Below are 72,089 nucleotides of genomic sequence, written 5' to 3'. Positions count from 1 at the left end.
TAGCCATCATCATTGTCTGACGGTTCATGAACCGAGGGGGCGCGCGTGTGGCAGTTGGGGTGGGGATTCGTAGTATTTCCCGCTCCCATTAATTTAATGCCATTTACTCCCACATTTGGCTCCTATAAATAGTTCATTCTGAAAGTCTGCTTCACTTTTCCATTTTTCACTCTCCAAACTTTCTCTCTGCCATGGATACCTCTCTGTGCGTTCATCCTCCAGTCCAGAACACCCTATTTTCCTAGAGTCAAAGTAAGTTTCCTTTGCCTTTCCTTTTCTTCTTTCTATTTCGTTAAGTTCTCTCTCCATCGTAGCTTGGGAATCTAGTTTTGTAAATGGGTTTTTCTTATCTTTTTTTCTTCAAAAGCCTCATTGGCTAGTTTTAGGGCCGCCTACAACGTCCCTGAGGATGTTGATATTGCCTACTGTCATGAGGGCGATATCAACATCTAAAGGCATCGTGGGATAAACACAGTATTCTTTCCCCTAATGACCATTCTTGAGGGTGGGATTAGGTTCCCCGTTGACCCTCTAATTATAGGTACCCTTAGGTTTTATGGACTGTGTCCAGACCAGCTCCCCCCTAATTTTTTTCGTGTGGTGAGTTGTGTGAGTAGGCTAAACCACATATTTGATCTGCAGTTGAATCACCATGACATTAATTTCATGTATAGTCTGTGTGGCAATATTAGGTCTGCTATTACCTAAAAACCAGAGATATGCGGGTACGACTAATACCATGCCTACCTGATTCTAATAGAAACTCGGTGGGGGAATTTGTCCGGGTGAGCGGTAATTGGCTTGCCGACGAGCTCCCTTGCCCGTTCTCGGCGCGAGATGTTGGTCAGTACCGAAAACCCTTATTTGCATTGAGTTTGCATCTTTTAATTAGTCGTTTGTGTATTGAACTGATTAGTCTCTTTTTTGTTGTTCTGTTGCAGAATCAACAAGGTTCCAACCAGATCTCCAAGTTGTACACGTACGAGATCTCAATTTTGTACTTAGATCAGAAATCTTTGTTCATACAGATGGACAACTCCGAGCATTTCACTTAATACTCGGCGTCGACCTCGTATATTCAACTTGGCAAGCTTTCAGTCAGGCATTACTTATAGATAGTCCACTCTTGTCGTACATAGACGTTCGGCACGCGAACTTCCTCCCACCCTTTCTAACCATTGGCGAAGCTCAGGATCTCAGCCCCAAGTACACCACTGTAAAAGACCGTGCGCCCATGCGAGACGAATCAGCAGAGCGCGTATCTTTGAGCCGTAGAGTTCACATGCTTGTCAAAGTGCAAGACGCCCCCGGTCAAGTAACCAAGCCAGCACAAGTTGAGACCGATCAGGACGTAGCCATGGTGACTAGGAGGAAAATGACCGTTACTCGGTTCATACCCAATGCTCAGCCCTTGGCCCAGCCCCAAGGCGAGGACTGGGCACCCCTTTTCCCTGCCACCAGCTGTCCCAAGAAGAAACAGAAGGTGGGGAGCAGCCCCCCAAAGTCCCCGGTGATGTTCCTGCGAAAACTCCTCCCCAGGGCGGGATAACAATCCGAGAGCTGGAAGGTGATTCCCAGCCTCTTGTTAAAGGCCGTAAGGATGTGACTTCCTTTTCTTAGTCGGTGGATATCTGGTAGCCCACTTTCAAGTTTGGTGGAGGGTTTCTGCCAGCATCAGCCAGCATCAAGGCTTGGGCCCAAGGCCAAGGAGGGAGGGTGGTCGAGAGCTTGGTGCACGACCTTTTACTCCCGGGCACATCCACTTTTTTTCAGATGGTACCGAGGACTCCTTAGTACAGCGACTGCAGTGGCACACTGTGGCGGTAATTTTCCTCCACTTTATTTTTCATTCTTTTTAATGCTTGAATAATTCCCTAGCTCTTATATTTGTTATACTTGTCTCCAATTCGCTCAGCTGACTCACATCCTCAACGTGAGCATAAAGGAGTTAGCCAAGGATGCAGACCGGGAGAAGGCATTGAAGGAAGTTGCTAACACCACAACTAAGGAAAAAAGCAAGGCCGCCGAGGTTGCCGAGAAAAAGGCTCAGTCTTTAGAAAAGGCCCAGTGTTTGACAGAGGATAAATTAGCTAAGGTGGAGGAAAAGCTGGGAGGTGTTGAGCTAAAATTGGCAGAGGCAGCCAATTTGAACTTAGCCCAAGCTGATGAAATAGCCAACCTGAAGGTGGCTCTTGAAGCTTATGAAAGCAAGTGGTATGATAAGGGCTTCGCGGATGCCGAGAGGTCCATGGAGCCTATCGTCCATCAGGCCAGGTCCCATGGGTTCGGAAAAGGATAGCTCCAGCTCTTCAAGCGATGAGGGTGCCCAAAGATTCCTCTCTAAGGAATCTGGAGCAAATCCCATACCCGGCTCCCCCTCCCCCCGTTCAGAGCTAAACTGATGCTGCCAACGAGGAAGACACCCCTAGTATGAGGGAGTTGGTGAAGGCAATCGATGCCCATGTTGAATCTGAGGTCACCAGCCAAGCCAATATTGCCGAGGTCGTACAATCCTAGCGACCAACTCCCGAGGACGTGTTAGAGCCGCTGACCGATGCTGTAACCCACTTCCCGCCTACTAATCCCTCCATTTAATATTTATGTTCTTTCGTACTTTCTTTATATGCTTTTATTCATGCTTACCTTTTATTTGTTCGTTTTGCCTAGAATCACCGGGCTGTGGTGATGGAACAATGGTTTAATTTTTTCTAAGTTTTCTTTCCCTACAGTTGTCGGGTTGTGGCAACTAAACATTGGTTTAAACTTTATTTGCTTGTTTTAATTCGTACTTATGAATGCTTGCTACTAAGTTACCCTTTTAGTCATATGCTTATTTATTCTTTTTGGTTGTTTTTCTCTTTACATGTATGTTTCATATGATCGGGCAGTCCGCTCTCGGGACCGGCCTGGGACGGGCTACCCGTATTGAGAAAGGATTGGATCCCTGGCAATAATTACCTTTAGGAAAATGTAGGGTAATTACCTTTTTCATGATAAGGATTGCATCCGAGACATTGGTTTTTGCCTTCCTGAAATGGTTCTACGTGCTCCTTGCATGCTCAGGAACATTGCTAGAGAGTTTGTTTCTGTTCCTAAAATAGCCGTCTTGCCCTTGTGTAAAATTTAGGAATAGGCTTTAGAAAACCCAATGTAGGGCCCCCATCTACGTGTTAGCCAAAATCGAGCCGGGAATGGGTTTATGTTTTAAGAAAAGTTTAACCTAAGGTTTCCGCCAGCTCGGCGATGAAGATCGTGCCGAGGATAGGCTTCCGTCCTTATATAGATTTAGCCTAAGGTTTCCACCTGTTCGGCAATGAGAATCTAGCTGGGAAAAGGTTTCTACCCTTATGAAGATTTAGCCTCAGGTTTCCACCTGTTCGGCGATGAGAATCGAGCCGGGAACAAGCTTCTGCCCTTATGAAGACTTAGTCTAAGGTTTCCACTTGTTTGGCAATGAGAATCGAGCTGGGAACAGGCTTCTGCCCTTAGAAGATTTTAAGACGAAATTCCCCGTATGTATTTACCGGAGGTTAATGAGTCAACAATGATGGAATCATAAGTACTGATGCACCTGCATAGACAAATATTGCTCTTGCATTAGATAACAACGTGCACATATGACATTACATTCAACAAGTATCCCCGTGTGTGGGTTCTCAATGATAGAATTTCTTCAGATTGTGAACATTCCATGGCCGGGGAAGCGATTTCTCTTCTAGGTCTCCAAATAGTACGCTCTTACACCTGTGATGGTAGTGACCCGATAAGGCCTTTCCTAAGTTGGGGCCAGCTTCCCAACATTCGTATCCTGCATATTCCCTACTGCTTTCCGTAACACCAGGTCCTCAGCATCGAATCCCCTGGTCTTCACGTCTCGGTTATAGCGCCAGGCTAGTTTTTGTTGATACTCAGCCAGCCTTATAGTTGCTGCTTCTCGATACTCTTCTAGGGAATCCAAACTCTCCACTAGCAATCCACCGTTCTAAGTAGGGGCAAATTTCATAACCCGTGCACTACATAAATTTATCTCAACTGGTACAACTGCTTCTACCCCGTACGTGAGGGAGAACAGAGTTTCCCTTGTAGACCTCCTTGGAGTTGTCCGGTATGCCCACAAAACATTAGGTAGCTCCTCGACCCACCTACCTTTTGCACCATCTAACATTTTCTTCAGACCGTTCACGATCACCTTGTTGATGGCTTCCGCTTGGCCATTTCTTTGAGGATACACTAGGGTGGAATACCTATTCTTGATGCCAAGATTACTACAAAACTCACGAAAGGCCCTACTATCGAATTGCAACCCATTATCACATATAAGAGAGTCCGGCACTCCAAATCTTGTGACTATGTTCTTCCACACAAACTTTTTAACGTCCACGTCTCGAATGTTTGCTAGAGCCTCCACTTCTGCCCACTTGGTGAAGTAACCAACAGCCACCAAAACGGGGCAAGAATGTCCAGCCCCCATGGGCTCGACTCCTATTTGGGCTCACAATCTATTTCTTTTGTGGGCTTTTGGATTTCCTACTATGGGTGATCCTATGCTTAATAGGCCCTAATACGCTTCTTTTTCCTCCCCTTTTCACTCTTCCTCACAGAATCACTCTTTTTGCTTTCTCTGAGTATTCCTCTATTTTCCTAGTACTCTTTCTCGCTTTTTTCCAACCCCATTTCCCCTTTCCCATCTCTTATTTATAGCTCAATATTAGTGGATAGGCTATGATTACTCTAGATAATTAGTGGGCTTGGGGGTCAAATTTCATCGTTTCAAAGTGGGTGTTAAGGTGGGAGTGGGAGAAGTGGCATTAGAACTGCTTTCCACCTCAGAAGATATGCTTGGCAGCAACATTCCCAAGGCAATGCCGAGTAGTCGAGGGGTGTATCCCCGAGCAGTTGCCACTCTGCCCGGGATATAATTAGCTGGACGTGGCCCTGGTGATAAAGCACAATAAGTGCAGACCTAGTCTGTTCACCCAATGGGCCCTAGGTCGGCTTGAGATCTAGGCCTATGGCCCTAGTGGGCCTAGGGCCTAGCCTCAGACAAAGGGGTTGGGGTCATAGGCCGTATTGTTGGGTCAAGGTGGGTCAAGGTCTAGGGCCCAAGTAGGCCTGGGGGCCCTTATGCCATACAGTTGGAATAATCACGTTCAATGGATGCGATATATTGTCTACTTTGCTACCTTTTTAGTAAGAAACCAATAGGTCGCCCCAAAACAGATGTATTCATTTCAACAAGTTTTAATAATTGGAAAAAGGTGAATGATGGAATGAATTGTCCTTTAATTCGTCATGTAGGGAAAGATCCAAGCTCCCCACATAAAATTGTTGTGAAATGTTACGAGGATTTAAAGAATTATTCATGACATATTGGCAAACTAATTGAGAAATAAACGTCAAAAGAATTAGAGAATAATCGGTTGCGGCTCAAAACATCAATAGAGTGTGCTCGATGGCTAGCATTCCTAGCTTATGCTTTTAGAGGTCATGATGAAAGCCTTGATTCAAAAAATATAGGTAATTTTATTGAATTGATAAAATTCACATCAATTTTCAATGACAAAGTAGCTAGTGTTGTCTTGAAAAATACTCCACGAAATGCCAAATATACATCACCCACAATTTAAAAGGAGATTTTGCATATTCTTGCTAGTAATATGCGAAATGCCATTCGGGAAGAAATTGGGGATGCAAAATTTTGCATTCTCGTTGATGAAACTCGAGATGAGTCAAAGAGAGAGCAAATGGCCATTATTTTGAGGTTTGTCGATAAAAGTGGTTTCATTAGAAAGCGTTTCTTTCATGTTGTGCATGTTAGAGATACTATTGCGTTGACCCTAAAGAAAGAGATATGTGCTGTCCTTTTTCATTACAACTTTCACATTGAGAATATTCGAGGTCAAGGGTATGATGGAGCTAGTAATATGCGTGGTGAATGGAATAGATTGCAAGCTCTATTTATTAAAGAATGTCCATATGCTTATTATGTACATTGCACGACTCATAGGTTGCAATTGGCTTTAGTTACAGCATCTAGAGAAGTAAAAGTTATTCATCAATTCTTTGATCATTTGACTAATATTATCAATATTGTCATTGGTTCTAGTAAGCGTAATGATGAATTGCAATATGCTCAAGGGGAACAAATTGAGAATATGATTGCTTCTAATGAAATTGAGACTGGAAGAGGAGCAAACCAAATTGGTACTTTGCAATGGGCTAGAGATACACATTGGGGATCTCATTTTCAATCTATTTGTAGTTTGATAAAAATGTTTAATGCAACTTGCAAAGTTATCTATACTATCTCTGACGAATGGGCTAATTATAAGCAACGTGGTGATGCTGAGGGAGCTTATTAGGTATTAACATCATTTGAATTTGTTTTAATTTTGCATATGATGAAAGAGATTATGGGAATTACTAATCTTCTTTGCCAAGTTTTGCAACAACATTCTCAGGATCTTTTAAATGCCATGCATTTAGTTTCAACTACAAAATCACTTATTCAAAAGTTGAGAGATGATGAATGGGAGCGTTTACTTGCTAGTGTTACATCATTTTGTGGACAACATGAAATTGATATTCCTGATTTAAATGCTCGTTACACTAAAGCTCGAGGTAGATACCGTCATCAAGATGAAGTTTTGACAACAATAGAACATTATTAAGAATTGACATATTTACAGTCGCAATAGATTTTCAATTGCAAGAATTGAATAGTAGATTTTATGAGCTAACAACAGATCTTCTCACTCTTAGTTCAGCATTAAATCCTAAGGATGCTTTTAGATCATTTAAAATTCGTGATATTTGCAATTTGGCTGAAAATTATTATCCTCAAGATTTCACTGAGCAGGAGATTCGTCTTTTGAAGCATCAATTGCAACATTATGAGCTTGATGTGACAAAGTATCTAGATTTTCAAAATATGTAGGGGATTAGAAATTTTAGGGAAGTCTAAATTCTATCATTTAATTGATAGACTGATTCATCTTGTGTTGACTCTTCCAGTTTCTACAGCAACTACAGAACGAGCTTTTCAGCTATGAAACTATTAAAAACAAGACTTCGCAATAGAATGGAGGATGAACTTTTGGTAGATAATATGATAGTTTATATAGAAAAGGAAATTGCTGGGAATTTCACCATGGAAATGATCATGGATGAATTCTATTCCATGAAAAATCGTCGTCAGGCATGATTTTGATGTGAAATGTTTTTTTTTTTTTTTTTGTGTCGATATTTTTGTATATATCTATAATGAACTAGATAGTTTTTGTATGTTCATTAATGTTTAAGATATATCAAAATTGAAATTTCATATTCAGTGGACTTATGAATTATGTTTTTTATATCAATACTTCGAATCGGCCCCCCCATATAAAAATTTCTAACTACGCCCCTGTGTGTCACTCTCTCTGGGATTGATGCTAAGGTAATATATATATATATATATATATATATAGTACTATTTGGTTATTTAAATTTGTGAATGACATGACATATTCGAATGTTATAATTTTTATCATCATAAGAGCATTCCCATAAAGTGTGTCAAATGCCAAATATTTGGAATTTGACACACCAAATACTAAAAACCCACTCACATTAGGTGTTTTAAATACCAAAATATTTGGCAATGATGAACAGTGCAATCTCAAATTTGAGATCACACTGTTCACGAATTGTAAAACTTATATTATTTTTTTATTCAGGTGGGGCCTGCTTTCTTTTCTTCTTATTTTTTCTTTTTTCCCTGTCTTTCCCATTCTTGCTTCCAGCCTTCGACCATTTCCCTGCTCTCTCTCTCTCTCTCTCTCTCTCTCTCTCTCTCTCTCTCTCTCTCTCTCTCTCTCTCGACATCTCTACCTCCCTTTCCGACAAAACCCAGGCCGGAATCAAGCCAAGCCGATCTCTATCATAGTGTTGTTTTTTTTTTTTTTTTTTTTTTTTTTTTTTTTTGTGATTTGATGGTGGATTTGACAGTGGTTGTGTGGGATTCAGCATTTTGGATCGGTGTTTGGCAGCATGGTGTGGGTTGTGGGTCAAGGTTTTGGGTCAGTTAGGTTGGGGTTTTAAGGCAGTGGTTGGTTAAGTTTGGTCATTGATTGATTAGTTGGGTTAGGGTTTTAGACCAATCTATTTTTTTTATTTTTTATTTTTTAATTTGTAGAAGGATTCCAGCGATGGTGGCTATGAGTTTGTGGCATTGGTGGCTATGGGTTTGTGCCGGTAGTGGTTGTTTGTGGCATTGGTGGTTATGGGTTTGTGCTAGTGGTGGTTGTGAGTTTGTTATGGGTATGAGTTTGGTAATGACTTTGTGCCAGTGGTGGCTATCAATTTCGTAATGGGTTTGTGCCGATGGTGGTATGGTTGCGATAGTGGTATGGGTTTATGCCGATGGTGTTATGGTTGCGATAGTGGTATGGGTTTATGCCGATGGTGGTTGTTGTTGGTAGCCATAGTCTATTGGTTGTGTACTTGTATTATGAATTGAGTAGTTAATATATTATTTTAATGTGTTATAAAGTTTATTTTAATGTATAGAATTGAAGAATAAAACATATGATGTAAGAGATACTGTAAAATGATGTACTAAAATAATAAAGTAAGTTTTTTGGTGTGTCAAAATGACACTTTTTTTTTTTAGAAGATGAGAATACTCCAACTCACTTAAAAATGAGGCGGAAACGCCATCTATCTGTATAGTATATACAATAATTTTATAGTATATACAATATGCTTATTATAGAACTAACAAACTTAACTAAATCAAAAACATTAACAAAAGTAACAAACAATCCTCACCAAAACCCAAACTCCTACTTATTAAAAACACCAAAGAAGAAGAAAAAGAAAAACAAACCCAAATACACAAAAAATAATAGAGAGTGTGGTGATGGACCAACGGTAATGGTATTGTTATTCTGATCAAGTGCATTTGGCCCAGAACAATAATTAACCACACAATTCCAAACCCACTGAACTAAGAACCGCCATCTGATCCCATTCATGTTAAACTCGGCACCATCCTCACCGTTGAGTAGTTGTCCTGTGTAGGACCCACCACCACCGGTACCATAGATTCCTTCACACATATCAGTTATCTCTAATTTAAAGCTCGGGTCTTGCCCTTGCTTGCTACCGTACCAGGAGTTCAGCAAAGGGTTTGTTGCCAGCTCAGCAATCTCATGCCCAATCATGCTCACCATGCCATCCACACCCATGTCACCATTGGGTGACTTTAGCGGCTTAAGCCCCGGGATATAATCCGGTACGGCGAATGAGTATGCACAGACGCCTGGAAAAGCTTCTAAGAGTTCCCCACCCACGCAAATGGGAGCGTGTACCCCACAACTGATGGAAATGTAAAATAGTGGAACCCACAAACTTGTCTGCAGAAATCCTGAACGACCACATCATCAGATGTGATCAAAAGATACAAACTGCTTCTCGCGTTCACCGGTAACAATTTCGACCTGGCTGTTACGGCGCTCTTAATCACGCACTGAATGGCTAAGCGCGTGAGGGACTTTCCATGCGAGTAAAACCGGTTGTTCTTCTCCTGTCCTAAACGCACCGTTCTGGAAATGTTTGCGCCTGTTTTGTCCGTGTACAGCTGTACGGTGCTCCACCGCCCTGAGACTGAAGGGTGCCGAGAATTGACGGCTGAGAACGAGTTGATGAACTCCCGGATGATCTTCTTTTGGCTACGTTGCCACGTGCCATACCAGATTGCGTGGACGGTTATGTTGGCGGTTAAGACAGGTCCCATGTGGTATTTCATGTGGACAAACTCCGATGATGAGGTCTCGAATTTCTTGGAGTCTCCGAAGATTGAATCTAATTGAGCCTTGGTTTTGTTGTGAGGCCATGGGCACCATGCAATCGTAAGGCTTAGAAAGAGGAGCACTATGACGGCGAGGAGTGCCGAATATAGGGGAACAAAGCCCTGGCGCATTTTAATTTTAGTGAGAGTGTGAGTGTTTTCTATGTTTTTGAGTTTTTACACAATATAGGCTAAAAAATCTGGAGCAAATGAAACTGAGGTTTATATATAGTGGGGGATTTGACTTTATGGTTTTGTTTTCGAAAAATAGTTTTTTTTTAAGTGTGTTTTGAAATTTTTTAAAAAAAGTATATTGTAGAAATGGAGTGTGGGTCAGTCAATAATGTTTAAATAATTAAATTCCCTCAATTCTTCTACACTACTTAAACTTATAATTCGTAATTTATCATAGTATCAAAGCACGAGATCCTTAATTAAAACCTTGTCTTCACCCTACTTTTCATTTAAATTAAAGGTGAGTCGAGAGGAAGTGTTAGAATTATTAGATAAATAATTACATTTACCATTTCCTCTAACCCTAACCATTGATAAATTTATTTTAAGATCTTAATGCATGATTTTTATTTGTTATATTTCTTATTGCACTCCTTTTTTTAGCGCATCATCTAAAACACATCAAATATATATAAATATATATATATATATATATATTTATATATTTTAGTTATAAATTAGTTTTTTCATTTTCATAGCTCTCGATTTTGGTTTGGACTTGATACAATTTTTTTTATTTCATTTCAATTAGGGTTCATCCAAATTATTTTGGTGATGTACGATTATCTTATACATTTGATATATGTACCTATCATTTTTCTTATAATACGTGGACGTCATGCAACTGTGAAATACATATTTTGTAAAAGATGATAAATATCTCGCTTGTATAAAATATTTTCAGTAATGGATGAGTAAGTTATGCTAAAACTTTGTATCAATAATATACTCTTTTTAAGCACACATAAGTTCATGTGTTATTAGCTATGCGTTTATTTGAGACTTAGAGCATAAGAGAATATTTTAATTGATTCATTGGGTAACAAAAATATGTAAAAATTCATAAAATTCTACTACATGAACCGAATAAGCTAATTATATAGCTTGAAAAACGAGTCCTATACATGTTTTGGTGGAAGACTTCCTCTATTTTGTTGTACAATAACCTCACAAGATCTCTTCATAAAAAAAATATCTTGTAGAAATAAAACTTGTCTCATTTCCAGCTAAACCTATGCTGGTTAATGTATCTAACAACGCCGGGCAAACCTTTCCTTTATATTATATCTAAATAAGGGACCTATCTAGTATCTACTCTTCTTTTTGCCATTTTCTAAGCTAGCTTTATTGGGACCTATCTAGTATATGCTCTTGGAGCATTAGTATTGGTGATGCTAAAAAGCTAAATAGCTATTTTTAGCACCACCCTATACAAAAAATTTGATACATTAGTGGTGATATAGGTAAAATTTTTACCTACTCAGCTATAGTGCACAGCCATAAATAGCTATGCAATGTAGCTCAAAAGCTAAAACCAAATAATATATTTTATTATCTCTCTCATTAAAATTATATATATATATATATATATTTCTCTTGTTCCGAAACAGCTTTACTTGGTCTTGTCATCATTGTTCCGAAGATGTTCTCTCTGGCACCACATCTGCAAAGTCAAAAGGGTGTAATCATTCATATGCCAAAGCCCTTTCCTTACAAGGATAGCCATCATGTCCCATGGAAGTACAATGTGGCTTTGATCTCCATTCGAACTGGAAAGGAGGAGGTTTGCTCTAATGTCTCTTTAGGTCTATCCAAACTTACTAGGAGTGGTCAATATTATACTCTTGAGGAACTAGAAAAGAGGAGGAAAGAGATTGGCAAGGATACAACCAAACCAATCAGGAATAGGGTCACCACTGAAGAAGCCGAGGAATTCTTGAAAACCATCCAAAAGGCTTATTATAGTGTGATCCAGCAATTGAACAAGTCTCCATCTGAGATTTCTATTTTGGCACTGTTGTTATCTTCCGAGGTCCACCGTGAGGCTCTTTTGAAGGTATTGAAGGAAATGCATGTTCCTACTGGTATTACAGATTCCTCTTTCATTGGTATGGTATCATTGATGTTGGCCACCAACCAGATTTCGTTTTCAGATGATGAATTACCTCCAAAAGGTAAAGATCATACCTTGGCCATACATATTGTAGTCAAGTGTGAAGACATGATTGTCACAAGGGTGTTAGTTGACAATGGATCAACCTTGAATGTCTGCTCGATGGCCACTCTAGAGCGCTTGAAGGTGGATATGTCTCTTATTAGGCCTAGCACCATGATCATCAGAGCCTTTGATGGCACCCACCAAGAGGTACAAGGTGAAATCGAGCTAATGGCTAAGATTGGCCTAAGATCCTTCATGGTTAACTTCCAAGTGATTAAGGTGGATTCCCCATACAGCATGATTTTAGGGAGACCCTAGCTACATGCAGCAAGTGCAGTCGCATCTACCCTCCACTAGAGACTTCATGTTCGGGAATCAGTTGATCACCATTCTAGCTGAAGAGCCCATGACTATCTTTTAGGAGACATCGATCCCCTACATCGATGCTAATGCTTTTCAAGAGGCACCTTTCCATAGCTTTGAACTAGTCTCCCCGATTCATAATGCTACAAAACCTGAGTCAAGATGGCTTGCAGCAGTCTTGATGGCCATTAAAGACATGCTTAAGTTTGGCTATTAGCTAGGCTAAGGGCTCAGTGCCATAGGACATGGGAGACTTGCTCTCATTTAACTTACAAATAACAAAGGAAGATTCGATCTAGGGTACAAGGCCACTCATAAAGAACTCTTCTAAGCTTCTAGAGGAAAGAAGAGGAAGTGTGTTGGCCAAGGTATGTCTATTCCCCATATCAAGACCATTTCCCAGCTCCGGCCGAAGTCATTATGCCAAAACCTTTCAAAGAATTGCAAGATGAGGAATTGGATCTGGGTTGCATCATTCAGCTAGATGAATTATGATTTTTTTTCCTATTTCTTGTAGAGTTAAGACTTCATTATGCCTTTTTGGGAAAGGAGTAGGTGAAAATCTATTTTTATAAATACCCTTTAGGTAGACGTGGCAAAACAGTCGGGTAGGGTCAATCGGGTCAAACGGGTTACGGTTCAAAACAGGTTATTTTTAAACGGGTCAATCGAGTTGTAGGTCGGGTCGGGTTTACTCTTATTTTTCAAACAAGTTTTTTTTTTTTTCAATTACAAAAACAAATCAATGACAACCTGTTTAAAGAGAATGAATAAAATCAATTAAGCAAATGAATTGCACTTAATGCCACTTGTTAATATCCTTCCAATTCTGATAGTTTTGAGCATGACAAAAATTATTTATAGTCATAAATTCATGATGGAAAAAGTCTTCAATGTTAATAGTTCACTATCAAAATGCATATAATTACAAGTTTACATCTTCAAAAAAAGATAGATCTTAAAACAAACAAAACAAGTAAGCCAGCAAAGTAGCAAGTTATCGGTCTTCAATAGTACACATGCTCCTGTTGCATTTAAAATAATAGTAAAGTTAGACTACTTAGAAAGATAAACTAAACAAAAAATAAAATTTAAAAGAAACATAACATATTAAGTAAAGAAGAATAAGTAAATATTTTATAAGAATTACACCTCAATCTCAATCTACTCAACGTTGGTAGCAGATTCAGCACTGCAAATATTCATACTTGCAAATTGTAGCTCAAGTTGGCCAATTTCGTCAGCATCTTCACCTACAATATAATATTTTAATATAACTTAATGTACCATGAAAGCAAATCAATAAAGAATTAAAATTGTATAATTATGACTATAAAAAAATTAAATTACCTTCAAATCTATATAGCCAACTTTTAGTACACAACGTAGCTTCCACATTCTCAGGTAAAAGACATGATCGATACAAAGTATGACTTTTTTTCTCAATGCTAAAACTTGATTCAGAAGCAACAGTGATTATCAAAATGCTCGAGATCCCATGCGCAAGAGAAAGATTGAAAGAGTAGAGAAACTGGGAAAGGAAGCTTTGTGGGTTTCACTGGTTTGGTTTGACTCAACTTTCAGCTTTGGTCCTTTGGAATTTGGACAATGCACAACTCAACTGAATCTTGAATGAGATTTTTTTTTTTTTTTTTTTAAATGGTTGTCTTGACTAATGAGTGATGACTCTTGACAGCCTTGGCCCTTGTGTAACGTGTTGTAAGCAATTGGCATTGGCAAGCACAGAAGCTAGGCTAGCTAGCTCTTATTGGTTTTTTTTTTTTTTTTTTGGCTTGGTGTAACATGTTGTAGGCAATTGGCATTGGCAAGCACAGAAGCTAGGCTAGCTAGCTCTTATTGGTACTATTGATGATTTTTTTTTTGCTTGGTGGTACTTTTGATGAATTAAATAGTCATTCTCTATAATATATTTATATTAGTTTTGGTACTTTGTGCTTTATGCACGTAGTATCAGAATGTAATTAAAATATTTTTTAGCGAATTTTTTTAACGGGTCGGATCACGGGTGACCCGCAAAAAAATCGGATCGGGTCACGGGTCAACCCGTTTTTACTTCGGGTAAAAAAAATCGGGTTCAGGTCAGGTATTTTTCAGGTCGAGTCAAAAAATTCTGACCTGTTTTGCTGTGTCTACCTTTAGGAGGAGATGGTGATCATTAAGTTTTTATCAAGTTAGTTTCTATTAAGAGGTTTTGTCATATTTTTTTGCCTACTAGTCTACAGTTCTTATAGAATTTAGCTTTTGTGGAACAATTGTAGTTATTGTGTGTTACATATTTTGTTTCTACACTCCTATGCTACATCAAATGGCCAAGCTTTCCTTTTTCCATTTATTCCTATTTGATTTCCTTGCTTTTACTAGTAAGGGCTTTTTTTTTTTTAAAAAAAAAAATAGAAACGGAACATCATGAACTTTATTGTCATGTTGGTATATGAGAAATTAAGTATTATTTATGCTTAGAGGAACAAACTCTATTTAGACTAAGAGTGTTTAAGAAAGCCTTGTTCTTTGGGTTTAGACATATGCAACTGCATTACCTTGTCTAAAAAAATGAGGGAAGGGAAATCTCTACAAAAGAGCTAGCAAAAGAAGACTATATAAGTATTTATTATATATATTTACTAATCTTTAACAAGTGGAAGAGTCTAGTTTATACACACACACACACACACACACATATATATATATATATATATATGAATACAAATATATATTAATAATGACTTCATATAAAATAATATAGTTAATTTAATTAAATATATTTAGAGAATATGATTTTTTTTTGGAGGAAATAGTGAATATGAAGCTTAATTTAATTAGTATATGAAAATATGGGCTTTTAAAAGCATATGTGATAAAATGATATGAAGTCATAGTCCAAGCTCGTTTTTTATTTTATATATGCTATACTAATACTAACCTCCTCACTTATGCAAAACACATGTTGTTGTGTGAGTGGCTTTGGTTTTTTATTTTTTTGACTAGTTTGAATGTAACTTTTTTTTCTTTTTTCTTTTTTTTTTTTGTGGGCGGAAGTTGTTGATCTTGTTATCATTTTTTGTAGTTTCAGTTATGGTGCCCGAAGCCCATGCACAATATAGCACAGTATTGAATCCCAATAGTTGTATCGTTTACAACTGTGGAAAGCATTGCTTTGAACAGTATAAAGGCACTGGACAATGCTTACAGAAAACAGGTGGCCTTAATCCTACTTATGATTGCAATTGTGTCTATACTTGTGGCCCCAAACATGAACTTAAGAATTTTGCATATGTAATAAATAAATAGCAAATTGAAACCACTTCCACTTATGACACCGTCTAGAAATCCATGGACAAAGAGTTTGGTCAAAAGATTAGACAGAGCTTCCTTTCAATATTAAAAAAAAATTCAATGAGAAATTTATATGAAATATTTTTACCCAATTATGGAATTTTTTAAGTTTGCTACAATTTTTTTTGTTTCTTTCCCTTTTTTTTTGGGTGTAGCGGTTCCAAAAATGGGGAAAAGAAAAAAAAAATGCAGCAAACTTGAAAAATGCCATAACTAGGTAAAAATGTTTCATATAAAATTCTCGGTGAATTTTTTTTTTAATATTGAAAGGAAGCTCTGTCTAATATTTGACCAAACTCTCTGTCCATTGATTTCTAAATTGTGTCATGGGTGGAAGTGGTTTCAATTTGCTATTTATTGATTACATATGCAAAATTCTTAAGTTCATGTTTGGGGCCACAAGTATAGACACAATTGCAATCATAAGTAGGATTAAGGCCACCTATTTTCTGTAAGCATCGTCCAATGCCTTTATATTGCTCAAAGCAATGCTTCCCACAGTCGTAAAGGACACAGCTATTGGGATTCAATACTGTGCTATATTGTGCATGGGCTTCGGGCACCATAACTGCAACTACAAAAAATGATAACAAGATCAACAAATTCCACCCACAAAAAAAAAAAAAAAAAAAAAAAAAAAAAAAAAAGAGAGAGAGAGAGGTTACATTCAAACTAGTCAAAAAATAAAAAAACCAAAGCCACTCGCACAACAACATGTGCTTTGCATAAGTGAGGAGGTTAGTATTAATATAGCATATATAAAATAAAATAGCTTGGACTATTCATCGACTTCTAATCATTTTATCACATATGCTTTTTAAAAGCCCATATTTTCATATTATAATTAAATTAAAATTCATATTCTCTATTTCCTCAACCAAAAAAAAAAAAAAAAAATCATATTCTCTAAATATATTTAATTAAATTAACTATATTATTTTATATGAAGTCATTATTAATTTAAATTTGTATTCATATATATATATATATATATAAACTAGACTCTTCCACTTATTAACAATTAGTAAATATATAAAATAAATATTTATATAGTTTTCTTTTGCTAGCTCTTTTGTAGAGATTCTCCTTTGCTCATTTTGTTAGACAAGATAATGCAGTCACACATGTCTTAACCCAAAGAACAAGGTTACTTATACACTCTTAGTCTAAATAATATTGTAACTTCTCATATAACAACATGTTAATAATGTTCATGATGTTCTGTTTCTAAAAAAAAAAAAAAAAAAAAACTTACCAGAAAAACAAGGAAAACAAATAGGAATAAATGGAAAAATGAAAGCTTGGCCATCTGATGCAGCATAGGAGTGTAGAAGCAAAATATGTAACACAAAATAACTACAACTGTTCCACGAAAGCTAAATTCTATAAGAACTATAGACTAGTAGGCAAAAGAATATGACAAAACCTCTCAATAGAAACTAACTTGATAAAAACTTAATGATCACCATCTACTCCTAAAGAGTATTTATAAAAAGAGATTTTCACCTACTCCTTTCCCAAAAAGGCATAACAAAGTCTTAGTTGTATAAGAAATAGGAAAACATAAAATCATAATTTATCTAGGATAAGGAAAAGAATATATTTTATCTATTTAATCTTATCAAATTTATTACTTCAATCTTTTTTTAGAGAAATTTATTATATCTAATCTTATTAAATGTATTACAATTGTTGAGTAATGTTATGACATTCTTTTCGTTGTGTCCTTAGCATTACTCAAAACAATTTGAAAAAAAAAAGCCCAAAAGTCTTTTGTTTTTTAAATAAATAAATTTAAAATTTATTGGCACGATTTTAAAATTATACATACTACCTCCGTCCCAATTTGTTTGTCTTCTATTCCATTTTAGGATGTCCCAAAATATTGTCCTATTTCTAAAAATAAAAATTATTAGTTTACTAATGTTTCTATTATACCCCTACTTTATTTTCAAAACTATTTGAAAAAAAAAACTAACTAATATTTTTTTTTTTAAAAATCAATTTAGTTGAGGCACCTTTTTAGTTATCTCATTAAGAATAACTTTTTTTTTAAATCTGACAAATTTATTTAAGGGTAGTTTTGTAAACTTATACATTTTTATAAGGCAGACAAAACAATAAATGATGTTCCCTTAAAAAGTTTAACTTTTCAAACAGGACAAACAAATTGAGACAGAAGGAGCATATAGCAAGAAAATTATATTACACTGTCCTCATAGATTTTGAGTTGTTTACCATAAAAATAGCTTTCAAAAATTATTTTTGTAATTTGTTTCCCATAATTAAATGCAATACAACAAGAAAAGAAATCCAAAATTACAATAATAATCACACCTAATTTCTTCCCATAAATGTCTAATTATATCAAATCTAATTAAATTATCACGGTTTGGAAAGAAGTTCAAATGTCTTTTCTCTTTGGTATTGGTATGGACATAAAAAAAAACCATAAAAATTTCATAACTTTCCTAAATTATGTTGCCATCTCATACAAGGGCCCACCGGGATCTCAAAATTTTTAAATAATGTGGCATGCTAATTTGGAAATGTTTTTAACTTATTTTGGGTTTTTGTTTTGACCATAACATTTAATCTTCTATGATCTTCTAAGCCAGAACATTATGGCCTTGTGCTTGATCCCAGCAATCATGAGCAATTTAAAGAATTAGCCCTGTTCTCAAATGAAGCGGCCCTACTTCCATGCTCATTTAGGTGTATCTATCAAGGATGCTCTTGTAACTAACATCCCACTCATAAAGGCTATAGATCACATTAAGAGTTTTTTAATATAAAACCCATCCTACATAATGTTACGAGATACATGCACTTACATCATAGGGACAGACAAGAGTACTTGTACTCAAAATTTAGTGCATGTTATACAAACTACTCTATGATTCATTCTTCCCTTTGAACCTAGTTCTTGGGATCTCCAGTCTCTAGGTAGGGTATCCTCATTGGTAATTTATTTTCTTTGGGCTTTAGTCTCATCCCCCTCGATGTACATCTAGACTTTCGACTCTAAATAAAGATTTCATCATTTCATTTATATAAAAGCTCAAAAGTCTAGGGAAACAAAACTTTATTTTATTAACAATATTATAATAAAAAAGTGCTAATATAAGATAGATTCATCTTCTTCTTTTTTTTTAAACAACAAAAACCTAAGCTATTTGCTTCTTCACTAGTTTAAGCTTAATTAGCTTTTTGATAGAATCATCATATACATGGCCAGTCGTAATCACATTCTTTTTTTTTTTTTCATCACTATATATTCAATGTAGTAGCATGCTTTAATGTATATGTTTCTAGTATAGTAGAAACCACTTTATACAAGATATATCATCATATATATAGAGAGAGAGAGAGATGGGTTCAAGTTATACCTGGTGTAACTCTAAAGAACTACACATTTTCTAAACCATTGGATTTAAGTAGTAATGGAATCATCTAGTAGCTTAATTCGCTAGTCTTTCTAATTTTTATTATCTTTTTTTTTTTTTTTTGAGAGCCTATGACATGAATTAAGGGATTTCAACTATTTAAAAATATATAGAATTGGTAAAAGTACAGCTTTTTACTGATTTAACAGAAAGGGCACAGAAGGCAATGGTTCGCCTCCAAGTGATTTTGTTTTTATTTTTGCTTATTTATTTATTTATTTTAACTTTTGTAGCTTATGGACTAAGGTTAATCTCTCAGATAATGCAAAATCTTAGGTCACTATTAAAATTTTGAATATCTAGGCTTCAGATTATGTCTATCGAGTTTCTCTTTTACTAATTTTTCATGGCTTAATTAACTTTCTACAAGGTGGGGATTAGAAATATCGTAAGACATGGACATAGATTTGTGAAATCAGTCGAAATGAGTTTAACAGGGTTTATCAATGCCTTGGAGTTTAGTTAGAGGAAAAAACTAAGAAAGTAGAAACATAGGAGAAATTGCAAAGAAAATGGAATTAAAGACTTAATAAGGAGAGAGAAAAAGAGACATAAGAAATATTTAATGAGGAGAGAGATAATGAGGAGACTATTAATTAGGTAACTATTTAATGTTGTAATGGATAATAGTGTTTTGTTTTTATCCGTTGGATCTCTCATAAATCTACGGTTTAAAAAATGTGTAACTCTTATGAAGTTACACTAGGTGTAACTTGAACCTATCTATATATATATATATATATATATATATATTACTCTTGCTCTTGGTGGTTACCTATTCACAAAATTTATCTCACTAAAAATTGTTTTTTCACCATTTCTCAACTCATAAATAGATGGCAAGAGATGTAGATTTATTTGCATCTACATAGAACCAGTAGTCTCTAACTACTAGGAACCATTCTTCGGAACAAAAAAATATTCATAATTTCTCAAAGTATAAGGGACTTAATATTTTTATAAAACTTTGGCATCATTATCCAACAATTGTATAAGAGGAATGTCTATTCATTCTCATTTTATTTTTGGCACAAATATAAGTGTCTAGCTCATACAAGGCACCATTGTAACTTTGTTATACAATAGGAATACCATCTTCATGTGATACCATTGTTCTCACTTAACAATAGGGGTGTCCTTTTCACCATAAGACTAAACTTTTTCACATTTAGGCCAAAAAATAATTTTTATCTCAATTCTCAAGATAATTCACATAGTTGAATCTTATCATCAATTATTTTATGAGTCCCGAAAAATATTTCTCAAATCTTTTTTTTTTTTTTTTTTCATGTTCCTCAATTTTAATACCCCACTATTTGACAAAATTCAAATGAAAAACGTGGCACATAAAATTCTCAATTATTTAAAGGCACCTGAACTCTTCTCAATATAAGGTTCTTTAAAATTGAAACACCATAATTTATGGGGTTCATAAAATTCATGGTTTTTTTTCATTAAACCACATAGCAAACTGTAATGGAAATTGCAAGTATATAGCTTACCAATTACTTCCCATATTTCTTTAACACCAGATTAGGAATTTCACAAATGCATATTCATTGTATTTCCAAATCTCAAGTAGATGTTAAATTATATACCACCTCATTTTTTATTTTTCCCAAAAATATAAGTATATCAAAATTTGCTCAAATGACTTTAACTACTACCAATAAAAAATTCAATACGTATCGACACGCATAGCATGAAATTAATTATATACTGTGCATACAAAATTTTATTCTTATACGGTAGCAATATATCGAATAAAGTAAGAGATATTTTACTGCAAACTCATAATTTCTTGCCTCTTAGATTGCCTTTCATTTGAGGGCTTGTTGAGATTTCCACCATTGAACTCCAAGGCTTCAAAATTAAATCTCCATGAAATTGTTATTCCATAGCCACCATTCCATATGCCACCATAAACAATTTATGGATTCATATATAATCAATGAATTCAAAGAAAAATCTAGAAAGATTTTATTCATGGACAAAAATATATATGTAGTAATTTCTCCAATTTATCAAATTTATATATATATATATATAACAAGAATATATATGATCACATCATATTTCCCGTAAACATTGAATCGTTTTTCTAAGAACAATAATTGACAAATAAATTGAATTTCATTATATTCAACATATCATATAGATGATTAAAATTCACATAATTAGATTTACCTTAAAATTAGAGAACAAAGGAGTGATATTACCTCGATGATGCTTCAAAGTTGTTTCATAACATTTGAAGCAAATTACCATTAATTCATATATGTTTTTAGATGGTGAGATTGAGGCGTGAACCAAGTCAACGGGGTTTCCAATGTTGTAAACTAAAACATTGTGCATGTCGCCCCCATGATACAACAACTTAGTCACCTTCGCTGATTATTCTTACAAGTCTACACTGCTTGTAAGATATGAAGCTCTCAATATAGTACCTTCTTTTTACTCAGAAATAATGTAGTAGGGATATATATATTTTCAAGTGAAGAAAACAGACAAATAAAATATATCATAGTTTTCTATTTCATGAAAATATATTAGGATAAAAAGTTGATTTTCTCTCTCTCCAACATGGCCGTACATATAGTGTTGTATATATAGAAAATATATGTGCCATAAGTCATTACAATCCATGTTTAATGGCATTAACATTTGAAATAACTTTTTCCTTTTGTTATTTGACTAAACGTATATGGAATTATAACCCGTTAAAACATTGAGCTATATATAAACGGAAACATCATAACTTGCTTTTAATGGTCAAAAACATTTTTATTAGGAAATGTATTTGGTAAGGAAGTATTGCCATATACATTCAGCCACTAAACTTCTATTTAATCACTAATGTCGTCAATGGAACAATTATTTCAAAATAACATTTAATAAAATTTAATATTTTTATCAAAAATAATCCAACAGATGATGTATGCAATGATGCTACTTGTCATTTTGTCAAAGAACAAGGCTTTCTAATACACTCTTAGTCTAAATAGAGTTAGTCTAAATAGAGTTTGTTCCTCTAAGCATAAATAATATTGTAACTTCTCATATACCAATATGTTAATAAAGTTCATGATGTTCTGTTTCTATTTTTTTTTTTTTTTAAACCTTACCAGCAAAAACAAGGAAAACAAATAGGAATAAATGGAAAAAGGAAAGCTTGGCCATCTGATGCAGTGTAAGAGTGTAGAAGCAAAATATGTAACACACAATAACTATTATTGTTCCACAAAAGTTAAATTCTACAAGAACTGTAGACTAGTAGGCAAAAGAATATGACAAAACCTCTCAATAGAAACTAACTTGATAAAAACTTAATGATCACCATCTCCTGCTAAAGAGATTTTCACCTACTCCTTTCCCAAAAAGGCATAACAAAGACTTAGTTCTACAAGAAATAGGAAAACAAAAAATCATAATTCATCTAGGATAAGGAAAAGAATATATTTTATCTATTTAATCTTATCTAATTTATTACATCTAATCTTTTTTTAGAAACATTTATTATATCTAATCTAATTAAATGTATTACAATTGTTGAGTAATGCTATGACATTCTTTTTGTTATGTCCTAAATATTACTCAAAACAATTTGAAAAAAAAAAAAAAGTCTTTTGTTTTTAAATAAATAAATTTAAAAAATTATCGGCATGACTTTAAAATTATACATATATAGCAAGATAATTATATGACACCGTCCTCATAGATTTCGAGTTGTTTATCATAAAAATAGCTTTCAAAATTTATTTTTGTAATTTGCTTCCCATAATTAAATGCAATACAATAAGGAAAGAAATCAAAAATTACAATAATAAACACACCTAATTTCTTCCCATAAATGTCTAATGATATCTAATCTAATTAAATTATCATAGTTTGGAAAGAAGTTCAAATGTCTTTTCTTTTTGAATAATGCTAGAGATACAAATTATTTTACAAAAATTTTTACAAACTGTTAATATGGTGAATGATTATTGGTAGATGAAAAAGTGATATTAATGATGGGCCTAAATGAAAACCAATAGAAAGTTGGCTACATCAACATTTTGTAAAATTATTGTAAAATAGTTTGTGACTATAGCATTACTCTTTCTTTTTTAGTATTGTTATGGGCATAACAAAAAACTACAATAATTTAATAACTTTCCTAAATTACATTGCCGACTCATACAAGGGCCCACTGCAATCTCAAAATTTTTAAGGGGAAATTACACTTTGTCCACCTGTGATTTGCCTGAAAAACACTTTACCTGTAATTTAAAAATTAACACTTTACCCACCTGAAGTTTACTCCGTTTGTCTCTCATTACCCACCTCCATTAAAAACAGAGGTAAATTTGTATTTTTATTACCTTTTTATGTCTCTCTCCTCCCAAAACATAAAAAACTAAAAAATCAAAGGAAAAAAAAGATTTAAAAGCTAGGTTTTTTAAAAATTAAAACCTGACTTTTACATCTTATTTTCGTGTACTGACTTTTAAATTTTTTTGTTTTAATACATTAAAAATTGAAATTATTCCTCCGAAAGGCATAAAGCTTTTGATAAACTGAAATTATGCCTCTGAAATTATGTAAGTACTAGTACTTTCATCAGTTTCGATCCTAATTAAAGCCAGCAAACTCGGGGGACCCATCGTAGACAAGGAACCCCTCTTGTTCATCTTCAAAACAATATCTGATTAGATGGACAAGGTTAGGGTGGCGTAGCTGGCAAAGCAGCAGCATCTCAGTCCTTGACTTGATGATATTCAGTATTCACACGCTTAAAGCAACGCGTATGGTTGTGGTTGTGCCCATCATATACTTAATTGGACCTATACATAACTGACTTAATTAACAAGTTGGCTAAGTAAAATGAATTGAGGTTTAAATTTTTTTTTCTAATAATTGGTATTAGTGCAGGCACACACACTCTGATTATGATTAATCTCTGTTGTGTGATCATTGCCCTGGATGTCTATGGATTGTTCCATCTACCACATTTTAAGGACTTTAACTATGCTTATTGGATGGTATATGTAGCGACGCACAATTGTTCAAGAAACACGTGTGGTTGAGGATTGAGTTATTGGGTAATGTTAAAGAAAAAAAAAATACTGTATAAATCAATTTTGAAGTACAAACTATCAGATAAAGTAGAACTTGCTTATCAGGAGATGCACTGTGGGGTTTTGCTGAACTCTGTATAATAAAGATGCAGCCATAGAATAGATATTCATTCTGCTGAAGTTTATTTTAATTTTCTTTTAAAGGAATGTTGATATTGAAAGGTCTTCAATATGACCTTGAATTAGTAACACACCAGGTTAATGGCCCTATTCACAATCTTTACGGGCATCAAGTGTCCCACATCGGAACATTGTATAAGATTTCTACACTTTATATAAAGTAGGCAAAATATGTAGTCCGACTAAGGGTCTGTTTAGATACAGTTGAAAACTGAAAAATACTGTAGTAAAATAATTTTTAAATGTGTGAATAGTACCGTGGGACCCATTTTTAATGAAAAAGTTGCTGAAAGTGAAATTTGTGGGTCCGTAAACAGAATTTTTAAATGTGTGAATAGTACCGTGGGACCCATTTTTAATGAAAAAGTTGCTGAAAGTGAAATTTGTGGCACTGATTGGATGAAAAAACACGATGTGCACAGTAACAGCAAGTCTAAAAAACGCGTAAAAAAAAAAAAAAAAAAAGGTGGAAAAACGCAAACGCGCTAGAATAAGCACAATCCAAACGCAGCTTAAGTTCTACAGACTCACAATCACCGACCTCTCAATTTTTGGGTACTTCAAGTTAAACAAAATCCGCCATTTCTTTTTCTTCTAATTTGAAAAAGGTGACATGGATTATAGTATTATACAATGATCACATTCTGCAACCTTAGTCAGATATTTGGTTATTTCGTTGGCAATGGTGTAGCACTTCACCTAAGAAATATTCTTCTTCTTTTTTTCAAAGCTAATAAAAAAAAAAGTGTTGGTTTAATTGAGATTAGCCCAGAAGGCCATGTTTGGGTGTGGGTGGCACTAGCTCGTTTTCCTTCCACTGCCAGGAAGGAGAAGTAGTCGCTGCTCTGTGAATCCAGCCTCACGCTGTGCCCTCTTCTCTAGGAGCAACGAGACCCAGAGCCTTCGCTCAAGTCTCAGAGCTCAATTCCTGGCTTGGAATGGGCGAGCCAGTAAAGAAGCCACAATCACTCCCCAGCCAACTAGAACCAAGTCAATGTTCCAACACTTTCATGCCCCCACTTGAGTTAAAGGTTCACGCTACTGAACCCGGCGAGCTAAAACACATTGTCAAAAGCTTATGAAATGCTGAAGTTCTTGTGTTTTGAGCGATGTGGGATTATATTCGACCTTTGAGACGTTCATTTTATTTCCATTCCTGTCTCAAATCTCAATCATTTCCATTCGCATTCTCTAAAGCTCCACGTGGGTTCATTTACAGCTTTGGTTTGACCATTTTTAATCTTGGTTTGTGAATTGATTTTGGTACAACAGGACAAATAACATGTCAGACAGGAGGTTTCGTGATTAAATTGGGATTTAACCATTTGAAACGTAGGAGGATCCATATGTCCATATTTCATTTATTGGACTTCATGTTTTGGCGTGTATTATTGAAGATTAAATGGCCTAATTCAATAATGATTGCGTACAAGAATCACATTTTGAGCTTGTGTAGATCTCAAAATTTATCATCATCTGCCCCTTGCTACCAAAAATTCCAAGATCAAAACTTTGGCGATTGGCTCACGACTGTTGACCTGCGAAACAAGCTATGTGAGAAGCACATGTTGGAATTTGAGGAGTCTTTGACAAGCTGGATTTTGCGAGTCATTCGCTACTCAGGCCAAGTCATGAGTCACCTGTGAAACTCTTTACCTGATTATTTTTTAGTATGTCTTTTCTCATTTCTTTACAAATACTATATAAACCCTCGTTACTCACGAAATGTAAAAAGAATAAGGAGTATTCAAAGAAACTTTTGAGAGAGAAAACCCTAGCCAAACACTTAAGAGTTAGAGATTGTTTACCCACGATCCTCTACATTATTTCTCTAGAGTTTCCATTTACTCCTACCTCTCCATCTACACATTTTGAGTGTTAAGAGAAGTTTTAGTGCCTATGGGAAGTATTAGAAGAAATAATTAAGTGGCAAATGCAATCGAGCGATATTGCAGGATCTAGATAACTGGTAAAGACAAGACTCCGAGAAGTCCGTTGGTAGCGGGAGATTGGAGAGCTCAAGTACATTGGGTAGATTAGGCTTGGAATGTCTTTTTGATATTCGTGTACTCCAACTCATTCACTAGTGGATTGATTTCGGTTGGAAGGCCTTGAAGAAGTTTTTTCGTCGAGTACTTCGATTTCCTCTTTGATAACACATCTCGGTACTATCTTGTATTTTCATCTCTCTTCCCTACTCTTTAAGCTTTACATTTATCACTTATTGTTCTTGCTCATGGCTTAGAGTAGTGTTTCCAGTTTATTGCACTTCATTTACTCTTGTTCCACACTTAAATAAGTTAGAGAAAAAGCAATTAAGCCGTAATTTAAAATTGGGGGTCTAAACAAGTATTAGTGTTTTCATACTAATTGAGCTTTCAAATAGCATTGTGCGGGGTTGCATAATGACTAAATGGCCACAATGACATGGCTTTGATACCATATTAAAGATCTGAAATAAATAGAATATAAAATTGATGGAGAGAGAGAGAGAGAGATAGAGCACAAGGTTAACATGGTTCTATTTGAGCTTATGTCCATAAGAGAAAGCCTAAATAGGTAAAAGAACCAAGAAGCTAAACTCAATGAACAAAATACATTAAAATATTATTCATTTGTAAATTCTTAAAATAATAATCAATGTAAACTGCAATAGTGGAATGATTTAAACATATGTTCAATGGCTTACAATGTGATTCCCCCCCCCCCCGGCGCCCTCCCATATTCTCTTTTAATTTTCCTCTGGCCATTTTTGTCATTTCCTCACTTCATCTAATATGCACTTTTAATTTTCTAGATGTATAATTTTGGACTTGCTGACAAATGAACATCTTTCTCTTTGGTATCAATACTTTCTATAAATGGGGTCTCGTTTTTAGTAAACCGGGATTTTTAATTAAAACAAACTAGGAAATAGGGGTGTCCAACTCAACCGCAAACCTGATCCACCCGATAAATCCGATCGGAATCGGGCCGACCGTCAGTCGACCCGACTACTCCGACGGTCGGCGGCGGGTCTTCTTTTTCAAAATCCAATCTGGTCAATTTGGTCTCAGATTTTCTCCCTAAAACCCGAAAAAACCCAAACCAACCGAGATCCATAACATTTACTGGTGAGAATTTTTATATTCGGCAAGATCTCAACTAAATCCATGAAATCTCCACCGGATTTGGTGAGATCTTGTCATTTACGCCCAGATCCAACTATAGTGAGTTTTGCTCAACTAAGGCTTAGATCCGGTGAAAATATGTTGGGTTTTGCTTAAATCTCGTGAGTTTTGCTCATCTGTGCCGGATTTTTTGCTCAGATCTTGTGAGTTTGGCGCAAATCCGGCGAATATTTGATGCTTTTTTGCTCAGATCTCGTGAGTTTGGCACAAATCCGGAGACTATTTGATGTTTTTTGCTCAAATATAGTTAATTTCGCACAAATTCGGTGAAGATCCGGTGAAAAATACAGATCGTCGCCCAAAAGGAACCTCCGACAGCACTTCGTTGGCTTTGACCGACCTGACCGTCGATCTTTCCAATCCAATCCGACCTGACCCGTTGGTTTTTGCGGTCGGCGGCATGTTTTCTCGCCGGAAACCCGATGTCATCGGGTTGGTTGTGGGTTGGGCAAAGACCTGACCCGAACCAACTCGTGGACACCCCTACTAGGAAATACAACGTCTGGGGTAGCAAACATCCCATGCATCAGCCAAGAGTTGGTACAAAATACAAGAAGGAGGAGAAGAGTGATAAACAAAAGAACTAGAAATTCCCTCCTTTGCCAAAATATTAGCACAATGGTTTCCTTCATGATGGGTGTGGCCAATCCTAGCATCTTCAAAACACCGAAGCAGGGACCTGCATTCAATATAAATGGGGTCTCTACCAAAGGAACAAAATGCTCCCAAAACTGTTTCTCTTGGGTTTCTCACCCGCTCTGACTCATTGGCACTTCAACAGTAATGCCAATGAGAATCATCATTTGAGTAATAAACCCAACTTCTGGAAAATTAACTTGCATGCTAACTACTCAAAAAGAAATTTTGGCAGAGTTACAACAAATGGGGATTGAGTTTATAATCAAGGGTTCAAGTACATGTTTTTCCACTCTAGTTGTGAAGCCTATCTTATTGGAGAAAATTTAGGGCCTCTCAATTTAATGATTCACAATTAGCTAAGATCCGTGATAGAGCATCTAATGGCAACATACTTGGTCTTCTCATTAGTAAGGATGGTATTTTAATGCATGGTTCTAGATTGTGTGTTCCAGCAGTTAATGAGATGAAAAGACAAATTATGGAAGAAGCTTGTACTCTCTATACCGTACATCCAAGTAGTACCAAAATGTATCGTGACTTGAGAGGAATTTCTGGCGGAGTGGTATGAAGAGAGATATTGTTGATTTGTAAATCGTTGCTCAACTTGTCAACAAATAAAAGCTAAACATCAACCGATCAACGACCTGAAGGATTATTGCAACCCCTCTCTATCCATGAGTGGAAGTGGGAGCACGTTACTATAAATTTTGTTGACAACAAAGCCTCAATCCCAAAATTACTTGTCAACAAATAAAAGCTAAACATCAACACCTGGAGGACTATTGCAACCCCTCCCTGTCCCTGAGTGGAAGTGGGAGCACATTACTATAGATTTTGTTGACGACAAAGCCTCAAATCCCAAAATTTGGGATTGGCTTTGAAGGTTTCCACCAAAGCTACATAAAACTTTTGGTTAATTTGTTATATATCAAATATTAATATAAGAATATTTCTCTCATAAACCAATAATAATAATGATAAGGAAAAAATAATAATTTTACACATCTGTGCATCAAAGCTAATAAAAATAAAAAGAGTTGGTTCAATTGAGATCAGCCCAGAAGGCCATGTTCGGTGTGTGTGGCACTAGCTCGTTTTCCTGCCACTGCCAGGAAGGAGAGGTAGTCGCTGCTCTGTGAGTCCAGCCTCACGCTGTGCCCTCTTCTCTAGGAGCAACGAGACCCAGAGCCTTCGCTCAAGTCTCAGAGCTCAATTCCTGGCTTGGAATGGGCGAGCCAGTAAAGAAGCCACAATCACTCCCAGCCAACTAGAACCAAGTCAATGTTCCAACACTTTCATGCCCCCACTTGAGTTAAAGGTTCACGCTACTGAACCCGGCGAGCTAAAACACATTGTCAAAAGCTTATGAAATGTTGAAGTTCTTGTGTTTTGAGCGATGTGGGATTATATTGGACCTTTGAGACATGTTCATTTTATTTCCTTTACTGTCTCAAATCTCAATCATATACATTCGCATTCTCTAAAAGCCCCAGTTGGGTTCATTTATTAGTTTGACAATTTTTAACCTTGTTTTGTGAATTGATTTTGGTACAACAGAACAAATAAAATGAGTCAGACAAGAAGTTTTTGATTAAATTGGGATTTAACCATTTGAAACATAGGAGGAAAAATTTTTTGATCTAGTGTAATCCATATGTCCATTTCGGATTTAAATGTTAGTAAATTATGACGATGGATCAATAATTTAGTGTGATCTTCTACCATTTTGAAAATATTTCATTTATTGGACTTCATGTTTTGGCTTGTATTATTGAAGATTAAATGGCCTAATTTTATAATGATTGTGTACAAGAATCACATTTTAAGCTTGTGTAGATCTCAAAATTTATCATCATCTGCCCCTTGCTACCAAAAATTTCAAGATCAAAACTCAAATCGTTGTATATGTTTCTCATGCTATAATATCCTTTCACCCAATGTAAAGTGATAAAACTTACTAGCAATACATTCTTCTCTCTTTTTCTCCTTGTTTTCATTGCATTGAGGAAATCTAAGGAACACTGCCTTGGCATTATTAATGAGTTGCATGAACCAAGCCCAGGAATGGCAAGACAAAACAAAGTGTTTACTTAAGATCACAATCTACACTTCTATAGTGCAAAATGCTTCATGAGAAAGTCCAGGTTACCCTCTTACAATCTATTCATCTAAACCAAGTAGTAGTTCAGAAGGGAATTTTCTTTTCATATTACAGTCGCAAGTTACACTTCACTTGATTGCAGAGAGTGTAAATTTCACCTATACCAAGTTTGTCACTACTCTTTGAAACCAGCTTCATATGGTGCCACCTTCTCTAGAACCCCACATTCACTAGAATGTCATGGCTTTAATAATTACATAATAACTATGGGAGTTAAAAAGCAAAATGCAATGAAAACAAGTTTTGTATCAGCCTAATAGATTCTGCCAATACAGATAAGATAGCCAATATTGGGTAAAAATCACCCTATTATAAGTTCCTTTCATTCAACTGCTTGCGGATAAACACTTGGGCCACATTTGTATCAGCCTAAAACATTGTCCAACATTTTCCGCCAGTTGGGGTCGCTGAAAAACTTAATCAAACCAAAACCACTTTCCATTGATTATAAAAAAATAAAAATAAAAATCCCTATGAGGCTGAAAATGTTTTACATCCTTTAGAAATGTAGAACATTTTAGCAAAACATTTTCAATCTCAAGAAATAAAAAATAAAAAATAAAATAAAATAAAATAAAACTTGAGGTATTGGCAAGATTGTGTCTCACTTGAGAGCTCCACAGGGTGTAGGAAATGCACTGAATTATCGAACAGTAGTTATTATTTTAACCGAAATGGACATGGATTACATAAGGTTGGAAAATTATTCCCCCCACCTCTGAAATTGTTGAATCCCAATTTATTACTTCCAAGTTCCAACCGAACAAGATTCGATGTATCATAACTTTTACATTTTCCTAAATTTCAATTTATTACTTCCAAGTTCTAACTGAACAAGTTTTGATGTATTATCTCTTTATATTTTCCTTCAAGAACATCCAATAAAATTGGAACGATACTAGCAAAATTTTGGAAATTGGAATTTACACAGAAAACGGATTGGAGACGTGACCTACCAAAAGAAAATTAATGCTTGTGTCACATCATTCTACTTGATCATGATCAAGAAGGTTAGTGTTTTTTCATTTTTCTTTTTTTTTTTTTTTTTTGCAAATCAAGTTAGATCAAAGCTCGATTTGGTCAAATACTAGATATTGTAGATGTTGGCATGACGTGGGACTTCTTGTTGTTGTGTTGACATGGCAAAAACAGTTGTCGTAGCACTTAATGTGGTAGTAAGTACTGACATGGCAAGTGACATAGTCCTGATGAGGTAGGGTTTGTTGTGGTGGCACTAAAGTGGCTCCTATGCTGACGTTGCAATCCTAAATTGCTAGGGTTGACTTGGCACAACGAAAATGTGACATGTGTCAAAGAAAATTGTTGTGCATAAGTTAACACACAGGATGTGTAAACACAAGTTATTGATGCCGCTAGCGCGAGGCATTTAGGTCCGCCCGCAGTTGCAAGTTGATAAAAATATGTGCAACAAAACAAAAATCAAAAGTGCTGGTTCAATTGAGAACCCAGAAGGCCATTTTTTTGGGTGTGATTGGCACTAGCTCGACTCCTGGCTTGGAATGGGTAAGCCAGTTAAGAAGCCAGATTCACACCCAGCCAACCAGAACTAAGTTAATGTTCCAGCACTTTCATGCCCTCACTTGAGTTAAAGGTTCACACTACTAAGCCCGGATAAGAAAAGCTCATTTGTCGAATGGTTATAAAGTGTTGAAGTTTTTGTGTTTTGAGCGATGTGGGATTATTGTGGACCTTTGAGACATGTTTATTTTATTTCCTATCCTGTCTCAAATCTCAATCATTTCCATTCGCATTCTCTGAAAGCCCCAAGTGGGTTCATTTACGGCTTTGGTTGACCATTTTTGACCTTGTGTTGTGAATCGATTTTGGTTAAACAGGACAAATAACATGTCAGACAAGAGGTTGGTGCTTAAATTGTGATTTAACCATTTGAAACGTAGGAGGAACAATTTTCTGACCTTGTGTAATCCATGTCCATATTTCATTTATTGGACTTCATGTTTTGGCTTGTATTATTGAATAGTAAATGGCTTAACTGAATAATGATTGTGTACAAGAATCACATTTTGAGCTTGTGTAGATCTCAAAATTTATCATCATCTGCCCCTTGCTACCAAAAATTCCAAGATCAAAACATAAATCATTGTATATGTTTCTCATGCTATGAATCATATATGTTGCAAGAGCAAAATGCTTTCAGGATCAGGGTAAATACAAGACCGTTTTGCTAATGATTTAATATCACAATCTGTAGAAATCAGACCTGAAAGTTCAAGTTAATTAAAACTGCACACAATGCATATTACATGAATCATAGCTAAAGACAAAAGCCTATTCATGTTTGACAATCAAGCCACAATTTACTTCCTGTATACTTGTTAGCAACCATATTCCTGAGCACATTCAAGAAGATCCTATGTTCTTGTCAGCAACTATAATTTATACCTACAGCATAATCAGACAAACAAGAAAGCCAATACACAACCAAAACAACATTGCAAGGCTTATCACAACTATAATTTGTCTCTATTCCTCCCAACACAGGTACCTAGCTCATGGCAAATTGCATTTCTTTCTTTCTCCAGCATAGACCTTCCATTCGTAGTAATACATTGTAACAACAAAGGCACAACCAAGGGCACTTCATCTTCAACAGATCTAGCCACTTGATAAAAGATGTGTGCATGAACTTTAGTTAAGGTGTTACTCCAGGTAGTGAAGAGATGAGAGCAGACAGACCAATAAAATGAGGCCTACGTCAAACCCAGTAATACTTCAGATCACTAACACCTGTCCCACCAAGTTAAAGCAGATATATTTCACATATTTGAGTTGTTTGAAGAATCAGCACCAGCAATATAAATGAGAAACCCAAAAAAAGGCTTCAAAATTTACCTTATGAACCTATGGGATAGAAAAGGGTCATTATATATAAGCTGCAGCAATTCATTTACTTGAAGACATGGCTTCCTCAATGCTCCTAATCACAACACTAAGGCTACCACCACTTTCCAAAGCTTTAACTGCAGCTCGGTGTGCATGTTTATGCCACTTGAGCAGATTGTAAGATTGAAGAACTGACCATCTTGCTTGATTTGACATCTAATCAAGGTAATGATTGTCAGAGGACAAAAATGAGTATGATATCAATGGCAGATCATCCAACCAAGTAAAAGTTTAGAGAGATACCTCAGCTACAGATAATGGCGGTTGCAGCAGAATACAGATACCCATAAAGAGATTTTCATCATTTTCTCCACCCTCTGCCTCACCATAAACAAGTGCTTCAGCAGCAATGCCTGCAAAAAGCACCATGCAGTACCTAACCATTGTATCATCCCAAAAATCAGTAATCACTTGAAATGAGGAAACAAAGCAACAATTTCAGTTGCATTGATGTTGCTTAATGACATGCTAAGTTGCATCCATTTCTAGTACCCATCACTATGCAGGTATCAAAGTTTGGAGTGAAAATAGGGTGCCAGATAATTATATCTGTGTGATTGAATAACTTCTAAATAGTGGAAAGGCTTAGAAGGAAAGTTTGGGATTATCATATTCATGTACAAGTATAAGTTTACATCATTAAAAATATTTCATGCTTTCTAGAAGGTGCTTTTAATAATTAAAAATGAAAGCATGAAGCCAGTTTCAATGTTCGCACAGAAGCTTTTTTGTTTTTTTTTTTAATATAAGCAATGTTCACACAGAAGCTAAAAGTAAGATCAATTTAAAAGTATATTTAAACCAGCTTGATTAGGGAAAATAGATTCTGCCAATACAGCTAAGATAGCTAGTATTGGGTAAAAATAACCCTATTCTAAGTTCTTTTCATTCAACTGTATGCGGATTAACGCTTAGGCCACATTTGTATCAGCCTAAAACATTGTCCAACATTTTCCGCCATTTGGGGTTGCTGAAAAACTTAGTCAAACCAAAATCATTTTCCATTGATCATTTAAAAAAAAAAAAAACCCTATATGAGGCTGTAAACGTTTTACATCCTTTAGAAATGTAGAACATTTTAGAAAAACATTTTCAATCTCAAGAGAATAGGGTACCAGTAGTGAACCGCAAGAAACCCCCAATGTTGCCACCACCAAGACAGCCGAGAAAGCCATCAATGCCTCTCATTGCATTGACACCAAGATCAATGCCGCTCATCAAGTTGCACTGGTGCTAGTGTCGGTCTAATTTTTCCTTTACACCCTCATAAAAAATTTAAGAAGTTGATAGTAGTTTATATATATATATATATATATATATATGCAAGTTTAGTTGATAGTTTTTATTAATTGTTTTAGCTTTTTTTCACTCCTCTTTTGATTCTGCTTACTAGTGTCATTTCATTAACATCAACCCCATTTTAAGAGTTATTGGATATTGTCAATGTTTTATGGCTAATGTATTTGTTATTACTTATTAGATATGGTCAACGTGTGTGTCTTGTAAAAAAATAATTTTGTAGGTCGATTTTAGTTGTTCTGTATTAATATTTTTAGGTGGTGAAATGTTTTAGTTGTTCTGTAAAAAATATTGTGATTTTATGTACAAGCCAAATGCTAGAAATGTTTATAGAGTATTTTCAATAACATAACCAAATACCAGAAAAGAAGCAGTTCTATTCATTTTACACTGAAACAAAGCCTTGATTCAATTACTCAAGCAACCTTTCCCGCCCTCCATTTCATACCAACCTGTCAAAAGCAGTGCCATCAAGTCGTCCGTTAGCAAGATCATTGGCCATTTTCTCATCCCAAAACTGAGTTCCCGCCTATAAAATCATACTTCATATGAGCCCTCCTTGCCATAGAAAGAATGCTAAATAGCTAAATTTATGCAGACACAAGGCCACAAATTATTAAATTAAAGAATTCATTAGAATATACACTATACATGTGAAATATATGCATTAATTACACACAAACACATACACAACAAAATGAAAAAGAATAAGATATTATGATCTCAACAGAAGAAACAAGAAGCTAAACACAATTAACAAAGCCCATTAAATCTAATTGTTCATAACATAATTATCAAAGTAAAACTGCACCAGTTGCATAATATTACCCACAACCATAATGTATTGATATATATTCAATTGCTTATTGACATAATTCAATCGCTTACCCTGTAATCCCCCCTTCCCCCCAGTACGCCAAAAAATAGTATGAAACAATTACATTGTGCATGAAAAACATGGAATGTCATAGTGTGATTACTTAAAATTGTGAGATAAAAACAACCACAGCCTACCTCTGTTATCATCAAACAAGAGACTTACAGTCAATTCCAACCCCCCCTGCCCAACCCCCCACCCCCCTCTTTTTCCAACAAAAACGACATTGGCTGATTACGTTATGCATAAACAACTAAGCATGTAATAGTGTAAATGCTTTAAAGCATTGCATAATAGCAAACAGAACCATTTTAAAATGTCATATCAAGCATAAAAGAGAAAAAATGACCTGCCCTTGAATGCCCATTTGCATTGCAACAATTGGGTCTAGAATCACCCCACGAATTGGGCAACCCATAAGGTAAGCTGAAAAGAAAAAATAATTAAGTAATTTGGTATTGCTAGAAGAAAAAAACAATTACTATCAACTTTGAAGCACCAACCACCAGATAAGACTAGGATTTACCTGTCAGGAGATGCCCTGCTTCATGAACCAAGATCCTGCGCCTATTTGGAGGCCAATAACTTGATATTTGAGCTAAACAGCAGCCACCAAGGAAGACAGAGTCCATGAATGCTAGCCCCAATATTGCTGCAAGGTTAGGCCTGACATCAATCCCTTTAGAAAGAAGAAAAGATACCCCACCAAGAAAAGCAATCAGAACAGCACTGGAGCTTCCTGAAACACCCCACTTCTTTGGCGAAAGTTTAGTCACTGGAAAAGAAAATGGGAGGAAAGAATATCAAGACACATTTGAGGAAGGCTACATGTAAAATTATGTGAATTATGCACTTCACAGAAGCGAAGAGCTTTAAAAACATTGATAACTTCAACACAGCATGGCCGGCCAGAGAAGACAACACACACCTTCTAAACCAGTTGAAGATTCCAACACAGTCGGTGTAACATTTCTTGGACCCTCCAAAACTGCACAGGATGAAAATATAGAAAAGAAATTGAGATAAGCCATTTAAAATGTCAAAAAATTTAGTGCCTCCATGACCACTCATAGAATGGCATCAGAATTATCATTTTGTAACGAGGAGCAAACTTAATGTGATAACGTAATCCTCTTTTTTGTACATACACATAATTACTGAATCACCACACAATTGAACACACGAGAACCACTTGCAAACTGACACGACTTTAAATTTTATGAACGTATCAATAAAGACATGAACAAGAGAGCATTAATTTCCACAACTTGTACAATCCTTTGGAAACTCTTCCAACATATTGGGGAAAGACAATTAGTCAACCCTTTGAACACTAGCCTTTTCCTACAGATAACTGTTTCCTAATAGCTCGTAAGTATCACATAGCATCAACAAAGTTGGTATTCAAAAATCTGAAACCATAAACACTTACAAGAAAAGCATTTTCAACAAATTTTCAACACTTTACATAAATTCAGTACCATGATATGAATTGGGTACCAAAACTTTCATAACATACTAGACAAACTAACAACTTTAGTACCATGTTATGGACAGATTGCCAAAATTTTACAGCATATTACACAAATTTGCAACTGTACTCATGTTATCAAATCAGTACCAATACTTTCAAGCCATATATACCCAATTTCAAAACTTTTCTACCGTGTTATCCAATGAGTACCAAAATGTTCACAACATAGTAAACAAATTCACAACTTCGCTACCTTGTTATGAAAAGGGTACCGAAATTTCATAGCATAATACACACATCCATAACTGTACTACCATGTTATCAAATCAGTACCAAACTTTCATGCCATATTTACACAAATTCAAAACTAGTATACCATGTTATCAAATGGGTACCAAAATTTTTCACGATATATTAAACATATTCACAACTTTGCTACCATCTTATCAAATGAGTACCACAATTTCATGTCATATTTACATGAATTCATAACTTTGCTGCTTTTCCTCTTATATAAGTACAATAGCCTTTGAAGCCTATGGCCTCCACTCAATGATGATTGCTATTACAATCATGCCAAGGGCCCTAGACACCAACTGATTTATTTTTTTTGTGTAAGCAGTATTTGACCCCAACCCTCTATTCGATGATAAAAAACTCAACTAGTTAAGCTAACCCAACACAAATTCATAACATTGCAACCATGTTATCAAATGACTACCAAACCAAAGTTTTCACAATATATTCAACAAATTCATAACTTCACTACCGTCTTCTCAAATTAGTACCAAAATTTTCATAAAACATTCCAAAAAAAAATCATTTTGCACCAATTTTTCAACAAACTCCATAACCATAGCTAAAAACAAAAAAAAAAAAAACAAAAAAAAAACAGAATTTTGAAACAAATTATACCAATATTTCTGCATTTGCCAAAGTTGGACAAGAAGCCCCTATCCTTGAGGAACCCATAAGCGCTACACACAAGCTTCATATCATCAGCATTGAGACACGTGTCAAGAACCTCCCAGTCCCTCTCGTACCCAACCACCAGGCCCAACTCGGCGAGCCGGGACCGAGTCGACTCGAGCGAGGCAGACCCATTGACGGTCTCAACTGGGTCGTCAATGGATTTCAAGAAGCTGAGTGCCCCAGCAAGGTCCTTGCGCTTCACTGCCTCCTCGTACTCCCTCCATTCCCGAAGAGCTGCTCTCGTTTTTCTGGTTCTTCCTGTGTTACGTGGGGTTGTTTGGAAGGAAAGAAAAGAGAGGTTTGGAGAGAGAAAGTGTGGGAAAATGATGGGGTTCGGAGAAGGAGTGAGATTGATGAGAGCCATCAGAAATTGTAAAGGGAAAAGCTAAGGTTATTTATTATATCATATGGTTTCAAATTAAATATTTCTTACGAAAAAATAAAATAAATCTTACATCCCTTAGAATAAATTTTTTTTTTTTTTTTTTGAAGTATCAAAAAATTTACCTTTTTTTGAATTAAAAAACGATAGTTTCCTATATGTTGTTTTTTTTTTTTTTTTAAGATTCCTAAGTTGAATTTATATGTTTTATAGATAATTAAAATCCAACCATAATATGGTTCTTTTGTCAATATAACCATGTGATTAAATTTAATTAATGTTTAATAAATTTAGGTTTAAATCCTCAATTTTTTGGTAGGTTATAATTAACTCGATTAGTAACATTTCTTATGTCAAACAAAAAATTTGATATTCAATACATTCGCTATATAATATTTCTTTAAAGAGTATATATATAATTTAATATGTCAAAGCTTCTCTAAATAACATCTACATACATATATCATAATAAATGTCTAATTCTTGAATATATAATTCAATATAAAAATACAATCGTAAAAAATGGCCAATTAATAATTATTATAATTCCCCCTCAAAAAAATTATTATTATAATTATCCGATTTCTTATCAAAACAAAAAGATAAAATAGAAAGGAAAAAAAATCATATTATGTTAAATTTTTATCGACTAGTTAAAAAAAAATCTGAATATAGATAAAAGTACTTTTTAAAGATAATCAAATTCAAATTTATAGTTCATTAATTAATACAGTAATATGGTTTATTAGGGAACTTAAGATACAACAAGTACAACTATAGTTATTCACCCAAAAAAAATTATTACAACCATAGTTACCAAAATGAGAATCATATTGCTAATTGAAATTTTATTTGCTGGTATTGTATCATGTAAAATGCAAGTTTATGTATATGTAGATATTTATGTTTATGTTTACAAATGTTTGTTAGATTCTTTAAAATTATGAAACAATTAAATGTAAGTTGATAGTTTTATGTTGTGTACCAAATAATTTCTTTTAACATGTATTCTACCTTCAATAAATCCATTTTGTGCTTTGTCCAACTGGAAATTATACTTCACTTTGCCACATCACTTACACTAGTGTATAACCCCGTACATATGCGCAATACAATTAAAAACAATGAAAATTACACACACACACACACACACACACACATATATATATATATATATATATATTTAACTTTTTTGAGTAAAAAAAAATCAACAGCATTTGAAGCCTTAAAGAAATATTGTACTGATGAAGATGTTGAATAAGAGTTTCAAGTTTTGAAGATTTAATTGATCAATCTTAAGAAGGTTTCTTATATATTCTTCCATAATTAAAATAAAAAATAAAATAAAATAAAATAAAAACCTCACATTTTTTTAAAAGGAAAATCACTTAAAAGGGCCTTTGTTGTAGGAGCTGAATTAGGGTAGTCATGTTTCAAACAAAACAAAAACAATTAGAGGTCTATGTAAATAATGTTTCAATAATACCAAAATTCAAAGTTTTTTAAAACTTTTTATATAAATAAAAAAATAAAAATAAAAATAAAAACTAACTTTTTTTTTTTTTTTAAAAGCTCCTTTTTTCATCCCAAAGAAGCTATATTATTTTAAAAATTGAATTTGACTATAGCACCATTTCTACGGGATGATAATCATAGGTCGTGCTATATGAGGATTTGGTTTTTGGATTATCATTCATTTGTGTTTGCTACACATATCAAAATACTTCATTATTGGCCTCAGCGTTAATTTTATAGATTGATTTGGAAGAATATAAACAATTTTATTTTTCAATCCTTTTCTATTTTTTAAACAATGTTCCATACATTATAGTCCTTAATGTAAACACTTACTAAATTCATCTTTAAATTATTTGTTAGTTTGAATGAATCTAACAAATAATTTTTAAAGATAAACATAAACATGTGCTTATACATAAACTTGTATTTGAGCATGCTCTAGTAAAATCAGTCCTTCACATAAGGGCACTATGCATATGGTTCCTAGATCTAATCTAGGTGGTGACTGCATTTTTCACCCTCCACCCGGTCCACTCGGCCGTGGCATAATTCCCAATAGAATAAGAACCGCCATGGGCACTTGCACCCACAACGGTGACTCCACTAGTGATAGAAAAGTTTGACTCCAATGCGTTCCATTTCCTAAATCTAACAAAAGTCTTTCTAATATGGTTTTACACATGATTTAACTTGGTTCATTGTCCCTTTTTACCATGGTTGAAGGTGAGTGGGAAAGTGGAGGCTCCATTCAGACCAAAACTTTTCGAAGTTCATCCCACCAACTCACAGTCTATACCATTGCCTATGAAGGGATTTGAGTACATTAAAGGTTTGTCCACCAATCCATATGGGGTCAATTTAGGCCTTAGGTTGGAGCATGGCCCATCAAGTTGTGAGTTACCTTCTGATTTGTCCCTTTAGCTTTAAGTAACTTACCCACGTATAAAGAGATCCTAGATCCTATCAAAAGAGCGTACAATTTTTATATCTCTTGTTTGTTCAATTTTTATATCTTGTCTCCTATAAACTCATTTCCCAGCTTCATATTTAGCATCATTTGTGGCATAATTATTTATCAAACATTAGCTCTTCTAACTACAATTACAATTTATTGGGAAACTTAATATGTCCATCTTAAGATATTTGGAATTATATGTCAAAGTAGCAAGACATCAGTGCCATTCGTGCACAACATATTATATTCATCATTCCATAAAATAACATGAGTGACTCCAATATAATTTGAAACTGGATCCATTTGTAATGGTTATTGTTTGGTAATTTTGAGTTAGGGGAGACATTGAGCAAACATTGGCAGGCACAACAGTTAGGCCCAAATCAAAATAATGTTAGGACTCATTAATAGCTGACCAGGTGATTCCACATGTCAACCTCACAGCTAATGTATATTAGGCAAACTTGAGAAAATACAGATAAATTTTTGGACTAAGTTATACATTGAAGTCTAAGGTCTTCCCTGAGAAAATAGCATCTTTTGGAGCCTAATCTTCATGCTCATTCATTCAACCTACCCCCTAGCCCTCACCTCCTAATTAACTCATTGATAAAAATTGTTTTTATGGCCTTAAATATCTCTATGATTGTGATGATGAACATTGTTGGAGGTAATATGTCTAGAATTCAACGTTTTAAAGGAGAATCATACGGATCCACTGCATCTTCATAAATTTCTTAGAAATTTTTCTTACAAAATTATGTTATTGTTGAATGTTTGAAATTGTCTCAAATTTCTAATTAGATTTGATTTGGGTTTCCTTGGCATGGAAGGAAATGATTTTTTTCTTTGTGTGGAAGACAAAGATTCTCCTTGATATAGAAGGAAAAATGTTCTCTTGTTGAAGAAGTAATTAGGTATTCCTTGTCCCTCAAAACATAGGATTGAAGCTTTATAAATAGATATTGTTGCAAAGGGTTTGGAGGCTTTTGTCCAAGGGTCCTCCCACATGGGGAGATGACAAGACTTCTAGAAAAACATGAATGAGTTTCTTCAAAGAGTAATTTGGTAGATTATTTTTGGGGTTGAAAGATTACCCTTTTATGTATTGAAAGTTTGTTTGTTTTGTGAGTGCGAGAGAGTTATTGGGTTCATCGAGGCTTTGATATTGTGAGTTCGAGTGTGTGAAGTTTGTGAGAGGTTTTGTTTATGTTAGTGAGGTTCTTGAGTTTTTGTGTGAGTTGTGAGTGTTATTTGGTTTGATTAAGTGTGATCGTAATCCATATCGTTGATAGTGGATATTGGTTGGCATTGCCTATGGATGTAGGCATGGAGTTGGCTTAATAGTGGCAGCTATATGTTATACTGACAGTATTCAAATGAACACCTTGACATTGAAAAATAAATAAATTTATAAATATATTAATTTTGAATTTTGAATTTTGAATTTTGAATTTTTTTTTTTTTTGTCTATCATAAATAAAAAATGAATACCCTAAAAAGAAAATGAACACCCTAAATTTTTTTTAGGTGGTTGATTTAGGTAATTAAGCTGAACAAAATTAAAACTTGGCATCCCTTAACAGTATCCTTGACCCGTTTAAACAAAAAGAAAAGCCAACAATAAATTTTATTTATCTAAAATCTTGAAAATAAAAAGAGCTAGTCCAATAACAAAAATTATTAGTTTGCTTATCTTAAATCTTAGGGGAAAAAAAGTCCAACAAAAAACTTACCACTTAAAAGTTTAAAAGTTAAATAACAATTTTGAGAGAGAGAGAGAGAGAGAGATTTAAAAGATAAAGGCATGTGGTTGGCACACCAGAAATGTTATGCTAGTTAATAAATAAAATAGTAAAGGCAATTGTACAAGTGCTAAAGTACTATTCAATAGATTGCATCAACCATGACAACATGTTCCTGACTTATTTGGCTCCAAAGAATCAAACTTGAATAACAGGTGCTACAATTTCCAGAACATGGAAAAAAAAGTATGGGGTAGCAAATATAATCTTGATCAAACAATTGTATCCAAAAAGTGTTATTAATTGGAAGTTGGCCTCAATTGAAGTCTCCCCAACAAAAATTAACAGATTTGGACTAGTGATCATAGATTCGCCAAGGATATAAAGTTGTTCCAGGCATGAATGCAATACAAAAGCTCTGATGATTATTTACCAAAGTTGCTGGCCTTACTAAAAAAAGGCTAAATACAAATTAAAGTTCGCTCCCCACTGGTCTCTACTTTGTAGAAAAGCTGCATATGTTGTGATAGTGAGAAAGGGACATTAAGGACAACAATGAATTTAAGATTGGATTAAGTCTTTACCATCTTCCTTTTAAGCATGTTTATTGCAAGAATTGTTAACAATTAAACAAAATAAATCGGATTAAATTACTGCAATGATATCTTCATTGTAATAGATAATTAATTCATTTTGTCACTGTGATTGACTATGAAATAATTGATACCAAGTTATTGCAACGATATATTCATTGCAGTTACGTGTTTGTCATTGCAATAGATTGTGAAAGAATTAATATCAAATTATTGCAATGGTAACTTCAATGCAATAAGCTATTAATTCGAAATTTTCATTGCAATAGATTGCAAAAACAATTAGTATCAATTTATTGCAACAATTTTTCCTAATATATTAAAGTTTCTATTACAGCTGAAAATTATAAGTTATTACAACTTATTATTGTTGATGCAATAATTTAACACTTTTAAGTTACTATTGCAACAATTTTAACTTGTAGATGCGATATTTTGTCTAAAACTACTATATACATATTTTTTTGAATTAACACTTGATGTAATAGACATTTTTTGTTGTAGTCATCATTGTCCAATTTAATATGTAGTGTTATCATCTGCAAAGATGCTCCTGTGACCAACGGTATTGCTATTGCTATTCAGATCAAATGCATTTGGTCCAGAACAATAATTAACCACGCGATTCCAAACCCACTGGACTAAGAACCGCCGTCTGATCCCATTCATGTTAAACGCGACACCATTCTCATCGTTAAGTAGTTGTGTCGTGTAGGACCCACCACCACCGATACCATAGATTCCTTCACACAAATCAGCTATCTCTAGCTTCAAGCTCGGGTCTTGTCCATGCCCGCTACCGTACCAAGCGTTTAGGAAAGGGTTCGTTGCCAGCTTAGCAATCTCATGCCCAATCACGCTCACCATGCCATCCACACCCATGTCACCATTGGGTGACTTTAGCGACTTAAGCCCCGGGATATAATCTGGTACGGCGAACGGGTATGCACAGACACCTGGACAAAGCTTCTGAGAGTTCCCCACCCATGCAAATGGGAGCGTGTACCCCACGACTAACGGTAATGTAAAATAGTGGAACCCACAAACTTGTCCGCAGAAATCCTAAACGACCACGTCATCAGATGTGAGCAAAAGATACAAACCGCTTCTCGCATTCACCGGTAACGGTTTCGACCTGGCCGTTACGGTGCTCTTAATCATGCGCTGAATGGCTAAGCGCATGAGGGACTTTCCGTGCGAGAAAAACCGGTCGATCTTCTCCTGTCCTAAACGCACTGTTCTGGAAATGTTTGCGCTTGTTTTGTCCGTGTACAGCTGTACGGTGCACCACCACCCTGAGACCAAAGGGTGCAGAGAATTGACGGCTGAGATCGAGTTGATGAACTCCCAAATGAACATCACTAATAATTTATTAAGTGTAGTGTTGTAGCCCTATGGTTCCCGGCAAGGCAGGCAGGCCAAACTAGAAGAGGAGCTTTGCCCTTTGTTGTACCAAAAGAGATGATGTGAATGTTGCTGTTGCATATCATATTAATCCACTACAAAAAAAAAATGTTTATTGTAACGAAAAAAACCATTGCAATAACATTAGAGTCATTGCAATAGTTGATACAAGATGTTGCAATAAAATTTGAGGTAATAGGTTTATGCAACAAAAAATTTTGTTGCAATAAACTCCAAATATTTTAATAATAACTTTGATGCAATGATATATATATATATATATATATATTGTTGCAATATGCAATTTACTATTTCGAATATCTTGTGAGTATAGATTCTTACTTCACGAAACTTAATGTAATAGATTGCAAATAATTAAACAAAATAAATCGGATTAAATTATTGCAATGATATCTTCATTATAATAGATAATTAATTCATTTTGTCACTGTGATTGACTATGAAATAATTGATACCAAGTTATTGCAACGATATATTCATTGCAGTTACGTGTTTGTCATTGCAATAGATTGTGAAAGAATTAATATCAAATTATTGCAATGGTAACTTCAATGCAATAAGCTATTAATTCGAAATTTTCATTGCAATTGATTGCAAAACAATTAGTATCAATTTATTGCAACGATTATTTCATTTTAAGTTATTGCAACAATTTTTCCTAATATATTAAAGTTTCTATTACAGCTGAAAATTATAAGTTATTACAACTTATAATTGTTGATGCAATAATTTAACACTTTTAAGTTACTATTGCAACAATTTTAACTTGTAGATGCGATATTTTGTCTAAAACTACTTATACATATTTTGTTGAATTAACACTTGATGTAATAGACATTTTTTGTTGTAGTCATCATTGTCCAATTTAATATGTAGTGTTATCATCTGCAAAGATGCTCCTGTGACCAACGGTATTGCTATTGCTATTCAGATCAAGTGCATTTGGTCCAGAACAATAATTAACCACGCGATTCCAAACCCACTGGACTAAGAACCGCCGTCTGATCCCATTCATGTTAAACGCGACACCATCCTAACCGTTAAGTAGTTGTCTCGTGTAGGACCCACCACCACCGATACCATAGATTCCTTCACACAAATCAGCCATCTCTAGCTTCAAGCTCGAGTCTTGCCCATGCCAGCTACCGTACCAAGCGTTAAGGAAAGGGTTCGTTGCCAGCTCAGCAATCTCATGCCCAATCACGCTCACCATGCCATCCACACCCATGTCACCGTTGGGTGACTTTAGCGACTTAAGCCTCAAGATATAATCTGGTACGGCGAACGGGTATGCACAGACGCTTGGACAAAGCTTCTGAGAGTTCCCCACCCACGAAAATGGGAGCGTGTACCCCACGACTGACAGTAATGTAAAATAGTGGAACCCACAAACTTGTCCGCAGAAATCCTAAACGACCACGTCATCAGATGTGAGAAAAAGATACAAACTGCTTCTCGCGTTCATCGGTAACGATTTCAACTTAGCCGTTACGGCGCTTTTAATCACGCGCTGAATGGCTAAGCGCGTGAGGGACTTTCCGTGCAAATAAAACCGGTCGTTCTTCTCCTGTCCTAAACGCACCGTTCTGGAAATGTTTGCGCCTGTTTTGTCCGTGTACAGCTGTACGGTGCTCCACCACCCTGAGACCAAAGGGTGCAGAGACTTGACAGCTGAGATCGAGTTGATGAACTCCCGAATGAACATCACTAATAATTTATTAAGTGTAGTGTTGTAGCCCTATGGTTCCCGCCAAGGCAAGCAGGCCAAACTGGAAGAGGAGCTTTGCCCTTTGTTGTACCAAAAGAGATGGTGTGAATGTTGCTGTTGCATATCATATTGATCCACTACAAGAAAAAAAATGTTTATTGTAACGAAAAAAACCATTGCAATAACATTAGAGTCATTGCAATAGTTGATACAAGATGTTGCAATAAAATTTGAGGTAATAGGTTTATGTAACAAAAATTTTTGTTGTAATAAACTCCAAGTATTTTAATAATAACTTTGATGCAATGATATAAATATATATATATATATATATTGTTGCAATATGCAATTTACTATTTCAAATATCTTGTCAATATAGATTATTACTTCACGAAACTTAATGTAATAGATTGCAAATAATTAAACAAAATAAATCGGATTAAATTATTGCAATGATATCTTCATTGTAATTGATAATTAATTCATTTTGTCACTGTGATTGACTATGAAATAATTGATACCAAGTTATTACAATGATATATTCATTGCAGTTCCGTGTTTGTCATTGCAATAGATTGTGAAAGAATTAATATCAAATTATTGCAATGGTAACTTCAATGCAATAAGCTATTAATTCAAAATTTTCATTGCAATAGATTGCAAAAACAATTAGTATCAATTTATTGCAACGATTATTTTATTTTAAGTTATTACAACAATTTTTCCTAATATATTAAAGTTTCTATTACAGCTGAAAATTATAAGTTATTACAACTTATTATTGTTGATGCAATAATTTAACACTTTTAAGTTACTATTGCAACAATTTTAACTTGTAGATGCGATATTTTGTCTAAAACTACTATATACATATTTTGTTGAATTAACATTTGATGTAATAGACATTTTTTGTTGTAGTCATCATTGTCCAATTTAATATGTAGTGTTATCTTTTGCAAAGATGCTCCTGTGATCAACGGTATTGATATTGCTATTCAGATCAAGTGCATTTGATCCAGAACAATAATTAACCACGCGATTCCAAACCCACTAGACTAAGAACCGCCGTCTGATCCCATTCATGTTAAACGCGACACCATCCTCACCGTTAAGTAGTTGTCCCGTAGGACCCACCACCACCGATACCATAGATTCCTTCACACAAATCAGCTATCTCTAGCTTCAAGCTCGGGTCTTGCCGATGCCCGCTACCGTACCAAGCGTTCAGGAAAGGGTTCGTTGCCAGCTCAGCAATCCCATGCCCAATCACGCTCACCATGCCATCCACAGCCATGTCACCATTGGGTGACTTTAGCGGCTTAAGCCCCGAGATATAATCCGGTACGGCGAACGGGTATGCACAGACGCCTGGATAAAGCTTCTGAGAGTTCCCTACCCATGCAAATGGGAGCGGGTACCCCACGACTGACGGTAATGTAAAATAGTGGAACCCACAAACTTGTCCGCAGAAATCCTAAACGACCACGTCATCAGATGTGAGCAAAAGATACAAACCGCTTCTCGCGTTCACCGGTAACAGTTTCGACCTGGCCGTTACGGCGCTCTTAATCATGCGCTAAATGGCTAAGCGCATGAGGGACTTTCCGTGCGAGTAAAACCAGTCGTTCTTCTCCTGCCCTAAACGCACCGTTCTGGAAATGTTTGCGCCTGTTTTGTCCGTGTACAGCTGTACGGTGCTCCACCACCCTGAGACCAAAGGGTGCAGAGAATTGACGGCTGAGATCGAGTTGATGAACTCCCGAATGAACATCACTAATAATTTATTAAATGTAGTGGTGTAGCCCTATGGTTCCCGACAAGGCAGGCAGGCCAAACTGGAAGAGGAGTTTTGCCCTTTGTTGCACCAGAAGAGATGGTGTGAATGTTGCTGTTGCATATCATATTGATCCACTACAAGAAAAAAATATTTACTGTAACGAAAAAAACCATTGCAATAACATTAGAGTCATTGCAGTAGTTGAGTCATTGCAATAGTTGATACAAGATGTTGCAATAAAATTTGAGGTAATAGGTTTATGCAACAAAAATTTTTGTTGCAATAAACTCCAAATATTTTAATAATAACTTTGTTGCAATGATATATATATATATATATATATATTGTTGCAATATGCAATTTACTATTTCAAATATCTTGTAAGTATAGATTATTACTTCACGAAACTTAATGTAATAGATTGCAAATAATTAAACAAAGGCGAAAAACACATTTTGGTCCCTACATTTTCGCACGATTCCTACTTTGGTCCTTAAATTTTATTTTTACCGCTTTTAGTCCCTGTTTAGAAAAACGCCTTCTGTTTTAGTCCTTTCCATCAGTGCCGTTAGGGCATTGACCTACGTGGCAAACGGAATTATTAAAATAATAATAAAAAATTTTATTTTATCATTAAAAAATGCAAAGTCAGTATTTAAATTTTAAAAAATAATTTATTAAATTTAACTAAATAAAAAAAATAAAAAACAGAAATAAAAATAAAAAATCACATTTATCAAGATTGAAGTGTGTCTTAAGCAAGAACAACAAGAACACTAACCCAGATTTAAGAACACAAACCCAGAACACAAGAACACAAAATTAAAATTCAAAAATCACAAACCCAAAAAATAAGAACATCAAATTAAACCTGAACAAGAAATTAAACATAAAAACAAACACAAAACACATACCCAAAAAATTAAAATAAAACCAGCACAACACAACACTTCCACGGTGTCCAGATCCATTATTTGTCTTTGTTTTTCTTCCAACACAACACAACATTTCCAGATCTTTCTTTTCAGATCCATGACTCTCTCTTTCTCTCTCAAATACCAACACCTTCGTGTTCAGCATATGGCCGCCGACGCAGCGCACGCGCGACGCCGTGGTGGCACGCCTCGTCAAGATGCTCTCCGTAGCACGGTGGCGCGCCTCGTCGATCTATTTCTCACACTCTTGGAACCAGCGCCCGATCAGACCTCAATGGTCCCCATCCACCTGAAAACCATCGGCCCATCGTGAACGCATCAGTCCGACCAGATCAGGTCCAAGGCGGCGGCATGACGGCGGTAGTTCTCTTTCTCTCCCTCTTTCGCATTTGGCTTTTGTCGCTGGTCTTGGATTTTTGGGCGGGGGGGGGGGGTTTGTTGATTGTGTTTGTTGTGAGTGGGCCACAGTGTATGTTCTAAATTCGGGGGTTTCATGGGTTAATTTTTGTTGGGTTGTGGTTCCAATTTGGGTCAGCGTGGTGGTGGTTGGTGGTTCCGATCTGGGTTTGGTCACTGTGATTGTCCCTGGGTTCGTGGCTTGCTTCAGACGTGGTGGTTGATTGGTTTTCTGAGTTTGAGATTTTTTTGTTTGGATTGGTTGTGAGGTATTTTTGGATTGATTCGGTAGTTTGGAGTTTTAGGATTTAATGATTTTGCTGGGTTGAGAAAATGATGATTTTGAAAATTTTAATTTTTGAATTTTAATTTCTGGGTTTGTGTACTTAAATCTGGGTTAGTGTTCTTATTTGTACTCGAATTCTCATTATCAGCACAGATTGATGTAAACATCATATCAGAGTGGTGCTCAGAGTGGTGCATGACTATCTCTATTCCTCATCACAGCTCCCTCCACGGAGAATTTCAATCCTGACCTAATCAAAACTCAACCTGCAAATAATAATAATAAAAAAGCTCTTAAGAGAATTTCATTTTAGTGTTCTTTAATCTGGGTTAGTGTTCTTGTTGTTCTTGCTCAAGACACCCTTCAATCTTGATAAATGTGATTTTTTATTTTTATTTCTGTTTTTTATTTTTTTTATTTAGTTAAATTTAATAAATTATTTTTTAAAATTTAAATACTGACTTGGCATTTTTTATGACAAAATAAAATTTTTTATTATTATTTTAATAATTCCGTTTGCCACGTAGGTCAGTGCCCTAACGGCACTGACGGAAAGGACTAAAACAGAAGGCGTTTTTCTAAACAGGGACTAAAAGCGGTAAAAATAAAATTTAGGGACCAAAGTAGGAATCGTGCGAAAATGTAGGGACCAAAATGTGTTTTTCGCCTTAAACAAAATAAATCGGATTAAATTATTGCAATGATATCTTCATTGTAATAGATAATTAATTCATTTTGTCACTGTGATTGACTATGAAATAATTGATACCAAGTTATTGCAACAATATATTCATTGCAGTTACGTGTTTGTCATTGCAATAGATTGTAAAAGAATTAATATCAAATTATTGCAATGGTAACTTCAATGCAATAAGCTATTAATTCGAAATTTTCGTTGCAATAGATTGCAAAAACAATTAGTATCAATTTATTGCAACGATTCTTTCATTTTAAGTTATTGCAACAATTTTTCCTAATATATTAAAGTTTCTATTGCATCTGAAAATTATAAGTTATTACAACTTATTATTGTTGATGCAATAATTTAACACTTTTAAGTTACTATTGCAACAATTTTAACTTGTAGATGCGATATTTTGTCTAAAACTACTATATACATATTTTGTTGAATTAACAGTTGATGTAATAGACATTTTTTGTTGTAGTCATCATTGCCCAATTTAATATGTAGTGTTATCTTCTGCAAAGATGCTCCTGTGACCAACGGTATTGGTATTGCTATTCTGATCAAGTGCATTTGGTCCAGAACAATAATTAACCACGTGATTCCAAACCCACTGGACTAAAAACCGCCGTCTGATCCCATTCATTTTAAACGCGACACCATCCTCACCGTTGAGTAGTTGTCCCGTGTAGGACCCACCACCACCGGTACCATAGATTCCTTCACACAAATCAGCTATCTCTAGCTTCAAGCTCGGGTCTTGCCCATGCCCGCTACCGTACCAAGCGTTCAGGAAAGGGTTCGTTGCCAGCTCAGCAATCTCATGCCCAATCACGCTCAACATGCCATCCACACCCATGTCACCGTTGGGTGACTTTAGCGGCTTAAGCCTCGAGTTATAATCTGGTACGGCGAATGGGTATGCACAGACACCTGGACAAAGCTTCTGAGAGTTCCCCACCCACGAAAATGGGAGCGTGTACCCCACGACTGACGGTAATGTAAAATAGTGGAACCCACAAACTTGTCCGCAGAAATCCTGAACGACCACATCATCAGATGTGAGAAAAAGATACAAACAGCTTCTCGCGTTCATCGGTAACGATTTCAACTTAGCCGTTACGGCGCTTTTAATCACGCACTGAATGGCTAAGCGCATGAGGGACTTTCCGTGCAAATAAAACCGATCATTCTTCTCCTGTCCTAAACGCACCGTTCTTGAAATGTTTGTGCCTGTTTTGTCTGTGTACAGCTATACGGTGCTCCACCACCCTGAGACCGAAGGGTGCCGAGAATTGACGGCTGAGATCGAGTTGATGAACTCTCGGATGAACATCACTAATAATTTATTAAGTATAGTGTTGTAGCCCTATGGTTCCTGGCAAGGCAGGCAGGCCAAACTGGAAGAGGAGCTTTGCCCTTTGTTGTACCAAAAGAGATGGTGTGAATGTTGCTGTTGCATATCATATTGATCCACTACAAGAAAAAAATGTTTATTTTAACGAAAAAAACCATTGCAATAACATTAGAGTCATTGCAATAGTTGATACGAGATGTTGCAATAAAATTTGAGATAATAGGTTTATGCAACAAAAATTTTTGTTGCAATAAACTCCAAATATTTTAATAATATCTTTGATGTAATGATATATATATATATATTGTTGCAATATGCAATTTACTATTTCGAATATCATGTAAGTATAAATTATTACTTCACGAAACTTATTGTAATAGATTGCAAATAATTAAACAAAATAAATCGGATTAAATTACTGCATTGATATCTTCATTGTAATAGATAATTAATTCATTTTATCACTGTGATTGATTATGAAATAATTGATACCAAGTTATTGCGACGATACATTCATTGCAGTTACGTGTTTGTCATTGCAATAGATTGTAAAATAATTAATATCAAATTATTGCGATAGGAACTTCAATGCAATAAGCTATTAATTCCAAATTTTCGTTGCAATAGATTGCAAAAACAATTAGTATCAATTTATTACAACGATTCTTTCATTTTAAGTTATTACAACAATTTTTCATAATATATTAAAGTTTCTATTGCAGCTGAAAATTATAAGTTATTACAACTTATTATTGTTGATGCAATAATTTAACACTTTTAAGTTACTATTGCAACAATTTTAACTTGTAGATGCGATATTTTGCTAAAACTACTATATACATATTTTGTTGAATTAACACTTGATGTAATAGACATTTTTTGTTGTAGTCATCATTGTCCAATTTAATATGTAATGTTATCTTCTGCAAAGATGCTCCATTGACCAACGATATTGGTATTGCTATTCTGATCAAGTGCATTTGGTCCAGAACAATAATTAACCACGCGATTCCAAACCCACTGGACTAAGAACCGCCGTCTGATCCCATTCATGTTAAACGCGACACCATCCTAACCGTTAAGTAGTTGTCCCGTGTAGGACCCACCACCACCGGTACCATAGATTCCTTCACACAAATCAGCTATCTCTAGCTTCAAGCTCGGGTCTTGCCCATGCCCGCTACCGTACCAAGCGTTTAGGAAGGGGTTCGTTGCCAGCTCAACAATCTCATGCCCAATCACACTCACCATGCCATCCACACCCATGTCACCGTTGGGTGACTTTAGCAGCTTAAGCCTTGGGATATAATCCGGTACGGCAAACGGGTATGCACAGACGCCTGGACAAAGCTTCTGAGAGTTCCCCACCCATGCAAATGGGAGCGTGTACCCCACGACTGACGGTAATGTAAAATAGTGGAACCCACAAACTTGTTCGCAGAAATCCTAAATGACCACGTCATCAGATGTGAGAAAAAGATACAAACTGCTTCTCGCGTTCACCGGTAACGATTTCAACTTGGCCGTTACGGCGCTCTTAATCACGCGCTAAATGGCTAAGCGCGTGAGGTACTTTCCGTGCGAATAAAACCGATCGTTCTTCTCCTGTCCTAAACGCACCGTTCTTGAAATGTTTGTGCCTGTTTTGTCCGTGTACAGCTGTACGGTGCTCCACCACCCTGAGACCGAAGGGTGCCGAGAATTGACGGCTGAGATCGAGTTGATGAACTCTCAGATGAACATCACTAATAATTTTTTAAGTGTAGTGTTGTAGCCCTATGGTTCCTGGCAAGGCAGGCTGGCCAAACTGGAAGAGGAGCTTTGCCCTTTGTTGTACCAAAAGAGATGGTGTGAATGTTGCTGTTGCATATCATATTGATCCACTACAAGAAAAAAATGTTTATTGTAACGAAAAAAACCATTGCAATAACATTAGAGTCATTGCAATAGTCGATACGAGATGTTGCAATAAAATTTGAGATAATAGGTTTATGCAACAAAAATTTTTGTTGCAATAAACTCCAAATATTTTAATAAAACTTTAATGCAATGATATATATATATATATATATTGTTGCAATATGCAATTTACTATTTCGAATATCTTGTAAGTATAGAGTATTACTTCACGAAACTTATTGTAATAGATTGCAAATAATTAAACAAAATAAATCTAATTAAATTACTGCATTGATATCTTCATTGTAATAGATAATTAATTCATTTTATTACTGTGATTGACTATGAAATAATTGATACCAAGTTATTGCAACGATAAATTCATTGCAGTTACGTGTTTGTCATTGTAATAGATTGTAAAAGAATTAATATCAAACTATTGTGATGGTAACTTCAATACAATAAGATATTAATTCAAAATTTTCGTTGCAATAGATTGCAAAAACAATTAGTATCAATTTATTGCAACGATTCTTTCATTTTAAGTTATTGCAACAATTTTTCATAATATATTAAAGTTTCTATTGCAGCTGAAAATTATAAGTTATTACAACTTATAATTGTTGATGCAATAATTTAACACTTTTAAGTTACTATTGCAACAATTTTAACTTGTAGATGCGATATTTTGTCTAAAACTACTATATACATATTTTGTTGTATTAACACTTGATGTAATAGACATTTTTTGTTGTAGTCATCATTGTCCAATTTAATATGTAGTGTTATCTTCTGCAAAGATGCTCCTGTGACCAACGGTATTGGTATTGCTATTCTGATCAAGTGCATTTGGTCCAGAACAATAATTAACCACGCAATTCCAAACCCACTGAACTAAGAACCACTGTCTGATCCCATTCATGTTAAACGTGGCACCATCCTCACCGTTGAATAGTTGTCCCGTGTAGGACCCACCATCGCCGGTACCATAGATTCCTTCACACAAATTAGCTATCTCTAGCTTCAAGCTCGGGTCTTGCTCATGCCCGCTATCGTACCAAGCGTTCAGGAAAGGGTTCGTTGCCAGCTCAGCAATCTCATGCCCAATCACGCTCACCATGCCATCCACACCCATGTCATCGTTGGGTGACTTTAGTGGCTTAAGCCCCGGGATATAATCCGTTGCGGCGAACGGGTATGCACAGACGCCTGGACAAAGCTTCTGAGAGTTCCCCACCCACGCGAATGGAAGAGTGTACCCCACGATTGATGGTAATGTAAAATAGTGGTACCCACAAACTTGTCCGTAGAAATCCTGAACGACCATGTCATTAGATGTGAGCAAAAGATACAAACCGCTTCTCGCGTTCACCGGTAACGGTTTCGACCTGGCCGTTACGGCGCTTAATCACGCGCTGAATGGCTAAGCGCATGAGGGTCTTTCCATGTGAGTAAAACCGGTCGTTCTTCTCCTGTCCAAAACGCACCGTTCTGGAAATGTTTGCTCCTGTTTTGTCCGTGTACAGCTGTACGGTGCTTCACCACCCTGAGACCGAAAGGTGCCGAGAATTAACGGCTGAGATCGAGTTGATGAACTCCCAGATGAACATCACTAATAATTTATTAAGTATAGTTTTGTAGCCCTACAAGAAAGAATGTTTATTGCAACGAAAAAAACCATTGCAATAACATTAGAGTCATTGCAATAGTTGATACAAGATGTTGTAATAAAATTTGAGGTAATAGGTTTATGCAACAAAAATTTTTGTTGCAATAAACTCCAAATATTTTAATAATAACTTTGATGCAATGATATATATATATATATATATATATATTGTTGCAATATGCAATTTACTATTTCGAATATCTTGTAAGTATAGATTATTACTTCATGAAACTTGTTGTAATAGATTGCAAATAATTAATCAAAATAAATCGGATTAAATTATTGCACCAAAATCGGATTAGTCCCAAAATTTTCATAAAACATACCAAAAAAAAAAATTCATTTGCCAAAGTTGGTCAAGAAGCCCCTATCCTTGAGGAACCCATAAGCGCTACACACAAGCTTCATATCGTCAGCATTGAGACACGTGTCAAGAACCTCCCAATCCCTCTCGTACCCAACCCCCAGGCCCAACTCAGCATTGACACACAAGCTTCATACGTTTTTTTGTTGGTTTTATTTTTTTGAGTGTCAGGTGTATGACTTCTTTTTTTTTTTTTTTTTTTGGTTTTAGTTTTATTTTATTTGTTTTATTATTATTTTTTTAATATTGTGCTGACGTGGAAAATTGTGAAAACTTCAGAGGTTTCGGTTTTATATATATAAATATATATATATATATATATATATATTAGCTTTTAACCCGTGCAATGTGCGAGATCATTTTATGTTTATATATGTTTTATAGATAATTAAATCCAACCATAATATGGTTCTTTTTTCAATATAACCATGTAATTAAATTTAATTAAGAAATTTAGGTTTAAATCCTCAAATTTTTGGTAGGTTCTAATTAACTCATTAGTAACATTTCTTATGTCAAACAAAAAATTTGATATTCAATACACCCGATTTATAATATTTCTTTAAAGAGTATATACATAATTTAATATGTCAAAGCTTCTCTAAAAAAATCTACATACATATATCATAATAAATGTCTAATTCTTGAATATATAATTCAATATAAAAATACAATCGTAAAAAATGGCCAATTAGTAATTATTATAATTATCCAATTTCATATCAAAGCAAAAAGATAAAATAGAAAGAAAGAAAAAAAAACATCATATTATGTTAAATTTTTACCGATTAGTTTTTTTACCAAAAAAAATTGACTTTAGATAAAAGTACCTTTAAAAGATAATCAAATTCAAACATATCATTAATTAATACAATAATATGCTTGATTAGGGAACTTAAGATACAGCAAGTACAACTATAGTTATTCATCCCAAAAAAAAAAATTAGTACAACCATAGTTACCAAAATGTGAATCATATTGCTAATTAAAATTTTATTTGCTGGTATTTTATCATGTAAAATACAAGTTTATGTATATGTAGATATTCATGTTTATGTCTACAAATGTTTGTTAGATTCTTTAAAATTATGAAATAATTAAATGTAAGTTGATAGTTTTATGTTGTGTACCAAATAATTTCTTTTAACATGTATTCTACCTTCAATAAATCTATTTTGTGCTTTGTCCAATTGGAAATTATATTTTACTTTACCACATCACTTACACTAGTGTATAATTTCGTGCATATGCATTGTACAATTAAAAACAATTACAATTACACACACAAATATATATATATATATATTTTTTTTTTTTTTCTTTTTTGGGTTAAAAAAATCAACAGCTTGTGAAGCCTTAAAGAAATATTGTACTGGTCAAGATGTTGAATATGAGCTTCAAGTTTTGAAGATTTTATTGATCAAGCTTAATAAGGTTTCATATATATTCTTCCATAATTAATAAACTTACACTTCTTTAAAAGGAAAATCATTTAAAGGGAATACGTCGTAGGAGTTCAGTTAGGGTAGGGCTTACAAATAATTGGACACCAGTTGGTTTCCTACGTAAATAATGTCTCAATAATGTTTCATTTGTGTTTGCTACACATATCAAAATACTTCATTATTAGTCTCAGCATTAATTTTATAGATTGATTTGGAAGAATTTAAACAATTTTATTTTTCAATCCTTTTTATTTTTTAAACAATGTTCCATACATTATAGTCCTTAATCTAAACACTTACTAAATTCATCTTTTTTCTATTAAAAAAAAAAAAAAATCAGCAACCATTACATTTATAAACTAATGCAAATATTAGAACAAACAATTATTCAACTTAAACTCTTAAGAAATTTAAGATTTTATAGGTAACACCAAACTATAAAACTATTAAATTGCATTTAATTATTTGTTAATCTGAATGAATCTAACAAAGAATTTTTAAAAATAAACTTAAACATGTACTTATACATAATCTTGTATTTTAACATATGAAAGAAATTAAATAATTTTTCTACATTCATTCCTATAGCAGTTACAAAAACGATTATAACCCAAAGCTAATTCCAAAAATAGTTTAATTGGCATATAATTATCATCTGTAGACATGGTGCTACTAAAATTAGTATTGCAAGGTAAGTTAAGAAAATATCTTAAATTAATATATTTTTTTTCCAACCCTTTCACTAAGTAATAAACAAGTTTGTTTCACCAAGTAATACAAATTTTAGTGTGAGAAAGGAATATTAAAAATGGAAAAATGGAAAAAGGTAAAAAAAAAAATCATATTATGTTAAATTTTTATCGACTAGTTAAAAATAAATAATAAAAAAATAAAAACTGACTATAGATAAAATTACTTTTTAAAGATAATCAAATTCAAATTTATAGTTCATTAATTAATACAGTAATATGGTTTATTAGGGAACTTAAGATACAACAAGTACAACTATAGTTATTCACTCAAAAAAAATTATTACAACCATAGTTACCAAAATGTGAATCATATTGCTAATTGAAATTTTATTTGTTGGTATTGTATCATGTAAAATACAAGTTTATGTATATGTAGATAGAGCATCTAGAAAGCATCGAAAATCTTTAACCTTTCCATTAATTATGTACATGATTTTGTCTACATACGCAAAGTGATACAGACAGAATATGGACCTTTTAATATACAATGACGGCTACAAATTGAGGAGGCTGAGAAAATAACATGAAGCAAGTGATTAAAAATTTTAAATCATTAAAGAAATTGGATTTTAAGTAACTCAGATTTTTCTGGTTGCCATAAATTTCGCCTATAAGCTGAAGAACAAATCGAGGATTTGTTTCTCCAAACAAAAAAAAAAAAAAAAAAAAAAAAAAAAAATCAAAGATTCAGCCATTAAGGTTTGATATCACCTATATAATTATAAAATACAAAAAACTTATTTATATTTTGATTTAGTGCATGTTTGGTAAACTGTAATAGACACTGTAATGTAATAATTATTCATCTCTAAAATGAGAAATAACTATTCATCTCTAAGGGTCAGATTCCTCAAAAAAAAAAAAAAAAACTATTCCTTAGCCGGTGACATAATTTCTAACATTAATATATTTCTAAATAAATAAATTTTCTAACAATTATGAAAATAAAAAATCATAAAAAAATAACTTATATCTCCGTCAAATTTAAAAAATTATTTTATAGGAAATATAATTGTATGAGTAATATATTTCCTAAAATAAATCTTAAGTTTTATTCTAATATTACAACTCATAACAAAACTTATGACTATGTTTAGTTATTTTATTACAACACATTTTATTTCCAATAGTACAAGAATACCATTCTTGTTGTAATCCCTATTCGGTGTATGTATCAAATATGCACTTAACGGTCAAGAGTGATTTTTTTTTAAAAAAAATTTTTATGGAGTAAATAGTAATTATTATGACGTGGATGTCTTAAATTTCAAGTTCTATGATATATATTGAATAAGGTAAGGTTTTCATCAAATGCTCTTATGTGCCAGATAGAATACCAAGCCAACACATGGTCATTTTAAAACTAATGACCATGTTGTGCTTAAGTCACCTCAAATGCACAAAAACATGAGAGGCAAGCTAAACCCATAAAAATAGTCATTTGAAAAAAAATAAAACTAAAAAAAATTTATTATACCGATGCTATTTCACATTTGATACATACTCCTTAAAATCAGTTAAAATTGTAAAATTGTAAGTATTTTATTTCATAAATTTAACTAAAATTGTGATTTAAAATAAAATTTTAGTCTTTGTAGCATGTGTGTAAGGTGAGTGTGTAACAAGTATAGTGTGTTTTTTTTTTTTTTTGTACTGAATAAGTGTAGAAGTGTGTGACAATCATTTACTTTGACTCGAACAACAGAGTGTAAGAAAGAAAGGCACCAAAATAAATCCATGCTGTTTCCTAGTAATAGTTGCAAAACAATCTCAAAGGCATCGAACATCTTCAACCTCTCCTCAACGATAAGGGAAATCCACACATTGCCCAATCATTCCCATCCCTTCTTCACGTCCACATCTCTCTCTCTGACCCAACAACAACACCCAATCAAAAACCACCCCATTTCCCACATCCACATAATAATCAAACCCTTCACTTCACAAACACACACACACACTCTCTTCCTCTCTCACTCTTCTCAGACACATATCACAAACACTTAGCCATGGCTTCAGCCACCGCACCCACCACCCTCTCTCTTCTCCCCACCACCACTTCTTCTTCCACCTCCCACACTCGCTCTTCACTCCTCCACCTCTCTCCCACTTCCTCTTCCATTTCTCTGCGCTCCACAAGCCTTCGTCGCCTTGGTTTCTCTGCCGCTGATCCTCTCTTATCTCTCAAAGTGGCCTCCAAAGTCCGTTCATTTGGTGGCAAAGGAGTGAGGGGCGTTGTGTCTATGGTCAAGAAGAGTGTTGGAGACTTGACTTCCGCGGACTTGAAGGGGAAGAAGGTGTTTGTGAGAGCTGACTTGAATGTGCCTCTCAATGACAACCAGGAGATCACTGATGATACAAGGATCAGGGCTGCTGTACCAACTATCAAGCATTTGATTCAGAATGGGGCAAAAGTCCTTCTTTCCAGCCATTTGGTACGTGGGTTTTGGAGATTTTGAGGTTTTGGTTTCTGGGTTTTGATCATATTGTGGGACTTTGATGGTTCATTGTGATTGTGGGTATTTGAATAATGTTTTAGGTAATTAAAATTCATTGTTTCTTTATCTTAATTAAGCTTTTGACCGGAAATTTATGGTATGAGAGTAGGCTCCTCTTATTAGTGGGTGCAGCAGTATATTGAATCAAGTCTTTGCTGGTTTGGGTTTTGTTCATGTACTGAATTTTGATGTTTGCTGAATTGGGCTTTGATCATGTATTGAATTTTGATGGTTTTTGACGATTTTGTGATGTTTATTTAATTATTATGTTTTAGTCTTTGATCAATGCAGTTTTCTCAAGTAGTTCATAGATGGTTCTTTGTAAATTTGAGGAATGGTTTGTGTTTTGGAATCAAATATATATTTCTGATGGTTCTTTGTTATTGTGGGACTATATATGTTTCTGTTATAGTTGTTTCTAATCGGTGTTTAGTACTCTTTTGTCTATTTGATTAATTTGTTGGAGTCATAGAAACTTAAGTTATTCATTTCTAGTGGTAATTGAGCATATTGTAATTTATATTTAATTAATGGCTACTTCTTTGGGTGTTTTAACACTACACGAGACATTTGTTCTGGCTTGTACATTCATATCTTATTGCAGAAAGATACGTTAATAAAAAAATTTACATTGTTGTTGTCATGATGCTTTACTTGAAGGCAGATCATGTTTTTGAAGTAGTTGTCTGTTGAAGCAAATGGGGCTCACATTCTTATCTCTTCCATTTTAAGGACTGCTTAATATGTTTACTTTGATGATCTAAATTAATGATAATTTCATTGATTCTTCAGGGACGACCAAAGGGTGTTACTCCAAAATTTAGCCTGGCACCACTTGTACCTCGACTTTCTGAACTCCTAGGCATTCAGGTGCGTCCTTGCCTTCAAGAATGCAGTAAGAAAAGAAAAAAAAATATGAAGAAGAATTTTCAATATTTGTGGATTGTGACTAATATCTGGGAATCCTCCGTTATCTGTTTATGATGATGGACAGGTTGTAAAAGCAGATGACTGTATTGGTCCAGAGGTAGAAAAGTTGGTGGCTTCACTTCCTGATGGCAGTGTTCTTCTTCTTGAAAATGTGAGATTTTACAAGGAGGAAGAAAAGAATGATCCTGAGTTTGCAAAGAAGCTTGCATCCTTAGCAGATCTTTACGTGAATGATGCATTTGGAACTGCACATAGAGCTCATGCATCAACAGAAGGAGTTACAAAATTCTTGAAGCCATCTGTTGCAGGGTTCCTATTGCAGAAGGTGGGCTTCTCAATTTTCATTTTCTAGAGATATATTGACCTTCAAATATTCTGCTGGATTTTTTGCTGAAATTTTAAAGAAGTTTATCACTTGTGGATGATTCATATCTTTCACAACTGAATTAACCGGTGACAGCTGATGTAGAACCCATATTTGTCAGTAGTGCAATGTGCATGAATGGAGGAACACTTATAGTTAGGGTGGATAAATCAAAAGAATCAATTCTTCCTTTATAGTTCTTAGGACCTGTGAGAGTAATTTAGAGGGATGATCAATTTTTTCATTTTTTCTTCTAAGAGCAATCATGGAGGACTGTTTATCAAATGTGAACATCCTAGATTTTCTGTTGTTTCTTCATTTCTGCATAAATATGCTTGTACTTTTTCTTTTTCTTTTTTGAGCGAAAACGATAGAAATATGCTTGTACTTATCAAAGAAAGTTATGATAATATTATTGTTCACTATCATCTTTTCTTGGTTTAGGAACTTGACTATCTTGTTGGAGCAGTATCAAGGCCAAAGAGGCCATTTGCAGCCATTGTGGGTGGCTCAAAGGTTTCATCCAAGATTGGAGTAATTGAATCGCTTCTAGAAAAGGTTGATATCCTACTTCTAGGTGGAGGAATGATCTTCACTTTTTACAAGGCACAGGGTATCTCAGTAGGTTCATCCCTGGTAGAAGAAGATAAGCTTGATCTTGCAACAACACTCATGGAGAAGGCCAAGGCAAAGGGAGTTTCTCTTTTGTTACCTACCGATGTGGTAATTGCGGACAAGTTTGCTCCTGATGCTAACAGCAAGGTTTGTTCTCTAAGCTCCCTGTACAAAAGTTGTTCCGAAGATTTGTTCTTTTTGGACATTCTGTGTTTCCAATGCTAGAGCCTAGACTGCTAAATAAACCTTGCCAACTTTGGTTCAGTGAAACTAATCTTGACTTTAATCTACACAATACTCGATAAAATTGATGATTGTTCTCACTAACCTCCAGTATCTTTGATTCATTGTACTTTGTTAGCAAGGAATAAAAGATTGCCCTTGTCTTTGCAGATTGTGCCAGCTTCTGCCATCCCTGATGGCTGGATGGGGTTGGATATTGGACCAGATTCCATTAAGACATTCAACGATGCTTTGGAAACAACTAAAACTGTCATTTGGAATGGACCAATGGGAGTGTTTGAGTTTGACAAGTTTGCAGCTGGAACAGAGGTATGTGAAAAATTTTGTGACTATTTTTTTATTGGTTAGTTACATATGCATCCAGTGCATCTTGAACACAAGACCTTGCCTTCCACCTAGAACTTATAATTGGAGGAAGTGCCAATTGAGCTAGAGCTCATTGGCTATATTCATTTTGGTTTTTCATTGTCCATGAACATGTTTGCCAATGAGCTATAGCTCAACTGCCATTTCACTCTCCCATAATAATGGGTTGAGAGTGAAATCATGGGTTCAAGACCTTTTGGTGACTGGAAAGTTTACCAATAGGAAAAAAGGTTCATGAACATGTTTCCTATTAATGTCTGCATATATGATGTATGTGCGGTTAGACATAAGATATATTAATAGGGATGGCAACAGGTAGTTCCAACCTCAACCTACCTTGTCCTTTGAAACTCTGTACAAAATACAAATCTTCATCCAATTATCTGGGTACAAACATAGCCTAACAAGGTCCTGTTAGACAGAAATACCCCTAAAGCATGCTACCTGAAGTGGTGTACCGACTTATAGCTAGCCATGCCCAAGTTTGACGTGAAATACCCGACCATCTTATGCAATTGCCACCTCTTTGAATGTGAATGACTAGAGAGTGAATTGAAGTTATATCACTGCTTGCAGGCTGTAGCAAAGAAGCTGGCAGAACTTAGTGGGAAGGGAGTGACAACAATAATTGGAGGTGGAGATTCTGTTGCTGCAGTAGAGAAAGTAGGAGTTGCTTCTGTGATGAGCCACATTTCAACTGGTGGTGGTGCTAGTTTGGAACTGTTGGAAGGCAAACAGCTTCCTGGTGTCCTTGCTCTTGATGAAGCCACACCAGTTGCTGTGTAAGGCAATTTTAATTTGATTTTTTTTTTTTTACCCCCATCGTTGCGTTAATGTTTTCATTTGAGGTTGTAATGCGAAATGAAATGCTGTAGGAAGATATGAGCTGTTGTTGTAAATGTACATTTGTTATATTTGATGTAAGGTCGGATTCAATCTCTCAATCCCCCCCCCCCTTTTTTTCCATAGAAATTTACCAGAACAGAGTGTGAAGTTGGGCAGGGAGAGACAAAAAAATCTAATAAATAAGTACATTGCTCTCAATATATATTTATATTTTTGGTCATGTCTAGTTTTAGCTTATACTCATTTTGAGCATTATTTCTGTACAATATACGATCTACAAAAGGAAAAAAAGAAAAAGAATAAAAAAAAAAAAGAGAAGACATCAAATCAAACATAGTTTCTGTTGGATCAGTTGTTATCTTCACATGGACACAGGTGGTTTAAATTGGGTTTTGTAAGATATTAACATTAGCCCTCACTCTCCACCAGTAGTTTGGTCCTCAAATTTTCAAAGATGGCAATAATATCAAAGGTGTGGAGAGGCTGGTTTTTTTTTTAAGTTGATCCCATGAGCTCTATAATCCTAGGCCACGGAAATGAGTGGCCTAAATGTAATGTGGTCCTTTGGACACTAATCTTCTCCTGAAGACATTTTTGTCACCTTTCATGTCCGTTATATAATCAAAGGCGAACTTTCATTATTTGGAGTTTGGAATTGACCTCAGCTTGGTGATTCAACTTGGAGATCAGACCAAGTAACCTGTAACCCTTTGTAACTTTATTTTCTTTCAATAAGGCCATCCGTTAACCGGAACCAAAGTTTAATAGAGTGTGGAACTAAAAAAAAAGAGAAATGTGGAATTTTATATGGTGATTTTGGTTAACAAAAAAGGTCACGTATTGTTGGCTGAATTGTCAATGGGATCTAACCAAGTAACCCTTCTCCATTCTCCACCAGTAATTTGGTACCTCATATATAACTGAACGTGATGCTGACTTACAAATGTGAAGATAGCTTGAACACAACCTGGATTTAGAGAGTTTTTTTTTTTTTTTTTTTTTTTTTTCACGGACTTCTTGAGGTCAGCATGAACTAATGCAAAGTATGCAACTATAAAAGTCTCAATGTTAATGCAACCATGTTCATGAGCTGGGGCAACTTATTGTACCAAATCATTTTGCACCTAACCCTGTACGTCACTATTGAACTTTTGGTGAGCAATCTCCGTTAGAAATACGTGTTTTATTATATTATACAAGTCAATACCAGTTCCTCCCCTAGTTTAGTTTTGATATCATCATAATTTTATCTTCATGATATATCAAGTTCAAAACTTAACATCTAAACTTGAACTACAATTATGATTTTTTTGGATGCTAAAATTGAAGAACAATCAGATAAAATATTCAGTAATTATTCACATATATGATGCCTTGGAATAATTATAACATTACACTGATTGGGTCCTAATCTAATCGTCAATTGCATCAATACCTGAGCTTTGGACTCTTCCAACCTATGAATATTTGGAGAAGAAGAAGATGAAGAAAATGGAAGCACACCTGAATAATAAATATATTAAGAATCTAAGTCAATGCTGTTGTTTGTATAAAATAATCCTTGATTAACCAAATTAATCTCATTGCATAGCTGACTGATGTTTCAATAAGTTGCTATTAGTTGCATCATTATTTTTCAAGAAAGCTACCTAGTCCAACTAATAGTCAATAACAAGGGAGGTGAAAGAAACTTTAAACGTTGCTACTTGTTAAGTATAGATTTCCAATTCAACTAGTCCAAATCTAGACTGAAGAACTTTGCATTATTGGCCAAGACACTATATCTTAAATTAGTTGTTTGTCACTAACTGGTTCCTTTATAATTTGATGCACACAATAAAGGGTCATTTACTCCTATGATTTCATGGGGGTAAACACCTGTTTTCATCATAAAATGCAAAAATATGATCGTTTGACTTTACGATTTTGAAGGAATCACGTTTAGTTTAATAAATTGGACCTAAAAAGGCTAAAATAAAAATTTTATACCAATATTATCTACACAAAATTGACAAAAACAACATTTATGGACAAAAATATAAGTGTATTTTAAAAAAATAGATTTTTTTAAAAGCGAACTTTTAAAATTTGCTATTTTTAAAAACACACATTTTCAAACAACTAACCCAATCAAATTCATAGTCAAACTCTTTATCAAAAACCCATTTTAATGAGAAAAATTTGTGGCTCTAAACTTACTCAAAATTTGAGTACAAGTTGTAGTGGTCCATTAATCAACCTCACAAAGAGTGTGTTTTATTTAAAAAAAAAAAAGTTTTTATTAAAAAAAAAAAAAAAAAACATTTTAAATTTGCTAATTTTAAAAACACAAATTTTCAAACAGCTAACCCAATCAAACTCATAGTCAAACTCTTTATCAAACAAAAACCCATTTTAATGATAAAAATTTGAGTACAAGATGTAGTGATCAATTAATCAACCTCATAAAGAGGAAAAAAAGTATTTTGTATCAAATGATGCCAAATCATCCATAACATGTATCACACTTATTAGATTTTGATACCGCTGACAAAGTATCATTTGATACCAAATATTTTCTCCACAATGAGTGTTTAAAAAAAAAAAAATTAAACATACATTTTAAATTTGCTATTTTTAAAAACCCATATTTTCAAATAGCTAATCCAATCAAACTCTTTATCAAAAACCCATTTTAATGAGCAAAAAATATTTTTGTATCAAATGGTACCACGTCATCCATAACATGTTTCACACTTATTAGATTTTGATACCGTTGATATGGTGTCATTTGATACAAAATACCTTCTCCACAAAGAGTGTGTTAAAAAATAAAAAATGCAAATTTTAAACAAACATTTTAAATTTGCTATTTTTAAAAACCCATATTTTCAAATAGCTAATCCAATCAAACTCTTTATCAAAAACTCATTTTAATGAGAAAAAAGTATTTTGTTTCAAATGATACCACGTCCTTCATAACATGTTTCACACTTATTAGATTTTGATACCGCTGACATAGTATCTTTTAATACCAAATACCTTCTCCACAAATGAGTGTTTTAAAAAAAATAAAATAAATAAACATACATTTTAAATTTGTTATTTTTAAAAACCCATATTTTCAAATAGTTAATGCAAACAAACTCTCTATCAAAAACCCATTTTAATGAGAAAAAATTGAGTGGAAAGTTGCAGGGTGGCTCAAAAAATGGAACACCACAAGATCGTAAGCCCCGTTCTGCTAGTCCTACAAAGGACTAAGTGAATAACTGTGTATCATCGGCCAAGATTTGCTTCGGCTATGAATCCTGAATGGCTCCACACTCGTCTCAGCTCCTCACCACTAGGGGTGTCAATTCGGGTTAGCGTGTCGGGTTCGTGTCGTGTTGAGGTAGGGGTATTCGACTAAATGACTCAACCCTAACCCGACCCATTTAATAATCATGTCATGATCCTTCAACCCTAACTCGACTTGCTAATAAGGCGAGTTGACTTGACCCAACCCATTTGACACGCTTAATAAACGAGTTGTGTTGGGTTGACACGAATGTAACACAACTCATTTCAACCTGCATAATATTAAATATAACATCCATCTAAAAATAACTTTTTTTTTTTACATCTCAAAAAGCAGTGCCTACACTTTAAGTCTTCAATCCACATTCAAAATAATATAGTTCAACAAAAATATAATATTCCTCTTGAAATAAGTTCTTTACACTCCAAAAGAAGTGCATACACTTTAACCCAAATTCAAAATAACAAAGTTTAACCAAAAAAAAAAAAGTTCAACAAAAAATATAATATCCTTGAAAGTCGCCAAATGTTAAGTATTAATATTGAAAAAATTTGAGCAAATAGTGAACTAATCCTGACTATGACCACGATTATCATCCATAGATTTTTTGTTGATGTCCAAATTCATAACATCTTCCACAAGCTCATCCAATTTCATTTGTGCAAGTTCTATGCCCAAAAAAAAAAAAAAAAAAAAAATGTATTAGTAGTTCTAGGGTTTGTCAAGTTTCAATTTTCAATTATATCTCTTGTAAATTTTTGTAATTACTCACTTTTCTTTTTTAATTTAAAATATATGTTGGATATAAAAGGTATTTGATAAATCTAAAATAAAATAAATATTTATTTGTTATACTAGTTAAACGGATTGTGTTAAGTGGGTCATTTCAGGTTGACACAAATAAATTGGCGTGTCAAATGTGTCTATTAGGGGTTACGTGGGTTGACCCACTTATGACACGTTTCTTATCGTGTCACTTTCGGGTCAACCTGTTTATGACTCAAACCCATTAAGGCCTAACTCTAACCCGAAAAAACTCATGTTGGATTTGTGTCGTGTTCGTGGGTTGGGTTGAACATTGACACACCTACTCGCCACACGGGCGAAAAGACTCTTAAGCCGAAGCTGTAACTTGTTTCCGGGTCTGCATCTCTGCAATAGTGGGCCCGGGGACTTTCCTGGGTTGGGACCTATAGTTCATAGGAGAACAACCCATTCATTTCGTCTCGTGGTGCAGATGACCGTTTGGTATTTTGCCTCAATATAAATATAGTGTAAAGGGTTTATGTAGTCGATGTGGGAAAATAGAAAGGAATTAAGCTTTTGATATTAAAATTTAAAGTAGGTGAGTTTAGCCCAATAGGGCCTCATATACGCAATAATTTCATTTGATCTAAGTATCCTACAAATTATTAATCAAATGCTACAAATTTGCTAGAGTGCAAAGTCAGATATATGGTGATGATCATGGTTGTCAAAATCCCGATTTGGATCCTACAATCCTACGATTTTACGATTCCACTTGCTCAAAACGATCCGGATCTTTTAAGAATCTTTGTGATCGTTCAAGATCGGTAAGATTGTATGATTTTGACGATCTCAAACGACTTTAGTTTCTTGTAATCTTCTTTAACATAACAGAATGTTCAGTTGGACCCAAATGAAAAGAAAATTCTAATAGACCAAGTTTTTCCACTCTAATGTAGAGAAATTGTCAATTAGGCCCAAATAAAAAAATCCCAATAGAGTGTCATGTTTTGAGGGTTTTGGCCTCTTTAAATAATGCTTACAAATAAATGTAGTAATGTATGATAATTATATCAATTAATGTATAATTTATGTAATTATTTAGCATACCAATGTGTATTTTTTTTAAAATAATATAGGATCTTACGATTCATGATCCGATCCTACAATTCACAATCCTATCTATCTCTAATTATCCTACGTAAGATCCCGATTTTGATAACTTTGGTGATGATACATGATTGATAAGGACTTAAGCAGTGATTTTTAGTTGATGTTCTATTTTGAAGGGCTGAGCCATAGTATGCTACTATGCTGTCGAACAAGTTGTTAAAAAAAAAAAAAGAAGTGGTTATGACTTATGATGCGCAAAAATGCAATTTACACTATTAACTTTATCCAAAAATTATTTTAATTCTTTAAGTTTGTAGAACTTAAATTGGTTATTTTAGTTGAGTAACTATTCTAAACCATCAAATTAGTCATTTTATTAAGAATGGAGCACCATTAATGACAACAGATGAAAGACTAATTTTACTGGGTTAGCAAAGTTATTATACTGAAATGACCAACTTTAAACTTAGGAAAAAAATTTAGGTACAGTACCTTAGGTGTTGTTCATTAAGTTCTCTTCTTAAAATTTAATCATGTAGCTATTTAACTAAAAAATATGCTTCTATTCCTTGAGAAAAAATCTACATAGCAGAATCTTAAGAAGGGAACCTAAGGAACAACATCTAAGTACTGTACTTGAGTCTTGCTCTTAAACTTAAATGGCTAAAATGATTTTGAACAAAGTAAGTAGGTGTTAATTGCATTTTGCCTTATATAATGTAATTTTTCATCTCTTAAATTCTCCTTTATTCGTTGATTACAAGACTTTGCATTATTAAAACATTGGAAATTGTTGTGTAATTAGAAATTTATTTGGGCAAGTTTATTGCTTTGTATACTTTTTTTTTTTTTTTTGAGAAGGATATTGCTTTGTATACTTGATTTTTAAAATTTATTTAGAATAGGACCACATGCCTATAAAATTATATATTAATTTTATAAAATAAGTTTGGGAACCTATTACCTAGTTATCCGCAATTTGTTTTTATTTTTTATTTTTGCAGGAATTCATAATTAAATACAATTATAGAATGTGTTTGGGTGCAACTTATTAGCTATTTTCTTTCTAGCATTTATGCAGAACTTTTAAAACCTCTTCTTTTTTTTTTCTTTTTTTTTTTTAGTGTACAAATATTCTTTAATACACTCAATGGCGGAGCCACATTGAGACTATGGAAGGGCTTGGCCCCCACTAAATTTTTGAACATTTCATTTACTGCCTTAAAAAATTGAAAAATTATATATAAGTTGTTTGTAAATTAACTTGTTGGTCCCCCCCCCCCCCCCCCCCAAAAAAAATTATGGGTTCAGTACCCAGTTAAAATTCACTTCTCTCTCACATATCTTAAGATTCATTAAGAAAAATCCAAAAAAGGATTTTAAACAAATCCAATCCATTCCTTGGCCCATTAGCTCCTCCGAAAACCAAAAATAAAAATCTTTGACATATATAGGTTATTTACCTAAAATAAATATGAATAAAACAAAAAATTCCTTACTACTACTGCAGCTGCAGTCTCAACACTACAACGAACTCAATAGTTTTCTTTGGTTCTTGTAGTCTGTTACGCTCCAGCCGCTGTTCAAGTGTATCAACGACCAGCGACTTCCAGGTAGTGACTAGCAGACCAATGGTAATGTGGTACATTTCTGTTTCTTTGTATTCAATTTTATCTTTTGTCGAGATCTCTATTTGTTTGGATAAAAAGACTAAAAAGTATCTCTCTTTTAATAATAATAAAAAAAAGTGTTTATTTAGCTTGTAAATAACGCCACAGAGTATCAGTTTAGTGGCTAATTGCTGGCACTTTTTTCTACTTTTTTTTTTTTTTTTTAAATTTATTATATTTTATTTTTACTTTTCAACAGAGGTTACTAACTTATCTATTTGCTTATTTTACCATGATCGGTGTTATTGCTATTTGTTATACATTTGTTTATATATTTATGTTTGATCCTCTAAAAATAATATTGTTTGTAGAATGAGTAATTATAGACTATTGAAGCATTAATATAGAAACAAATTTACATAGATTGTTTCTTTTATTTTTTGAGCATAAATAATATTTTACATTTTTTAAGTGATAAAAGTGACTATATAATTAGTATTTAAAATTTAATATTCAGGTTTTACTATATATGTGTGTGTATATATATATATATGTAAGGACTCAAAAAGAGAAGCTCAAGCTCACTTAGAATAGTGATGCCTAGTTCTTCAAAACAAGCCCAAACAATGATTTTTTAAGAGAGTGGGCTTCTAAGTCAGGTGCAATGCTGAAATAATCACAAGTCTAAGACTAATGGATCCAAAATGACAAATAGGAATGAATAGAACAACAATTAAGTGTAAACTCTTCCTCAGGCAGGTTTGAGGATGGATCTCCTATTGATAAGTAAAGTTGATGTCTCTTTAGAAGGTAATTCTCTACTCTCACACTTGTTTCTCTTTTCTTGGAAAATGTCTATCCCTTCTTTCTAGAGGGTTCCTTTCCTTATATAACCCCTTCCCTTACATCTCAACCCTCCATCTATATGTTTTCGGGAGACTCTTGGGATGCTTGTTCCATCAGAACCCTTTTGAAGGTGGTAGAATGAGCTATGAACTATGAAGTCACTGTTCATGGGTCATTTCCTCATTAATGCAATTAGTTTAATTGGTGCAGAGTATTGAATGCGGAGGTGAGAGATGTTTTCTTTAGGAAACTTCCTTCTTCCACCTCTGCATGTCTTGTACCCTTTGTTTACCATCTACTCCCTTATCTTTGGGTTTTTCGAGGGTGCTGGTTGCCATTTGGCCCTTTAATTCTCCCCAGGTGGGCGTAGTCCTTGGAGTTTGTCTGCCTTTATTTGCTTGGGTTGGCAAATTTATCCTTGAATTGGGTTCCTTGGTCCTCGACCCTCCCATAATATATATATATATATATATATATATAGAGAGAGAGAGAGAGAGAGAGAGAGAGAGAGAGAGAGAGAGAGAGAGAGAGAGAGAGAATTTAATGAGAAACCAAGCTACAATTGATAAATATTTTAAGAAAAAAAAATGTCTAAGATTTGGAGAATACTACACAATTCTCTATTTAGAATAAGAATACTAATGTTGAACCCATATACTAGCTCAAAGATATGAATTTAAGGAATATTGCTTTCTTTGAATGTGATATTAGAATGAGTTTTTGAGTAATTGTTTAATGGTATATACAAAAATAAAATAAATAAAGATTAAAAAATTAGTTCAGGATCAATCATAAATATTTTTAGTACCATGAAC

At 34.5% G+C, this 72,089-nt stretch overlaps 3 protein-coding genes and 7 pseudogenes across 3 annotated transcripts; 2 read left to right on the top strand and 8 right to left on the bottom strand.

Annotated features, from left to right (window-relative positions):
- The first annotated feature begins 5,657 nt into the window (after positions 1 to 5,657).
- Positions 5,658 to 7,204, top strand: LOC115985985. Its single transcript, XM_031108859.1, has 4 exons — positions 5,658 to 6,204; positions 6,487 to 6,621; positions 6,690 to 6,912; positions 7,015 to 7,204. Exons 1-4 carry the CDS (start codon positions 5,658 to 5,660, stop codon positions 7,202 to 7,204), a joined length of 1,095 nt encoding a protein of 364 aa, XP_030964719.1.
- Positions 7,205 to 8,807: 1,603 nt separating this feature from the next.
- LOC115985984 lies at positions 8,808 to 9,964 on the bottom strand (annotated as a pseudogene).
- A 22,586-nt stretch (positions 9,965 to 32,550) lies between these two features.
- LOC115987351 lies at positions 32,551 to 38,316 on the bottom strand. The gene is made up of 8 exons (XM_031110875.1): positions 37,869 to 38,316; positions 36,408 to 36,467; positions 36,006 to 36,254; positions 35,829 to 35,905; positions 35,055 to 35,131; positions 33,547 to 33,679; positions 33,253 to 33,459; positions 32,551 to 33,147 (listed from the first exon to the last, which is right to left on the bottom strand). Exons 1-7 carry the CDS (start codon positions 38,287 to 38,289, stop codon positions 33,304 to 33,306), a joined length of 1,173 nt encoding a protein of 390 aa, XP_030966735.1. The 5' UTR covers positions 38,290 to 38,316; the 3' UTR covers positions 32,551 to 33,147; positions 33,253 to 33,303.
- Positions 38,317 to 43,637: 5,321 nt separating this feature from the next.
- Positions 43,638 to 44,477, bottom strand: LOC115985983 (annotated as a pseudogene).
- A 931-nt stretch (positions 44,478 to 45,408) lies between these two features.
- Positions 45,409 to 46,248, bottom strand: LOC115985982 (annotated as a pseudogene).
- Positions 46,249 to 47,184: 936 nt separating this feature from the next.
- LOC115985980 lies at positions 47,185 to 48,022 on the bottom strand (annotated as a pseudogene).
- Positions 48,023 to 50,826: 2,804 nt separating this feature from the next.
- Positions 50,827 to 51,666, bottom strand: LOC115985979 (annotated as a pseudogene).
- Positions 51,667 to 52,590: 924 nt separating this feature from the next.
- LOC115985978 lies at positions 52,591 to 53,430 on the bottom strand (annotated as a pseudogene).
- A 928-nt stretch (positions 53,431 to 54,358) lies between these two features.
- Positions 54,359 to 59,166, bottom strand: LOC115985977 (annotated as a pseudogene).
- Positions 59,167 to 59,603: 437 nt separating this feature from the next.
- Positions 59,604 to 63,776, top strand: LOC115986530 (phosphoglycerate kinase, chloroplastic). The gene is made up of 6 exons (XM_031109648.1): positions 59,604 to 60,251; positions 61,107 to 61,184; positions 61,309 to 61,569; positions 62,053 to 62,370; positions 62,617 to 62,775; positions 63,409 to 63,776. Exons 1-6 carry the CDS (start codon positions 59,826 to 59,828, stop codon positions 63,616 to 63,618), a joined length of 1,452 nt encoding a protein of 483 aa, XP_030965508.1. The 5' UTR covers positions 59,604 to 59,825; the 3' UTR covers positions 63,619 to 63,776.
- The last annotated feature ends 8,313 nt before the right edge of the window (positions 63,777 to 72,089 follow it).

This window comes from Quercus lobata, chromosome 4, assembly GCF_001633185.2.
Source record: "Quercus lobata isolate SW786 chromosome 4, ValleyOak3.0 Primary Assembly, whole genome shotgun sequence".
Classification (NCBI taxonomy): domain Eukaryota; kingdom Viridiplantae; phylum Streptophyta; class Magnoliopsida; order Fagales; family Fagaceae; genus Quercus; species Quercus lobata.
The sequence above is the reverse complement of the archived record's forward strand: the minus strand, read 5'-3'. Positions and strand labels throughout refer to the sequence as shown.

What these genes read in the sequence shown, in the direction of transcription:
- LOC115987351 (XM_031110875.1), bottom strand. Translation starts at nt 38,289, where the DNA reads ATGGCTCTCATCAATCTCACTCCTTCTCCGAACCCCATCATTTTCCCA. An exon ending in AAATGGGCATTCAAGGGCAG is followed by an intron (nt 35,132 to 35,828) that starts GTCATTTTTTCT and finishes ATGATTTTATAG; the next exon opens with GCGGGAACTCAGTTTTGGGA. An exon ending in GATGGCACTGCTTTTGACAG is followed by an intron (nt 33,680 to 35,054) that starts GTTGGTATGAAA and finishes TACAATGGTTAG; the next exon opens with GTACTGCATGGTGCTTTTTG.
- LOC115986530 (XM_031109648.1), top strand. Translation starts at nt 59,826, where the DNA reads ATGGCTTCAGCCACCGCACCCACCACCCTCTCTCTTCTCCCCACCACC. An exon ending in CTGAACTCCTAGGCATTCAG is followed by an intron (nt 61,185 to 61,308) that starts GTGCGTCCTTGC and finishes GATGATGGACAG; the next exon opens with GTTGTAAAAGCAGATGACTG. An exon ending in AGTTTGCAGCTGGAACAGAG is followed by an intron (nt 62,776 to 63,408) that starts GTATGTGAAAAA and finishes CACTGCTTGCAG; the next exon opens with GCTGTAGCAAAGAAGCTGGC.
- LOC115985985 (XM_031108859.1), top strand. Translation starts at nt 5,658, where the DNA reads ATGCGAAATGCCATTCGGGAAGAAATTGGGGATGCAAAATTTTGCATT. An exon ending in AAGAGGAGCAAACCAAATTG is followed by an intron (nt 6,205 to 6,486) that starts GTACTTTGCAAT and finishes CCATGCATTTAG; the next exon opens with TTTCAACTACAAAATCACTT. An exon ending in TCGTTACACTAAAGCTCGAG is followed by an intron (nt 6,622 to 6,689) that starts GTAGATACCGTC and finishes ACATATTTACAG; the next exon opens with TCGCAATAGATTTTCAATTG.